This window comes from Rhamphochromis longiceps, linkage group LG19 (assembly GCF_057381845.1).
Source record: "Rhamphochromis longiceps isolate RC_006_pf linkage group LG19, R_longiceps_female_GT1.1, whole genome shotgun sequence".
NCBI classification, from domain to species: Eukaryota; Metazoa; Chordata; class Actinopteri; order Cichliformes; family Cichlidae; genus Rhamphochromis; species Rhamphochromis longiceps.
This window is the reverse complement of record NC_140575.1, coordinates 9,007,343-9,079,239: the sequence shown is the minus strand read 5'-3', so window position 1 is coordinate 9,079,239 and position 71,897 is coordinate 9,007,343. Positions and strand designations below refer to the sequence as shown.

General features: G+C 39.1%; 4 protein-coding genes across 6 annotated transcripts; 2 read left to right on the top strand and 2 right to left on the bottom strand.

The window, feature by feature from the left end:
- The first annotated feature begins 14,980 nt into the window (after positions 1–14,980).
- On the top strand, positions 14,981–20,958 carry ky (kyphoscoliosis peptidase). 2 transcript variants are annotated; one of them, XM_085392253.1, is made up of 7 exons: positions 14,981–15,062; positions 15,896–16,497; positions 16,840–16,954; positions 17,102–17,219; positions 17,377–17,568; positions 17,754–17,944; positions 18,122–20,958. In XM_085392253.1, exons 2-7 carry the CDS (start codon positions 15,916–15,918, stop codon positions 19,447–19,449), a joined length of 2,526 nt encoding a protein of 841 aa, XP_085248379.1. In that variant the 5' UTR covers positions 14,981–15,062; positions 15,896–15,915; the 3' UTR covers positions 19,450–20,958. The 2 variants fall into 2 exon arrangements, with proteins under 2 accessions (XP_085248379.1, XP_085248380.1); XM_085392254.1 differs by having other exon boundaries at positions 14,995–15,062; positions 15,749–16,497.
- A 1,062-nt stretch (positions 20,959–22,020) lies between these two features.
- Positions 22,021–46,788, bottom strand: dnaaf9 (dynein axonemal assembly factor 9). 2 transcript variants are annotated; one of them, XM_085391071.1, is made up of 37 exons: positions 46,602–46,788; positions 45,692–45,771; positions 45,425–45,550; positions 45,213–45,337; positions 44,843–44,939; positions 44,565–44,671; positions 44,385–44,432; positions 42,790–42,891; positions 42,351–42,406; positions 42,100–42,235; positions 41,549–41,630; positions 41,350–41,386; positions 41,172–41,256; positions 41,008–41,084; positions 40,858–40,902; positions 40,155–40,200; positions 39,940–40,051; positions 39,623–39,693; positions 39,446–39,493; positions 39,262–39,352; positions 39,064–39,164; positions 38,706–38,849; positions 38,385–38,464; positions 38,168–38,269; positions 35,402–35,519; positions 35,078–35,166; positions 34,866–34,991; positions 34,541–34,666; positions 31,675–31,712; positions 30,433–30,568; positions 29,999–30,085; positions 29,230–29,336; positions 28,898–28,972; positions 27,900–28,087; positions 27,723–27,788; positions 27,018–27,111; positions 22,021–26,810 (listed from the first exon to the last, which is right to left on the bottom strand). In XM_085391071.1, the coding sequence occupies exons 1-37, from the start codon at positions 46,655–46,657 to the stop codon at positions 26,704–26,706; spliced, it is 3,411 nt and encodes a 1,136-aa protein (XP_085247197.1). In that variant the 5' UTR covers positions 46,658–46,788; the 3' UTR covers positions 22,021–26,703. The 2 variants fall into 2 exon arrangements, with proteins under 2 accessions (XP_085247197.1, XP_085247196.1); XM_085391070.1 differs by having other exon boundaries at positions 44,385–44,462; positions 46,602–46,787.
- A 1,095-nt stretch (positions 46,789–47,883) lies between these two features.
- LOC146646157 (uncharacterized) lies at positions 47,884–49,988 on the top strand. The gene is made up of 3 exons (XM_085390572.1): positions 47,884–47,893; positions 48,025–48,864; positions 49,276–49,988. The coding sequence occupies exons 1-3, from the start codon at positions 47,884–47,886 to the stop codon at positions 49,986–49,988; spliced, it is 1,563 nt and encodes a 520-aa protein (XP_085246698.1).
- A 1,693-nt stretch (positions 49,989–51,681) lies between these two features.
- cfd (complement factor D (adipsin)) lies at positions 51,682–53,732 on the bottom strand. Its single transcript, XM_085392231.1, has 5 exons — positions 53,622–53,732; positions 53,354–53,510; positions 52,701–52,842; positions 52,297–52,587; positions 51,682–52,160 (listed from the first exon to the last, which is right to left on the bottom strand). The coding sequence occupies exons 1-5, from the start codon at positions 53,677–53,679 to the stop codon at positions 51,981–51,983; spliced, it is 828 nt and encodes a 275-aa protein (XP_085248357.1). The 5' UTR covers positions 53,680–53,732; the 3' UTR covers positions 51,682–51,980.
- Positions 53,733–71,897: the final 18,165 nt, after the last annotated feature.

The window sequence follows — 71,897 nt, the reverse complement described above, 5'->3', positions numbered from 1 at the left end:
ATTGATTTTCACTACATAGACCTTCGCAGTGGCTGAAGTGATTAAACCAGCAAGCCTGTAACCCCTTCACTCATAATATTTATATTAATATTCATACCACTGACCAAAAGAAAATATCATCAACAAAGAAAGAAAAGAAAGCTGATACATCACAACCTTATAATAAAAAAAAAAAAAAAAAAAAAAAAAAAAAAAAAGGTACAAGATACATTTTTCCTTAAATGCTTGAGTATGATTTGGATATTGCAGGCAGCATACAGAGTCTTTTTCATGTGTGAATAAATGCACAGTGACAATTATATGACTATTATTTTCTTATTTTTATATTAAAAACGATTTCCTAGTGATACAGGAGCACATACACACTGCCCTCTGCTGGAAACTGTAGAGGCTGAAAAAACAATAATGATAATGGATAATAATGGAAAAAACATCTACTATTGTCAGTTTTCTAAATATATTTCTATTCTGCAGTGTTTTCTCAGACGCTGTTTGTATTTTAAAATGTTTAAAATCAATTAGAAGGCATACATGTATTTATGTGCAGTATTTGTCTGTAACAAATGAAGTATTGTCTGATCCAGAAGCACAAATGTGCAGAGAGGAGAAGCAACACTGAACAGAAGATTGTAGAGGTGCCCTTTAACTCCAAATTTCCCCTACATATTTCCCTCTTCACTGTGATACTCTGTACCCACGCACGCACGCACGCACACACACACACACACAGGAAATGTTTTTGTCTTTATATTTCCAAAAGCCCTTATGGGGAAGCAATGCTGACACACACACTTTTTAACTTTGAAGTAAGTGAGGTAAATGGTCAAATCAGCAGCATGGATTGTCCTGCCTCACTTTAAACCGCTCTCTTTAAAAGAAAATCCAACAAATTTATTTGCATATTATAAAAGGGAATAAAATACTAATGCAGTCATGTGAGTCATAATATTCCCTGAACATTACTAGTGGTTGGGTGAGTCATATTTCGCCCTATCCTAAAGCCAAAATGACAAAAGAGTATATGTGCTGAATGTGATATGTGCTTAAAGAATGTGTCAAAGCTATTTTGGGGGGTAGGAATATATAATGGCATCATACTCATGATTCAAGATCCAGTTTGCAAAATTGCTTCATTTTATCAGCTGAACTACAGTCTCCTACTTTGTGCTATTAATATTTTGCAAGACTGCATGTCACAATATCAAAATAGATTAAACCGTCTCATTTTGAAATGAAGCCCTTCCCTTTGCTTGTCCTGAAAGACTTCAGCGAGAGAGAAAAAAAGTCACTCTGCAGCAAGCTTTAAAATTCTGTGCACCTACAGAGCACATTAAAACGCTACAATAAACCGCAAAGGGCACCTTGCTGCATTGTGCTCCAAGCAGGAAGACAGCAAAGACGCAGTTAGTGGACAAACACTGGGTGGGATTTCCTTTCCTCTTGGCTGCTGCCTTACATTGTCTGTTTCCATATGCTGGCCAAGGGCCGCAGACATGGACAATAACAAATTGTGTCTGTTTTGAAACTACAGACAGACACACAAAGATATTCAAACAAAATAAATGCTCTCCATCATGTGCGTGCATTCTGACTAGGATTGCAGCCAAGGTAAATCAATTTCTAACACTTATCTTCAACATCGACGGTTCAAATGTTAACCGGGCTGGTGCGCGCCTTAATGTTAACTCTTTAACTATTAGCAATTACCCTGTAGCCACGCGAGTTGTATATTGAAATTACCATTATGAAAAAAGAAAAAAAAAGACACGCCTCTTAATTTTGTCAAGAGACATGTAGTATTGAAAATGGCATTGGGTATCAAGCATTTTTATAGGTATCAATATTGAGCATGAAATTCTAACATGGTGACAACCTTGCTCCAAACTTAAACAATCATACTGTACAATACAATAATCATAGTTTTACAACTGTTTATTAATACTCACAATTGTATATTTAAAATCTGTATAGTTTTCAGTGATAATATAATTAGAATATAATTATTTTTTGTGAGCTTATACAAGAACTATGTTTCTGCAATAGCCACATAAAGTTTGTTATACCAATATGTCTGGTAAGACTGTGCTGAATTTGGCAGAAGAGCTAAAAATTTCAGCGGTATAACTGTAAGTCATTTGGTACCAAATTTTTAATTTTTTATTAACCGATCTGTCAACAGATTTCTTTTACTTTTAAAATGTATGAAATGTCCAAAAAAAATAGTAAATAATATCTATACTGTTTCGCCGGAATTCAAACAAATGATTAATTATCAAAATTACTGATATTTTCTGCAATTATACTCATGTTCATCACTATACATGTGATGACCGAATTATATTTCCAAAATCATTAAGTAGCAGCTGTAGTTGAGTGTTTAAGTGGTCCAGACTGTTGAAATCCTGTGGAAAGCAGTTTCATCCATGTCCTGTTGTATGTTTGCTTACATTTTAGAAAAATAGATAACTACAGTATATTTACAATCATACTTTTTTTTTTTTTTAAATGGACTGTTAATCAGCAGTCCATTTCCAGACATTTCACTTATTACATAATTGTCTAATATATAAAGTAAATATATTACCTTGTTCAACATATGCTCAGCCAATTCCTTGTTGGTAATCTATTGGTGGATATGTATACTGGATGTATATGATTGGTTTCTATGTTTTTCTCTACTAGAAACATTTTTTCCACACAAACGTCTACACTGCAATATGTTTTTCGATGAGCCTAATGAAGGCTACAGCCTGAAATACATTGGTCATGTAATAAAGTGGTTATTCAGAAGCATTGCTAAAGTTTCAACCTCTTAACATACAGAGTAGGGCTGTGCGATATGACCAAAATCTCATATCCCGATATAAGACATCTGTTGTCCCGATAACGATATAAATCACATTTATATCGTTATATCGAACAGCCCTAATACAGAGATACAAAAGACAGAAATTTTTCTTTTACAGACAAGTTTGGTAGAATAGTGACTGTCAGGTTATACTACAATGTGTCCTTATCACATGATATTTAAGGCTGTATAAGGAGGTTTCAGCTGGCACAGCTGGCCCATGCAATGCCATCAGAAGGTCCCACAGAGAGTGTGGCTCTAATCATGCATGTATTAACAAACCTACAGTGAATGCAACCCACTGAACAAACGCGGTTACCTGCTAAAGCTAAACAATTATGGCTATTCCTTTGACATTACATGTATGTAGTATAAACCATTAAAAAAAAAAAAAAAAAAAAACTAATGAAAACAACAAAGATGAACTGCTAGTTGCTGATCACTATAATTTCTCAGTTACAGGTTTCATAGCCTCCTGATGTCCTTCATGCAGTTACGTATTTGTAGCCTAAACATTTTAAACAAGTCTATATCAATTTAACCCCCACACAATAATGTGCCTAATTAACCTGACAAATAAAGGGCTTCCAAAGGCAGCTGAGGGAGCTGGAAGTTAACCGACTGTCCACACTTGCTGAGGTGATTGATTAATAGCTTCACCAGGAGCTACTTGATTCCAGTGCAGTTCTGCCAGACAGCAGCTAATGAATATCACTTAACAAACAATTAACACTGTTGACCAAATTCCCGTGCGTCCATGAATACACCACTGACCTAATTTGAAGTCAGAATGAAGATTGAGAAAGAGTTTTAGGCCCTCAGATAATAGATAATAGTTCAAATAATGTTTGTTACTTTATATTTTTAGAGAGAAATTATTAAATTTTGCATCCATCCAAGGGCATTAATAGTTACTGACCAATATTCAGTTGTTAATTTTGAAAATATGTTTTTAATGTAGTCCAGAATATTTACAAAAAGCAAACAGTATTTTACATCTTTCCTAAATCAGACATCTATGTGACAGTGAAGGGAACTAAAATGTAAGACTAATAAAATTTTGTCATGGTATGCACAGTCTTTAAAGAATTTTGTTAAGAAAAAGGATAAAGGCTTCCTCTTGGCTAATTCAATGAATTAAATACAAAAATAAAGAAAATTTATTACATAGATAAAAACTGCCATAAAGCTGTCCTGCTCCTAGAAGCCTAGAATAACCACAGCTGTTTAAGATTATCAGAAGAGACAAGCAGCCATGAAAGTAAAAGAACTGACAAGGGGGCATGTATAAAGCTGATAATCTTGTTTCAATACAATATTGCGCTGGAAAACCTTGAGTGCTGGGATGAATATCGATGTTACTTTGACACGTACCACCCACGCAAACATTGTGGCAAAACAAGCACACTCCAGCAGCCCCATGAAAATACAACGCCTCTTCCCTGCAGGACAAAGATTCCTGCTCCAAACTCTCCACATCGCAGTCTAATCAAGCAACCACCAAATGCAATGCAACAAGCCTGATGAACAGGGGACCCACCTCACAGCCCAAAGAACCCCCATCAAGGCCCAGTAAAACCAGACACCTTCATACAAGCCCCCAACGATTAAAATTCTTTTAGCAGCACAACAAATATTAGGCAAGGGGTATAGGTAGTATATTCAACCACAAAACACCAATATTCAGTGAACACTACACTTTTTTTCCTCTTAATGTGACCTGTACTGTACTAACAGGGTTATGGGTGTATTCTCGGGAGCAGGTCAACATGTAGAGCATGGTGTTAACAGCATCAGAGAGAGAGGCTCAGATCCCACTGGAAACAAAACAGCATGTATGCACACTCAAGTCTGGGAGGAGCTCAGAGTGAAAGTGCCAGCCGGATAGCGCACACACACACACACACACACACACACACACACACACATACATACATACACATACATACATACATACATACATACATACAAAAAAAGTGGTAATCCTGATAAAAACAGACCGTTACACAATACAGACAGGATGATGTGGGGGAAAAAAATGATTGTTTGGGAAAATTCAAGGTCAAACCAATGTCTTTTTTTTTTTTTTTTTTTTTTAAATAAGGCTTTGAACTTAGAGGTTTCTCAACTATAAAGCTTCTGTTTTTCAATAGCCAATTAATATTACAAGATAAGGCAAAGGAGGGTTCAAAAGGCTAATTGTGTGTCTTTCTGTGAATTGTTCCATTTACAAGCACCTTGATTTTATGATGTAAGAACTGCTGTACTAAGAGAAGACCTAAAATTCAACATTCTGCAAGCCTACACATAGAAAAACAGTTTTATCTTTCCCCATTTATGTTACTATTATTATTATTATTATTATTATTATTATTATCATCATCATCATCATCATCATCATCATCATCATGGTTAATTTTCACATGGTGATTATTTAACATGATTATTCATTAAAAGTTGCCTTTAGCTGTTATTTTTGTGCTGTCATTAGCTGGCCTAATTGTTGTAGTTTTTAATCTAAAAATGTATTAATAAAAAAAAATAAATAAATAAAAAAAAAAAAAGCAGGGTGACTGGCTTGCAGAGGAAACCCAGCATAACAAACCTGGAGCAAAATGTCATGAACTCAAGCTAGGCGATCAAAACTGTATTCTCTGTCAGTATGTGATGCACTTTGGCTAACTGTTTTGACAGATTGCATGCGTTTCCTCCTTTACACGTAAAAGGCTTGGTACACTTGAAATGAGCACACTCAGCATTTGCTGCAGTTAAGCGTAATCACTCTTAAACAGCCCTCATGCAAACTCTCAAAGAGAGAGATCTCTCTAGCAAACAGGAAACAGATTATGCATCACTGACAAATTTGCAAATCAGAAACAAAAAATGTGCAAAGATGTGCAAGATTACATTCATGACAGTAATAAATATGAATTGTATACTGTAATTTCTCCAGTGTCAGGTCTACAACCAGAAATCTTTTTAATACTCCATGATGAGAGGGTCAAAGACAAAGCCACTGGATGCAGAGATCTACCAATCAAACTTTATTATAGCTCTGACTGACCGATTCACACCACTTTTAAATTAATAGGATTTATTTCTCTGTCTGAGAAAGGATTCCTACTTAAACAACCCTTATTTCTACCAGCATCTTTCCGGTTGCAGAAATAAATTGCTTTCTTTTTCTCGGCCCAAAAAGTTGATTCTGTCTATCTGGTCTAGTGTTTTCAGTGGAAGAAATGTCTCCAGTCTCAGCTGACTGCAGGTTCCCCAACTTTATAAACAGTATATTTGCATAATGAATGAAACTAGCAACACTGACAAACAATGGGCTGCGAGGTCCGTTTCTGGATTATTTATATGCAAATTATCATTACTATGAGTACCAGTTACACAGAGTTGGGGAACGGCTGCAATCACAGCATTGTAAGATGTATCCTTAGGCCCCTTACTCGATTTAGGGATGGCCTCTTTGACTCCCCGCTCGAACCAGCGGGGCTGAGAATGGTCCTTTTTTTGAGTTTGGGGTCATCCTGCAACCTCTTACGAACGACCTCAACTGATTCAGTGGCTGGAACACAAGTGAAGAGAGATGAAACAATGGTTTTGTACGATGTTACATCTGCCTCCATAATGACATCTCTCACCTTCTCAACAAAATCCAAAGTGTTCTGGATGTGGTGTTTAGAGCTGCCTACCAACGGGTTGAGGATCGTAGCCAGAAACCTTGAGATGTTATAGGTGACCAAGTTGATCATGCAGATTTAGGTATACAGATTTGTCTTAAAGGTACACCCTGTTTATGTATTTTCGATCATCATCAGTGGTAGTTGATCAATGGTCAAGAAAACTTCTATATTAGTGATCAAGAAACTGACCTCACAGTATATTGTTCATCAGTGGTGCTAGTTTCAGTCATTATGTAAGTCTATAGTTCATTAGGTTGGGGAAACATTGAGTTACCAAATTAATCTGTCCCATAGATTAGCCCATTTCCACTGATACCCAATCCAACTTTCTGAGTCAGGATCAAACCGATATACAAACCAGTCAGATAGATGTATCCCTACATAGATAACAAAGGAACTACTCGAGAGACCACAATGTACCTAGGTAATGCTTGGACTGAGTACAAGAAACCTACAACTTAACACTGCATAGATAGAGTGCTTGCTACTATTCAAGGGTAACAGGATGCTGATAGCCATCACCAGGAACACAATGCGGCTGTGAAGGCAAAGTCCACGGCCACTGCAGAAGCCACATCAAGGGAGGCATTATCTGTACTAACAGAGTGCATTGTCCACAATGCTGTTCATGGTTCACAGTCATCATTGTTCAATCTCAAAAGGTAAGTGACCATCAACCACCTCATATACAAGATGGAATAATTTATGAAACTCTACTGATAAAAATGAAAAACAACACTGATTTAAACTAATTTCCTTGAAACCCTTTTCTGATCACATGCATGTTTATCTGCAATGCTTAAGTTTCTCCACTATATCAAAATGGCAACAATTTAACTCAAATTTAATTGTGAAAAAGAGGACAAGGTCACAAAGTAGCATAGCAACAAAGAGAGGAAGCATGGTACAGTCATACTGTCAGTTTCCCCTGACAGTATGACTGAGGTTCACGCAGACAACCCTGTGGATCTCTTCAGCCACAACAAGGATGCTCTGGGTTATATCCAAGTCTGAAGCATCACATGTGGACTTGAACAGGGCAGACTCTTCCACTGAAAGCTGCTACCCATGCACAAGTTTAAGAGGTATTACAACAGAGCAATATCAGCTGGGAGTGGTGCACAAGTACATGAGAAAATGACAAATGTGAAAATCAGCCAAATTTGAAGCAGGTTAGGTCGATTTTTAATTCATGATGTCTCACCTAGTACAATTATGATGTCAGGCTGTATGCCAGGAGTGAACAAGACATCCACTCATTGATCCATTTCACCAGGATCAATGGCTAGAAGATTGGAATGTCATTCAAACTGGATATATCCAGTGGATGGTGGCAAAGAGAGGGAAGATGTTAAGAGCTCCAAACAGACAAGCTGCCACTGGCCAACCACACATACTGATGGTTGGAAAAGAGCAGAAGACTAGATGGAGAGTCTTCTTGTCATGCACAGAGGAGCATGACAAGGTTGCAATAACAGTGGACACATCACAATTTAAGATCAAAGTTGTTATAAAAGCTAGCCAACTCCAACTACATCTGAGAACCCTGTCTGAAAAAACACAGCCTTAGGAACATCTAAAGTGTGTAAAATCCTCAAACTCCCTTAAGATCAGATGCTCTGCTGGAGGATCAGAGCTTGAGAAAAAACATAATACCTCTCACATGGTGTTATAATTTTAAAAAGGTCACAAAATCAGTGAATGACTCTAAAATGTACTTAAATCATCTTATCAGTGTGCCTCACCATTGAACTTGCTTAAAATCTTAATGATGTAGAAGGTAAGGCCGATTCTGCTGTTCTATATTCTTGAAGACTGAATGAAATAAATATCAGTGTTTATGGTTGCAGATATTAGACGCCATATTTCGCTTTTGTTAGACTTAAAGCTGCTTCTTTGCATGTGTTTTGGCGCCAATGACAGTACTTGCCTTGCTTGTGTGTTCAGCATGTACTCCATCCATTTATAATGAGTTCTGCTGAGAACTGAGGAAGCCAATTGTATTTACACATATAATAATTCCCTCCCAGCCTAAACCATGTCTTACAATGACAGTACAGGTAGTTGTTATGACTCATTTAATTAAAACAATTATTATTGTTAATCATACACACCTGTCAGGACTGAAGCCAAAACATATTACTGAGTGTGTTTAAGATGAAGACTTGTACCACACTCTTTAAGTTCGCCATCCGCGTGCCTTGTTTTTAACTCCGGTGCATAACAAGTGACTAAAATAAGAAATACAGTCCTTATATAAGGTGAACTGTCACCTGTGAGGGAAAACATTAGCAAAAAAGTTTTATATTTCCACATCTTACCTTTAGTAAAACGATTCACTGACGCCGCCCTCACCTTTCCATCGTCCTTAACAGTTTTCATAATGTTCCCGGTCTCCAGAAAATGTCGAGAATATATTCTTTTCTTCTTCCTCCTCTTTTTAAAATAAAGAAACCGAGCAATAACGAAAGGTTTGACTTTGTTTTCTCCGGTCGCTACATTTAAAGAACTAGAGAAAGTGTCATCAATTAATTAACGGTGGTCGTCAGGTGCTGAAGACCGCACGCGCCCGCCGAGTGCCTGAACACCAGCCCCGCCCACCGCTCGCGCTGCGCTGCGGACTGTCACATAACAGTATCCAGAGCGGGAAAAAGCTGACTGGCTACAGTGTTCCAATTTACTGAAACCAGTCATTGAATGCGACACCTGCTGCCCCCTGATACAGCGCGGATTTTAGATTTTATACTGTGTTTCGATTACACAGCAGAAAAATGACAACTGCATAATGTAAAACCTCTTATCATTTTTACTGATTGACAGTTTTGTTTGTTTTTTACTAAATTATAAATAGAAAATAAGGAGCGGGAGGGGGGCTTACTGAATATTATTAGCATTTTTGTATCACAGTCTAATTATGTATTATTTTATATTTAAAAATAGCAAGCCAGAGAGCAGAAATACAGAAAACTTCCTCGAAAATCATCTACCTTGTAAAAGAGTAGGTAATGATTACTTACTTACTGACTCTTATTACTCTTACTAAATAGTTAAATTTTATTTATATAGCACCAAAGCACAACAACAGTCTCCCCCTGGTGGTTTATACTGTAAAGTAGAGACCTTACAGAGAGAAAGCCCCCAAAAAACAACAATCCACATACCATCTAGGTCAGGGGTGCCCAATCCCGGTCCTCGAGAGCTACCGTCCTGCAGCTTTTAGATGCATCCCTACTCCAACACAGCTGAATCAAATGGTTTGATTACCTCTTCAGCATGCCATCGTGTTTGGCAAAGGCCTGATAACAAGCCATTCATTTGATTCAGCTGTGTTGGAGTAGGGATGCATCTAAAAGCTGCAGGATAGTAGCTCTCGAGGACTGGGATTGGGCACCCCTGATCTAGGTCATGCTTCTGGTAGCATTTGCATGCATGGGTTTCTGTCTGTGTGGTCTGTGTTATTAACATATAGAAACTACGTTTAAAATATGTCACATTTGACCTATGACTTTCAAAGTAATCAAAGTAATGTTGATTTCAAGGTCAAAGTAATATTAAGGTTATATAGAGTTCCTTACGTGACCTTGGTAATCTGACCTCTACTTGAAGGTCAAATAATCCATGTCCAGGTATTTACAAATCAGTACCTCTGATCCATTATCTGCTTCAACATAATGTTTGTGTAATCAAAGTAAACATCTGCCACGCTGCCCTAATCGGATTTTTACTGCCCTAGAAAATTATTAAAGTAGGCTTAAAAAGAACAAAGAAACAAAATGATTATATAGAAAATACAGTATTATTCCCTTGAAAGTAAATAACGCCCAGAGAGTGAGCTGCCTTGGCAGAGGTTTATGCTCTGTGAGTGCTTCTTGTTCGGTGCTGTTATACGCTGGACTTTGGTTAATTGTATAACCCACAGAACTGATTTGCCCCCAGTATTTGTATCAGCAGTTTACCATAGCTTCTATGGTATTATCACAGAAGGGCTTATTGCCCATTGATGTTTTTTGGATTTTTTTCAAACTAGACATTGTTACAACAAAATTGGAATACATAACTGACTCATTATTAATATTATTTTTTAGAAGCCAGCTGTCCAGATTATGTGGTTTTTACACCACATTTACCAGCTGTTAAAATGCAGAATTGCTATCAGCTGAGTACTCTGAGTTCTTAGCTGCAGCTGGTAAGTTATATTGCTCTGCAAAGTTTTTTAATTATTTCCTGTCAATACCCCTCAGGTAGATGTGCTATATAAAGCAGTTATTAGAACACATTCACAAAGGTGAACATAACAGAGACCTTTTGTGATCAAGCGTTTGTTTGAACATCATAATAAACCATTTCTTGGGTTTGCAATAGAAACTAAAGCCCTAAGTTAGAAATAGTTTTTGTCATATTGGACTTAGGTTGTCACTCTGGCTGTCGCATCACCACAGCCTTGCCACAAATATGACTAAATCTGTCTTTTAGAGTCTAAAAATAGCATAAAAGAGAGGTCTCTTGTCCACGTGGGATTTATAGCAACTGATTTTTGTCTTCACCTCCTGCGGGGTGCAACACTCTCACTCATTCTTGATCTTCTGAAACAGAACACGTGTCGAAAGCTACATGTGGAATAACTAGAAAGACAACTGAGCACCGAGTTAGTTATAGAATTGATTATTGAGGGCTTCCGCAGTTTCTTAGATCACGTAACAGCAAAGGCTAACATTTGTTTGATATGTTTGAAGAATACAAACCCAGTCAGTCCCTTAGATCTCATCGTAACAGCTTTTTTTTGCCTGCGGTCATAACCGAGCTGCACACACACCCACGACCCCCCAGTGCGGTACCACAACTTTCAAGTCAAATTTGTGTTCTTTTTAATTCCCCTGCTTTTGTGTTATTTGATCCACTACATTTCTTATGGCGTTTATTTCTCCATGTATGTGTGTGGGGTTTTTTTTGGTTATAATTTCAAATTTCAGTATTATCACAGAGACCATTTGGGGCTTTCAAAGTTCTGTGTAGTGGAAACTATCATTGATCTCGAGACAGTACCTATGGGGAGGGCTGTATCAGCCGGAATAAAGTTTTAGATGTTAATTAATGCCCATTTGGACTGAAAGCACACAGTTTATTACACTGCAGAAGAATCACACACAAACCTCCTGCACCCAAAAGCGAGTGGGATACATCTCTTCTTTTTCAGCCTGTGGTTATTTCCTTCATTTCTCTGCTGCATCAAACATCTCTCCCACCAGTGCGTCTCACCTCTCTGTGAGGTGGAGAGAAACCCCCACAGCACCCAATCCCGCTCCTCCACTCTCCCTAATAAGCCAGGAAGAGATTCCTTGGCAGACAGCTGTTCCAGATGGCATTATTACTCTGCACTTTCCCAGTCATCTGGCCCGGGATCCAGCACTGGCAGAGGCGGCGGTCCCTTTGCTCTGCCTGCGCATCAATATCAACACCAACATATGGCAGTGTTATATAACACTGTATCTGCTGGGTGATATGTTTCTGTGATAATCCAACAAGTTCTCTTTCTTTCTTTCTTTTTATTTCTGTGGCGGGTTCAATCGTCGTTCAAGGACCACTTCCCTTTTCTGCAGTGTTTATGTACACAGACGAAACGCACTGAAGATGACAGAGTGTTGTGTTGAAAGTAAAAGGTGAGAAAACCTCGATGCTCTCAGCTCCCTTGGCATGAAAACAGCCTGAAGCCTATACTTGAAAAGCACAAAATTGGTTTAGCTTAAAAGTTCAAAGCGTCCATGATGTATATACCAGATGATACGCGGACTGCGCTTTTATTAAAACGCATGGCAGTCTGACTCTTGCTGCTGCATCCTTTTCTTTAGTTCAATTTACCCCTTCACTCAGCTTTATCTCCACCATGTTTTTGATAGCGTTGGGGTGTCTGCGTGCCACTGAACATGATAGCTCAAAAAGTTTTGAATGTGTTCTCATAAAACTTTGTAGGGGTGTAGAGTAGGGTCATGTTAACAACCCATTAACATTTGGCTTACATCTACCAAGGTCAACTTAGTGATTAATAGGTCAAAAATATACAAAAACCTTTAGAACATTGAAACTATAATTCTTACAAGTGTGGTGAGTATTGTCAACATATAGAGAGCATCATATAAAGAGGCAAAATATGTCACATTTGACCTTTGTGTAAGAGTCAATAGGTTGATCTGAAGGTCAAAGTGACAATCCTATATAGAGCTATTTAAAAATAAATTTTTATATTTCTTACTGCCATTGTTTGTTTTTAAAACATAATGGGAAATAGGGATATTGTTCCAAACTGGGATGCTAAAGAGCACAGTACTTTGGACCTCTGGTCTCAAGGTCAATTAGACTCAAATTGTCATAGAAAGTCTTTTATCTATGAAATTAGATAAAAGCAACATTAGGAAATTATTTATGAGGATTTTAAAAAAATCACATTATAGTTTGCATCCAAATATTAGGTCACATTTGATTTCTGGCCTTTCACTTTTACATTTCACATCTGCCAAGAGGGTCAATATATTAAAATAGGTTCACAAATACCAAAAAACAAACATCTAAATGGGCATTTAAAATGAAATAAATATATCCGAAATACAAATACTATTCCTTTAAAAGTAAATATTGCACATAAAGTGAGCTGTCTTGGCTGACTTTTGCACTCGCAGTGTTTCTTGGCGTTTTGTTACACTAATGACTTTCTGGTGTTCCCACATCAATTGCACACATATTTTTTTTAATGTAGTAATTTTTTTTCTTTCAATTTTTCTTTTAATTTTTGTTCAAATTGCTGGTTGAAATAGTTTCCTTTGGTCCTGAAAGTGAAAAAAACAAAACAAGGAAGTTACTTCATGAGTCAACAAATGAGTCTAATATCTCACATTAAATCACACCTTATCATTTTCACATACAAAGAAGATAATAACTTGGAGAGTAGCAAGATTTAGAAGTGGAAGAAAAACTGTTACCTTCAAAACCGATCAGACAGATAAAGGCTGATGCAGATCTTATCCAACTGTTGTCTAAAAGGTGAATAAGAAATATTTCCAAAATATTTTCCCCACCTGTCTGAGGAGCTGTTGCCTTTTCCTTGTCTCCTTAACTGTGAAAAAACAGCTATTTGTGCTTATGTGCACCAGAAGCAGTCTTTAACGTTGATATCAACGTTATTTTATGCCAACTCTCTGAATCCTGCCCCTTTGTCACAATCAGCACATGCTCAAACATTAACCCTTCCACCTGCCTGTTCAAATTCAAATTCAAATTCAAATTCAAATTTTATTTGTCACGTACACAGTCATACACAGTACGATATGTAGTGAAATGCTTGGACAACTGCTCGTGACCTAAAGAGAACAAAAAAGGAAAAGGCTATGAATAAGATAGGAAATAAATATGAAAAATTAAAAAGGGTAAATTTAACTAGGAAGGAATAAAATATAAATTAAGGTTAAAAATGAAATAACTGTACAACACAAATTAGAATGAAGGGTAAATTTAACTGGGAAGAATAAGATAAAATATATAAATTAAAGTTGAAAATAAAATAACTGTACAACAAAATACACAATACACAATATAGAACTATATAAGAATGTATGAAGAAATCTAAATATAAATAAATATATACACAATAACAGCAGCTGTACAAGTATTAACCGGAAATGAAGAATATAGTGACCAGTGTTGTGCAAAACCAAAGTCCAGAAAGTCCAGTGTGTGTGTAAGAACCATATGTGTGGGTCAGTACTGTGTGGTGGTGTGATTGAGAGACCGTATCGCCTGCGGGAAGAAGCTCCTCCTCAGTCTCTCTGTGTTGGTCTTCAGGGAGCGGAATCGCTTTCCTGACCTCAACAGAGAGAACAGTCTGTTGTTGGGATGGCTGAGGTCCTTCACGATCTTCCTGGCCTTGGTCCAGCACCGCCTGCTGTAGATTGAGTGCAGGTCAGGGAGCTCGGAGCGGATGGTGCGCTCAGCTGACCGCACAACCCTCTGTAGAGCTCGTCTGTCCTGCATGGTGCTGTTCCCGAACCAGGTTAAGATGTTTCCCGCCAGGATGCTCTCTATGGTGCACGAGTAAAGGAATGGATCCAAACATTAACACTGTACAAACCTGCACATTCAAAATTTACACGGATACACATGCACAGACTGACACAGATGTCCAATAATTTACACTCACTTGTGTGTCCAGATATGCCGGCGGTGGTGGCGGTGTTATTAGCAAAAGCACGTACCAAACACACACAAGCACATCCAAACATACATTTGTAAGCTTTACAAGCGCTTACAAATACACACACAGACGTCACACACTTCTCAGTTGGGGCTCTCTCTATTGGCTGGTCTTAACTGCTTTGTAGTATTTTTAGGCCTGTTATTCTGGGGTCTGTCCTGGCAGGCCAATAGGAGAATATATAAGCCTCCCACCCTGCAACTGGGGACCACAAAGAACACACAGTGGAAACATCTCTGGTTGATACTCCGGCAAACATCCGGCAGGCTTTTGAAATCCTCTCAGGGTGAGTATAAGCCTCACTAACATATAGGGATGTAGGAGCAGTTAAGCCTACACAGAATGGGTTTCCCCTCCTGCCCTTTTAAGTGTAAATCAGGCATAAATCAGTATTTTGAGAGCTACTTTCATCCATGTTTTTATTTATTAAAAAAAAAAAAAAGTACTATTCTTAAAAACTCGAGCACACCTAATTATTTTAGGACAATGGATTAACTTTGACATGATAGGGGCTAGCTTTACTGTCATCTGAAAGTTTTGCTTGAATTGCTCCTCAGGAAGGGGTCAGGGTTAACTGCTACGCAGTGCACACAGCTGATAGGACCTGGTGAGGGACACTTGAGCAGGGCAGATACATGCCACGTGGCTTCAAACAGGTCATCTGGCTGAAGGACAGCCGCTGTGCCAGCCTGCTGCCCTGTCAAGAATAAGCAGTTTTTCCCATACGTTGCTTATTTTAAAGAGATGAATACGGCCATCAGTGTGAAGGTTCATCACGTACAGGAAGTTACGGGGTCATGTAATATGACGAAAGATTTATTTCTGCTTTTAGCTGAGACAGTGATTAATGATTTTAGCTTTTGCATTCATTTGGTTATGAATAGACATGATATAATTGCCAATTCATCTCTGTCTTACACACAGCGCACTGCACTGTATAGAATAAGCTCTCTGCTTCTGTCTTCCGAACAGCTTGCGCACGAGGGATCCCTCAGCAGTTGTGTGTCTCACTCTAAGCAGAACAAGATACTGAGTCACTATCTGCTCATGAGATTAAGCTAAAAATATCTTACAGATAATAACTGAATTTTACATTTTATCCACCTTGTCTCTGGACAGGATACCATGCATCCAGCATAATGTCCGCTGAAGTTGCAATTCAAAAGTTTTCTTTCCCGTTTGCCCGTGCTGCACACCTTTCTCAGGAAAACGATGTGACCCGGAAGGGATGCATACAGGTGAAAACCCTGGAGCTTCGTGAGCTTCAGGACAATCCTGTTTTAAGCAATCCAAGCTCAGTTAGGGTTATAGGAGCTCAGGCACACAATGAGAAGCAGGCACAGGAGAGTCTACCAGAGCTTCCTCCTGGACAAGACGTGGCAGCAGCACAGGTCCTGGTCTGTGGTGAAGCCTCCAAGAGTACTGTGCTCTCCAGGCAGTGTGTGTTTGAGAAACTGATAGTGGAGAGCGAGGACCAGCGTCCCGCTGCAAAGAGACAACTGTCGTCTGAGAGCGCGGCTAGAACCATCACGGTGGTGAAAAAGAGTGCTGTGAGGAAGGAGGCAGATGAACCAAGACACTTGCAGCAAAAAGCACAGCTGGGACAGAGGCCGAGAGCGTGTGCTTCAGTAACAGTGACGAGAAAGCACAGAAAGGACCTCTTCACCAGCTCAGACGTGTTCCACAGGGTTGACTCACATGCTGTGAGGGCTGGAGCAGAGGTCAGAAGTACTTTTGTGTGTGTGTGTGTGTGTGTGGGGGGGGGGGGTTTAAGTGTCTGCAAATCTATCTGCCATTTAGTGCTTAATCTTAGTGCTTTAGCTTCAGCAGTGAGTCACACTAGAACACTTTCCATATGCCAAGATGAACAGAACTGCAGTTCAGTCAGTTTCAGTATTTGGTTAGTTCAACACTAGAGAGACACAGGGACACAACGCTGTAAAACTATAAGGAATTAAGTCATTCCAACTCCATGAAAGTTTGTGACTCCATCTTTGCCTATGTTAGTTACCTTTAAAAAGCTGTGAGTTCTAACAGTGCATATCGTTGTGTTTGTTTTGGAGCTGAAAGAAAAGTGCGTGTACAATGTGAAAACAATTGTACAAAGCATCACAAAGGAAGCCAGAACTGAGCTGGAGAAACTTCGTGCCATCTGGGTCTGGCTGTGCCACAACATCGGTAACTACAGCCCACACAAGCCCACTAGGTTTAGCTAATGAGACATATTTTTGAGTTTAAGGTGGCGAATCCATCTATGTTCAGCAGCATTCACTCATACAGGTGTCATTCATCCTACTGTGAATAAAAGGAAGGTTGCTTTCACAGAGTATGATGTGAGCGGGTACCTTGGCCACTCGGAGAAGCTGAGTTCACCAGAGGAGGTGATTGCGGCTGGCCGCGGTGTTTGCTGCAGCTACTCCAACCTTTGTACGGAGATGTGCAGGTAAACACAACACCTCCGAAAACAGCTGTTGTTGATTTGTGATCGCCAGTTTATTAACTGCTGCATTAAAGGCCTTCTGAGTTTATGAACTCGAGTTTGAGGACATGCGATATAAAAACAAAAAGCCATGAGCATGTTGTTTGATTTGTGTTTACAGAGAGGTGGGCATCGAGTGCCAAGAAGTGCCGGGCCACAGTAAGGGCATAGGATACCGCCAGGGCCAAAGCCTGAAGCATGTGAAATCTGATCACCTGTGGAACGCTGTGCTTCTGGGAGGACAGTGGTTCCTATTGGATGCCTGCTGGGGAGCGGGACGAGTAGATATGGAACATGAAAGCTTTGTGAAAAGGTGTGAAAAGGAAATGATTTCAACACATTCACTATTTAGCGGTTAGGTTGCTGCAAACAATACCACAATGACACGGTGGTACGACAATAATGACTGAAGTTTAACAGCTGCTTATTCGAATAATCCCATGACAGGCAGCAGGTTGAGTCTAAAACCAGCACACTGTCTCTATCTGTTCCTTCAAGGTTTGATGATTTCTATTTCCTAACGGACCCGGAGGAGTTCATCGATTCGCACTTCCCTGATGAGGAGAAATGGCAGCTCCTAGGCATACCCATCTCCCAGGAAGAGTTTGAGAGAAGGGTCTTCAAGACCTCAGCCTTCTTCAGTATGGGGCTTAGGCTGATTCGGCCACATCACTGTCACATTGTCACAGGTTACCTGACAACTTTTTTGTTTTGTTCTTCTGGTCAGCTTTCTTTTTTTTGGTTTAGTCTTATTGTTGAATGTCATTATGTTTTAATCAAGAATGCACTCATATTTATTTTTAACATCTATCTTCAAGTACGTTAAAAAAAACAAAAACAAACGCTCTCTTGTATTTTCTGCTCAGATAATGGTGAGGCAAGTGTGTCCCTTGGCTTCTCAAAGCCAACAACCTTTACCTATGAGATCACCCAGCACCAAGACCTCCTCCACTGTGGTGCTTCAGAGCAGAAAGAGTCTATCAACTCTTCATTCGGTATCCTAACTGTCTCCCATCGGAGCATGAAGTTGCAACTCCTGCCACCCGCAAGTGGAATGTACGATGTGAAGGTGTTTGCTAGACCCGAGGCAGCTGCCACGCCTCTGGTTTGGGTTTGCTCCTTCACAGTCGAGTGTCCTACCCCCAGAGCGATGGAAGAGATCCCAGAGAACCCCTTCTTGTCTTGGGGGCTGCAGCCAGTTGCAGGATCTCTTGGAGTCACAAGCAGCAGCCAGAGCAGCGAGGTTGCTGAGGTGGACGAAGGTGTCTTTGATTTGGTGCTGAAGACCTCCAGGCCTCTGATGATGCTGTGTGAACTGGTTCACCCAGAGATGGATGCTGCCATAGCCAAACGCTGCCTGGCTACTCAGATTAAACCAGACACCCTGACGTGCCACGTCCTCTGCCCTTTACATGGCTTCTACCGGCTGTCGGTGTTTGTGCGGGATTATGAGAAAACGGAAGTCAAGTTCCAGAACACTGCAAACTTCCTGTTGCACTGCAGGGGGAAGGTGGTTAGTCCTCATGAGCTCTTCCCTCCTAACCTGGGCTCAGCATGTGGCCCAGGGACCCGGACGTCAGAGGCGGGACTTTCCAAATTCAGTCATACAACAGCAGTGGTGGTTACCCAGCAAGGCAAATGCAACATCACCTTCCACAACCATCGCGACCTTGAGCTTCACACTGTGCTCAGCAAAGAAGAGAACAAATCAGCAGCTTTTCCACTTTCCCGCTACTTGTTCTGCACATACACAGACACAAAAGTGACAGTGAGCATCAGCCTGCCTGATACTGGGGTATATCGGCTGGGCCTCTACGCTAGGATAACCCCTGGTGGAGATTTTAACCCCATGTGTGACTTTATCCTAAGGAACATCTGCGATCAGCCGGGGATCCCTTTCCCTTGTGTCTATTCTGCCTGGAGCAAAGGCTACGTTCTCTTTGAGCCTCGTGTGGGCCTACTGGAGCCCGCCTCATGGGTTCGCTTCAGGGTACGGGTTCCAGGGATCCAGAGGGTAAGCGTGGTGGGAGAGACACGGACTGACCTGAAACTTAATAAAAGCAGAATCTGGGAGGGTGACGTTTTCAGTGGAAATGCTCTTCAGGTACTAAAACTGGCTGTCTCCTTGGGGGACTCCAGTGACATGGCTGTTTTGATGACCTTTGACATCAAGCAGCAGGACAAAGAAGTGTGAAATCAAAATGCGGGGGTGTGGGGGCTACCGAAGCAAATCGCACTCAGAATACTTGCAAATAATTCAAACTGTGAGCTCAGATCTTCTATGTTTATCTGTATTAACAAAGTGCAGATGGCGGTATGTTAAAGCTTGTCAAAATGAAGCATACAGTAACAGGTACAACACTGGAGATTTTCTACATTTCTGAAGATATTTAAGTGCATGCACAAGTCTTGAAAGTAGACAAAAAAGAACAAAATTAAATAAATAGCATGGAACAAAAATTAGACTTGGTCATTTGGTTATTGGGAGAAATGGTCAAATAGTGCATAACTGTGAGCGGCAGAAGTATGTAACCCTCTAGGATTAGCAGTAAATGTAATGGTAAAATCAAGAGTAACTGGAGACACTGATCTGTTAATAACTGACTTTCACTAAACATATTTAGGGAAGTGACTCAAACCACAAATTATAATTCAGAGTATGCCAAAGGCAGATTCAACAACAATGTTCAACAACCCTTTAGAGGAGAGGTTTACCTGCACTCCAAGAATGAAAGCTGTGATAGCTTGTGAGGCCCCAGTGGGACCCTGGGTAGCTCCTTAGCGACAGAAAGACTCTCTCACAATGGCTAATGGTCATGTAGCTCATCTCAATCATTTCACCAAGAACACATTGAAAAAATGGTGTGCAAGATGAGCAAGTAGAAAGCTACTGTTCTCCAAAAAGCACAATGGTGCTGTACAGGCCTTGGTGCCCTTTGCACTAAGTTGGATAAGCAGTTTAGTCATTTAAATATTTTAAATGAGAAGCATTGTGTTTGGACAGAACCTTTTCCACCTGTGAAACATGGTGGTGGTAGTGTCATGGGACTCCTTGCTGCATCTGGATCAGGACAGTTCTTGATTAAAGCTACAATGAACTCTTGATTGTTGATTTTTAAAAAACAACAACAACCCAACAACACAGAGATAATTAGCAATAATTAGCAAGACAATATCAAAAGTATCTAACAGTAGAAGAAGAACAAAAACATATTTTCAATCAAATTTTTTTAACTTTAACAGAAATAATTTAAAAAAAAAAAAGAGCGACCCAAGCAGGGAAACTTACCAAATATTGCAGTCGAATGAGCTAAAAGTGGGTTTTCGCCATCTAGTTTTCAGATTTCTAAGTCTAAACATGTTTTTGGCTATATTTATGCAGGAAAAAAAAACAGTTCAAAAGGTTTGCAAGCTTTTCTCTTTCCTGTAACTCTATAAGAATTGATCTTAAATTATGTTCTTGCAACTGTATAAGCATTGCAGCAGCGTAGTATTATAAATACAATCGCAAACCAACATGACATTTTTATTTGAAAGCTATTATTTGATGCAGGTAGTATTCATCACCAGCAAACCTTCAAGCTTGACAATGGTGCTCAGCTGTGGTGCTCAGCCGTGATATTAAACTGATCAAGAGAGCTGTGTGTATTATTATTGTTGTTATGAGAAACAAAACTGCATTATGAAATGACGGTTGTCAAAAACTGTGCAATAAATATATACAGTGATGATGGTATGTCTTTTGTTTTCTGCAGTCACAGTCACGCAACGTTGCAATTTAAGTCTCCAAATTATGTTAATTATGCAACAAAGGCCTGTCAATGGTCGTTTTACAATTGTCTTACTTACACTGATTTATCTGGTAGCTTCTGGAATACCTGTCACAAGTTCTCAAGATTTATTGTGAAGATTTGCTTCACAGGAGTTCTAAATTAAGACAGCTATTACTTTACTGGCCTTAAAGTACAAACAAAAATAAATTCCATAGAATTTCACTTTGTAAAATTGAAAACATCTAGCACAGTGGTCCATTGTTGTAGAGACCTGGACCCACTCAGCAGGCTTTGGCAGACACCAGCAAGAGCGATGAGTGTTTACATGTGGCCCTCATAATAGGCCACAAATAGCCTCAGTTCAGCTCCTCGGTAAAAATACAACAATAGAATGGGTGGGGAGGAAAAAAAGAGCAACTAATGGTGGAAGAGATATGGCTAGAGCGTGTTTTGAGTGTGCTAAGTGTATCTGGGCGGGTAGTCTTGCCTTGAGTCGCTGGGGAGAAACTGGCGGCACAGTGGTGGCAGAAGAGAGGCAAGGAAACACTGATGTCAGAGGTTAGCCATGTGAACGAATGTATCTGCCTGGCAACAATACAAGGACACACAGACTATCTTCACACAGCATGAGGAAATAAAGGGATCTGTGGGGCAGGATTCCTCTTGTTCTCTCTGTGCTATTCCAGCCGTCATTTCTCAAGTCCATCACACATAAGTGTGCGACGTAACTCAGACCTTCAACCTCCTAAGACCTGAACTCTTTCATGGCATGCATTTTTATTTTTTGCTATTTGGGACCTGATGAATGTAAAAACAAAGAACTATCTTTTTACCTGATGTAGTTTCGGAGAAGAGGATATCAGGCCCTTGTAGAGAAAAATTTAGTATTGTGGTCTAAACAACCCAAAATGTGATGTCCACATAGGTGGACGCCAGGTCCTAGAAGGTTAAATTCCTACATGTTGAATGAAATGATAAAGACAACAAACTCATTAAACTTATAAATATTTAATGTATTACGTGGTGCAATAAATACAACAATTAGTTAATAAAAGCATCAGTCACAGGAAGAAAAACAGAAGTTACAGTAGTTTTGTGCAAATGCAATTTGTTTTTGCTCACTTTCCGTGAACACTCTTAAAACAAGACGTGGAAGTCAGTTTGGCACTTTTAAAGTTGTTTTTTGCTTCCCATCACAATACAAAGTTATTTTTTCCCCCTTTCGCTTTGGACGGCCTGTATAGGGAAGAAAAAGATTGAGCCCTTTGCTGAGATCTAATTCTGCCATCATGAAATCAAATGTTTGCCAACTTGAATCGCAACTGTTCCTTAACATAAATTACAACATCCTCGTTTTGTATGCGGCCGTGCAGCCTGTTGCTATGTAGCTACAGACCCAAGACATTAACCACAACTTCACCTCCATCTTTTTCTTTAAAACTTGAGTTTGTAAGGGCAAATATGTAACCTCGGGCACAGAAATAATAATAACTACACCTGAAAGAACTCCTCGCCGTCTGTAAGGACTGAGGAGTGAAGAGCATGTGCTCAAATTTAACCTTCTCGGAACAGAACGCCTCAAACAATTAGTATCAACGGTCCCCGAGGCCTGAGAAATATTTGGTCAGTCAAAAATCCATTTGCGAGCTGCATTTTTTCTAATAAGCGCAAAAACACCATAAAAAGATCCACTTCCACTTTTAGAGGGTGGCCCCTTTTTTGAACACTGGAGCCAAACTAGAAAAGAACAGAAAAACCTTTAACACTGCATTATCACACTGCAGTATGAGAACGTCACATTTCCGTCCTTCCCAAATAACCAATTAACACCAAACTTTGTTTTTTTGTCCTATAACTTCAGCTACAAAATAGCTAGTCTCCACATACAGGATGAAGACACCAGAGTGCTCAGTCTGCCAGAGAGCTACGTAGCAGTCACACTGAGAGGCTTGTGGAGGGCTCTCTGGGGGTCCCATGTGCAAGAAAGAAGGGACCACCCAACTTTAGTCACAAACTAAATCCTCCTTTTTGCTTATTTCATAGGGGTGGGGCATACTCTGATGCAAAGCTTTACATTTTTGTATCCCAGCTTGTGCTAGGCACGTATCCTAAAAACATATGAATGAAATTTTCTAGATCTTAAAAGAACTGAGACAAAAATGTACGTTTCATTTAAAAGACCAAATGAACTTGAACGAAAGACACAAAACAAATGTAAGAGTGAACATAAATCAGAGTTGCTGTGGTGCCCTGCCCCTTTTACACCATATTTTTGGTTTGTTAGTGAGAATACCTGAATTATCCTGAGCCAGCCAGCGGCCTCCCTGTGTGTGACCTTGACTACTTTACCCTCTGGCTTAGTAAAAACACATTGCTTTAAAGAACGACTCCATGGATTCCTTTCACCAACACTGCTGAAGGACAGATCCTCGCCTGACAACACCTCCTCCCCTGGTGAAAGGGAGAGGGATGGAGTTCTGAATGCAGCTTTAATCTCTGCTTTTCTTAGCTGTAGCCAAGGCACTGCTGGATCTGAGAAACCTGATGTGTCACAACTTATCAGATTCCCAAGTTAGTTTGTTTTTTCTACAAAAAATTTGCATCTGCTTTTGCTTTTTGAAGCTTGTGCGAAAGGAAATGTTTTGTTTTGCACCTTGAATGCTCAATTCACGGTCTTACAAAAATACTATTTGTTGCTTAGAGGTCATTCAAATTCTCAGCAGATATGTAAAATAAATGTGATTATTTTCTCTTTGCTGTACCAGTTTGGTGAAAGGCAATTGTGTCAGAATATATGTCGTGGTATATTCACGTGACATCTCAAACATGCAAAATAGTGTAGACACATTTGTAGCAGTAATTATAGCGTACACTGTTAGTAGTGCTTTCATTTAAAAGTCACAAACATCTTACATAACCCTCACTTCTTTAAGGACCACTTTATGATCTCTTAGCCAATTAAGGTTACAACATCTCTGCTCTTGGACATAAAGCAGCTTTCAAAATGGTCTCCCATACATATTCCCAACAACTATTTCACTGTCAGTCAAGGCAACTCTCTGCAGTATTACATAACTACAGAATGACGGCAACTGTTGTTGCAAACAGACGGCTTAGAGTGCATCTCTGAAACGCTAAAAAGAACATCCAGCTTAAACGATAGTTATCATTTTGTCACCAGAGGATTTAAGTTATATATTATCCCACTCCATTAAAAGAAGCACTGTAATCTGTGTGCATTTTGTTGTCCGTCATTTGTAAGCAGAGGTAATACCCCCCTGCCTCCCCTCCAAGCGGCATTTAATGTTGCACCAAACCCTTGACTTGTTTTGTGAGCACTTGAAAGTGAGTGAAAATCAGAGACTGAGAATTTAGCAGCTCATTTGTTTCCTCAGTTATGTCCTTAAAGAGCTTTTTGAGGGTACTGTAAGTAGAATATATAAAAAGACAAAGAACAATTGCACTTCTTCATAGAATAAAAGAGAAGAACATCAGGAGAGGAGCTAATGGAATGACTAACTTGGGGTGAGCTCCTCCCTTCCTTGTGAGCCCCCCTTTTTTCTGGCTATCTGGAACATGTCAGAGCAACACATGTTAGAAGATGTACTTCACCGCTAGGTTATGTGCTATTTTAAAACTACGCATGATCGCTCCACACCTAGCACACCTAAGACTATATGGCTTGTTCAGGTCAAAGTGGATGGATGGGGCTAGCAGTGCTGGATCACTTAAATCTGCACAGACAGAGAGGTCACCTGGGGAAAAAAACCCAAAACTTGCTAATGATGTAATCACACTGTTTTTGTCTGAAAAGGAAAAAAGCACCGTCAGACAGTTATCCAAAATATGAATTATGAAGGGTACCCATAACACACTGAGGTCTCCACTGATCTAAAAATATGTTTTTAAAGGAGATTATAACAGCAAATGTTCACCTCACTAGCAAGCGTGCCCTCCATTTGAGGAAAATTTTGATTGTAGACTTGAAACGTAGACTGAACAGAAACATTTTTCCTCACTTATCCGTAAATCTCAAAGTTCTCACTGATTACAGACATTTTTTTGGTACAGCAGCCACTGCAATATATCATGCAATTATAGCTGCAGCAGTATTTCTTAAAAGCATATTAGTGTATTGGATTGCACTAATATACTACACTGCTAACCCCATAATGAATGAAAGCCACTGAATCTCCAGATACTGAAGCAGGGTTCCTACACATTCTGCACCTCAAAATTTCATATCTTTTTGACGCAGTTATACTGAAATACTTGTTCAGTATAAATATTATAGATTAGTGGCTCTTTAAATATGCAGCTGTCGCAGCTTTTCCCAGAGAAATGACTGCCTATTAAACACATTTTCTTACAGGTCACAGAATTTCCAAACCTGTGTAGGAACCCTGATAAAAGGAAGACGTGCATAAAACATTAGTGTGACACACAATCGCAGAGCAAACAGTGGAATAACTCATTTAAACAAGACTGTTCTCTGCAACATCACACCACTGATACAAAGCCTTATACCTTTTACTAATCACTTTACTCATGTTAACCCTAATCTAGCCAATATTTAATAAAGCAGTATTTTCCCCCACTTTATTTCATTTTCCCTGTCCTCCCCAAATGCTGCCACTCAAAAGAAGCAGGGGGATGTGTGAATTTTCAGCAAATAGTGGCATAATGAATGATCCACTTCTGGCTGTCTAAACTTTTTGTTTATCATGTGCTGGTGTAAACTAACTAACATTACAACAAACAGAACACAGGGCTATGATGAAGTTTGTGGAGGACCTCGGTAACCCCAGTAATTCAATATGTTTCATGACAGCCTCAGCTGTTTTACAACACTTTGCTGCTGGAATTGAAATCTGGTTAATTGCACTTTCATAAGATTCCCTTGACATGTCTTAAAATAAAGCACTGGGACGGTCTATAGCTATGCGATTAATGGCATCATTCATCAGTTGTCTGTTGCCAACAGGCTGTCCAATGTTTACAGCTCAATGATCAAGTCTTCCTCTGCTGCTGTGTGGCTTACAGACAAGCTAACAGGTGGACCATGGATTGGGTGACAACAGAGGAGGAGCGATTCTTGAGAAACCCCACCAGGGAGCCCACCAGAATCACACGGCTATCCACGCCTGCCCAGAAATAGAGGCATTAATTTGCCAACTGCGATAAACAGAAACGCACAAGGAGTGTGTGGCCCTTCCCTTCAATTGTGAAAGTCGCATAGCTTGCAGACTCAGTGGTATAATCATACTGGTTTAAAGGTGGAGATTTGTGTGGTGCTTGTTCTGATTTGTCTACAGCTGTGAGCAAATTGCATCTCTTGACAAACATGTGTTAATCTAAATTAGCTACCATAACAATGAAACCCAACTCACCAAAGTGCTAATGCTAGCGTAGTCTACAGCATGGCAAACAGCCATACAATTACATAACCACCTTTTCATTGATGATTGAAGGCTCCAAATAAGAAATAAAATGATAAAGTAAATAAGAAAGGACTTCCAGCAGAAGCAGCTTGTGAAGATACATGATGTGTGACCACACACTGACTGCTCTAGTGGAGTGTTCAGCACATATCCCCTTTGCCCTCCCTCACCCCCCACAGTGGTTCCCTTACAAGGTAAATACGACAGATGGAGTGAACATACACGAAGATTCTATCACGGCTCAAAGAGGTCGGGCTGTCCCTGCGACTCCAGCTGACAGTTGAATTGCTCTATCTCCTTGTTGGCCTCAGCGATATACTCTTTAATGAATTCCTCCGTGTCTAGGGTAGCAGCAATGTAAGGAAAACTGCAACACATGCACTCCACACAGCAGTATATAAAGATGCATCTCAGTATTTTTCACTGTTCTTCTGTGTCAAAATCTCAGTCAGTCAAATCAAACTGACTCATGACTATTTCAGACTTTTGTTCTCAAGCCTTAATGACAGGGACATACAGTTTTACAGTAACCCTTGTGAAAAGGATACTGGGATGGAAGTTTGTTTTATCTCCAAAGATGTCAACATATTGGTAACCATTGTAGAAGTAGCCTGGTGGAAGAGGTTCCAAATGTCTGGTCATCTAAACAGAAACATACGATCTCAGGTTCAGTCAAGATTATTGATAAAAGCCACAAGTCCCTCATCTAGCCCAATATTTAAGAATTAGCAAAACCTGATAAATAAAGAACAGACCACAAAAAAGAACAATGGCACCCATATTTAACATCAGTTAGAAAACTGTCTCTATCAGCAAATGTTAATGGTAACCTTGGGAGATTTTTGTGCATTCATTGTTTATCAGATGTGTGTATAATCCTTTGATTTCATAGATGTGGTTAGTGCATCCTAATTTGTAAAATGTTTTGATTTTATTTAGAAACTTCAAACAAATCAAACTCCAAAGATGAGCAATGATTTTGTTCTGGAAACAAAAAACTGGTAAACATGAAATTCTGTAAAAAATATCTAAACGTGAACACACTGGCATGTATGTAGATCAAAAAAAAAAAAGAGGGCGTGCTTTCATCTTTAGTTTCTACAGTCTGCAGCATATGTGTCAAAGTACTCCTGCCTTTGAGTATTTCTGCTTGTTTAGAGCCTTTTATGAAATATTATGTATTGCATGACAATTATCATCAATTATACCTATAGTCCCTATAGTTCTGAGCATGTTAGAAAGTGGAGACTCACGTGGATGCTCTTGATTTCTTGTGGTGAAAGGGTACTTTTGGTCTTCTTAGTTTTCTTTGCCTGCTTCTGTAAACGTAAAAAAAAAACAAAGAAAGAAACAACACGTTATTTTTTTAAAACCTGACTGATGTTGTGTGGTAACATGGCTATACATGAGTGTCAGTGTTCAGTGTCTACCTGCTTGGCGCACAGTCTTAACCAGTCCTTCAGTCCATCCTCAGTGAGACCAACACCATCAAAGAATAGGAAACAGGAGGTGTTGGTCTCTTTGGGACCCTGACTCAGAGGGTCACTGTTGTCTTCAGGGACAATTCTCAGGTTCCCACTCAGTGCATTGTAGCTCACTTCCATCAGCTGGTCTGAGTCTGGAGGTTTCACAGATGAAGAAGCTCAGATTTGAGTCTCAGTAAAGTTCACACCTTGTCTAACACCTGCTACAGCAGCTTCATATGTTACCAGCATGCTGTTGGTGGAGTGTTAATGTTTTAACATCCATACAGGGCTTCTGTTCCCAAAACGGCTCACAGAACCCGTGTGTACAAAACCAGATAAAAGCAAGATAAATACGTCCCACTTCAACAATATGTGTTGGATGTATATCAGCTAAATCGAAAAACTCAAACAAAATAACTACATGGATGTAAATGATACACTACCCAATAGGCAGCTACTAAAATATACATTAAGGGAAAGTCGGAGTCTCAGACACCACACTGGTTTCATACTCTATCTTCCCAACTATACAAATATATTCACACTCGCTGAACATCTCCTCACAGGCACCTGCACTTTCTCCTCATGCAACAACTCTACACACGTCTTAAAATAAAAAATAACAAAAAGAGTGAGAAAATTATGTGAAGCAAACCAAACTAGTGGAATATGGGCTGAGTTCTAAGCACCAGACACCAGAGCAACAACCAAGCAAAATTCCTACCGTCAGGAGCTTCTTTCCTGCCTTGAGAGAAACCTTTTGTCTAATGATTCCCCAAACTGGGAAATGCAAATGTAGATTAAAATATTTCCCAAGGAAAGAAGTCACATTTGGTTTTTGTCATGTTTTTCATAAGCAAGTTCTTCAAAGTAGGATCTGAAATTTTTAAAAGTTAGCAGAAGTATATTGCAAATATATTTTATAAAGAGTAAAATCAAAGGGAAAAATATGTGAATCCTACCAGAAAATCTGACTTTTCCCCAAACATTGTACATATTTCCTTGGAAGGGGCTTGGCCGTAGCGATGACTTGATTGCTGCAGAAAAACAATGCGAGTTTGATCATTTAGTATTGTCGAGCAAATTATGTAAAGTGAAAATTTCCTAGAAAGCAAGTTTGTGACAAGACTCTAAAGCCATCCTTTGGGAGTACAGATGACTTCAAAGCAACGGCTGATAATTACTTCAACACCTCCATATTCGGAGGGAAGGCAGCTCATGTAATCACAACCAAATCCTTCCATCTCATATCTAGAGAGTCTGTCACGAGGCAGGGGGCTTCTTTCCATCTCACCTTTACAGTGGGTGACAAATAGAGGCCTCTCTAGGGGCCGGTTAAAAGCCACGCGCTGCTGGGTGAGGACCAGAGTCCCAGAACCAGAGCAGAAGCGCCCTTTGCACCTGGAACAAAGAACACGTGAAAGTTAAATCTAGACCAAGCCAAATGTTTGTGCTACATTTTGTCTTTGGCTGGAAAGCTGTTTACTCAACCAGCTGCTCACAGTGAAGAGGCCAGTGTATGTGATTTGCTGCTAAAATGCAAGACAAATTTCTAAATGCAGATTCTTTTAACAGCAGGTATAAACAAAACAAACATTTCTCGCTCCTTGATATGAGGGCATCTAAGAAGAATCCCAAACACACCCCAATATACACAAACTGTACAAATTAAAGGCTGAAGATGAGCAAATTAAAACGGGCCACACTCTGGCCAGATACTGTGTATGATCTGAGAGGAGGATTTAGCAGCAGTTCATATTAGGCTGAGCATTGAGGCATGAAGACTGGCTGGACATAGTCCAAAGGAAAAGAGACCCCTCTGTGTATATGGCAACTGCATGGCCAACAGCTTGTTACTGTGCTGCCAGGAGGCAACTGGTGATAGAACACGAGATGCCCTGAGGGGCTTCATGCCAATCAGCTGCCGATACACACACCACTGTAGCTGAGCAGCAATTAAACTGCAGGGAGGCAGGACTGAGGAAAGCCGAAGCAGGAATCAATCTGTCATTCAGCAGCCAAGAGGTTGTGTGTTGACACAGGAGGACATATGGGTGCCTTACCATCCAGGGTAGAGGACGTAACGGGCTCTCAGCATCTGTGGCTCATTGAAGCTGCTCTCAGACAATATCAGATTCATATCTTCATCCCTAATTAGGGAGAAAAATAATAATAAAAAATAGATATTTAACATCTAATATTCTACTGTACCAGTAATCGGTCTGTAAGTGTTTGCATTTTGAACACCAAATGTGACAAAGGAGTACTTTGATCTGTAGCAGACTGTCAATCACAACGATAAAATATTAAGTATAGAATGCATTGGGGAGTGTTCATTACACATTCAGGAGTTAAGTGAGCCGTGCTCTGACCCAGAAGATTTAAACATAGACTCAGAGAGTGGAATAAAATGTAGCCTAGAGTGAATATTTTAGGCAAAGATAAAAGCAGTGAAATGACTGTTTGCAGCATTGATCATGATTCTGTGGGCGCCTACCTGGTGACAGCTCCTCTCTCTGCCAGTATGAAGGCAGCAGTGGGGTTGGCAGAGCGTACCAACTGCTGAACATGCTGCATGAGAGGGTGCTTCTTCTCTGCTGTCAGCCCAGTGAACACCACTGTACTCACAATACCTGACATACAACAAGGCACAAAAAAAGAATGAAAATTCCACAAGAAAATGGATCACTTTCCCAAAAAATACAGAATCTCCTCAGTTTTGTCCCTGCTGAAATACCGTATTTCACACTACATTTAATTTATTGTCCATACCACTGCTTTTTTTCTGCCTGAAAGCAGAATATGCATTTTGATCACCTCACATGAGCTGACTGATATAAAAGGGAACGACATATTTTTTCCCTTCACAGTTCCATGTTTTTCCTCCGCACTGCCCCAAATTAGGATCCAGTAACAAAGATGGGAAATATGATGACAGTAAACCCAAAAATGTGAAAATTCTCACTTGAGAATGTGAAATGGAAAGTAAACCATCTCAAACATACAGTAATGTTTGCACCAATGAGGTGTGAAACGTTTTTATAGCTCCTACTGTATGTAACAACATCTCTAAAAAACATTATTTAAAACTTACTATGTCACAAAATAATCTGTATTAGTATTGTTACTATTTTTACCTCCATCACTAAGTTGTACTTACAAAACACTTTAATTAAATGAAATTGTTTTATTTATATAGTGCCAAATCACAACAGCATTCATCTGAAGGCGCTTTAGGTTGTAAAGAAAAGATACTACAAAAAACAGAGAAAACCCCAACAATCAAAAGACCCCCTATGAGCAAGCACTTGGTGACACTGGGAAGGAAAAACTACCTGTCACCTAGGCAACAAGAGCCTTTTATGTCCATTAAGTGGTGATGTGTCAGCTAGAAAGTGATGCACAACGAGCATATCGTTTTATATAAATGGTGCTTAAGAACTAAAAGTTTTTACCTCCATATTTATTATAAAGCATCTTACATGTCAGCAACTCTAAGGTAAAGAGCATCATATTTCATAAGTCAACACTTTCTAGTACAAACAATACAAAACTTTGGTTAATTGATAAATGGTCTGTAACAATTTATAATGCAGCTACAGGCCGATAAAGAAGAGTCTAGCTTTGCTGCAAACAAAAGAAAATTCTAACTATCTATCGACATGGTCCTTCCTCAGCATTAAACATACTGTGCTGCTGGACAGGTGAATGAAAGTGCAGTGAAACAGACTAGACTAACCTTGGCTGAGCTGCTCCAACAGCTTAGGAAAAGCAAACCTAAAAAACAAAATGACAAGAAGAAATGAGAGAGGAGAACTATAGTTAAATATTAAACATATTCTAGAAACTACCTAATGCAAATTTTCTTTTTGACTGAGACGCTTACTGCTTGCACTATAGGTTCCATACTCAACAACACACAAGAGGTGTATTTAAATGTATTCACTTTTCTGCCCTCTTTATTTTGCCCATGTCCTGTGTCACCACATCATCCTTAATAAGAGCTCTATTTCTGACTAATGAATGCATACCAGCGTTGAGCAGCAATAAACAGACTAATTCCACATTGTGGGCCTTGGCCATAATGTATGACATCAGGACTTTGACTGGCAATGGACCAATGGAACATCTTTCTGTAATTTAATTAATTAAAATTCATTGTAACAATGTATCCGGAGTTTTCATATCGATCTGTGTTATACACCACTTTCTGAAGTCTCCTTACAACCACTACCCTTCTTTGGGAGCCTGCAGGCTTGGGGATCAGCAGTTTGAAAGGCATTTATCTTTCCTGTCCTGACGTAATGAACTGTCTGCATCCATCACAAAGAATAGATCATGACTGACTGATGAGCTTCGCTGAGGGGGGTTGCTGGCCACACATGTGGATCTGGGGGATTAAAGGGCTATGCTGAAGCGGGTGACAGGCAGGTCAGACCTAAGCTGGGCTAACCGTATCCAATTAGCGCCATAGTAGGGGTCCACAGACCTCCATACAATCTGTGGCAACAGACAGGGACAGGAGGCTTGATGAAGATGCCTCAATTGGAAAAGTCACTGCTAACTGCATTGTTAGCTAAATTCTTATTACACATTTTCCACTCCTGAACTAAGTAGGTACTGTGTTTAACTGAAAAGGTAATCACTGCATGATTAATGCATGCAATTCAAGACATATTTCATAAGCCTAGCTTGTGACACAAGCATGGACCATTTTTAGAATTTTGCTCATGCACATCTCCACAGTGGACACAAACAACATCTAACTGAAGTACAGACTTTAAGATTTACTTTAAGGGGTTTACCAAAGTTTTATATATAGTCCCAGATTTTCATAGACTCAGATTTAGGTGCACAACTGACTGACAGGCACTTTCATGGTCATGAGAGGCCTAATCGCTCATTAATTCATGACAAATGAAACAAATAAAATATCTGGAACTGATTCAGTTTTGAACTTGTAGCTGGTAACTGTTCACTGCAACTCTCAGCACGAGGTCCAAAGAGATATTTGCAAGAGGACAGACTCATAAGGTTTAAAATAAAAAATAAAGCTATAAGAGACATAACAAACACTTTAAAAATGGCAAAATTACAATCTGGTGTATTCTTATAAAGAACGAAAGCATTGACCAGCTCAGCAACAACAAAAGACATGAAAGAAAACAGAAGACAACTAAAGTCCATGATTACATAATTCATCACATGGTTCAGACCCCTCACAACACCTCACAACTCAATAACACTCACGAGGAGGCAGACATGCTACTGATAAAGTCTATGATCCAGAGATGCCTTCCTGAATGTAATTACAGTGGATTCATAAAAAGGTGCAAACCACTGGTTACACTCAAGAAGCCCTTAACAGAAAAATTCTTTGGACAGGTGAAACCAGCATTAACCTGTATCAGAATGATGGGAAGACAAAACTGTGGAGCAGGAGAGAAACAGCTCATGACCGGAAACATACCACATCATGTGTCAAACATGGTGGAGACAATATTATAACATGGGCCTTTGGAATTAAGTCTCTAGTGAATGGATAATGACCCAAAGCATGCTATAAAACAAATCAAGACTTTCCTGAATATAATGATGAAAAACAATTACGGTATTTAAAACAGTAAAATTTGTGCAATTACTTTTCAGCCTCTGAAAATGGGGTTTTTTTTTTGCATAAAAATGACTTTAATTCCTAACCAGTACATGGAATTTATATGTGTAGTTAATATTTGTCAAGCTTAATACCCAGAATCTAGTTACTATAGCTTAACTAACAAAGGATGTGTTATATAACGTCTATTGATTTTTTTAAATGAAAGTTCTGATGAAGACAGATGATGGCACAAGTTTTCAAAGCATGCAAAGACTACACCCTTTAGACTGGCCTTGTGTGTATGAAAGCATCAGGGGCTTGGTCAAGCTTGGCCTGCTTTGGAAAAACAGCCTATCAACCGGAGTAGTATGCCATATTGTGTTGAGCTGCTCAGTAAATCTATGACAGTGAGAAGCTCTGTAAACTCCATCTAAAGCCTGTAACAAAAGGAGAGTGAGATTAAATGTAGAGCTGATCCTCTCTGTAAAAAGGGACCCAGCCTTGAGTTTTAATAGCTAAAAGTGTCATGTAACCTTTTCATGGAAACCTCCAGCACTTTAACAATTTATGAGCATCTCCTGTCTGTAATTATCTGGCCTGTCCATATGTTGCTTGAAAATATACCTAAGTGAAACCCTTAATACTGGTGCGTTTGACCTCACTGAAACTCTTAAACTTTGCACAACAAACTGAAATGTGTGTCATTTCAGAAATAATCTTCGTTGGTAGCAAATTACTTTATTGCACATCTGCTCATGTGCTAGAAAAATCTATGGTGGACACACGTGTTTCAGGAAACTAAGCACACAGAGAGGTGAATGGCAAACTATACAACAAAAGTAATATACAATTTTTCATCGTTAACCTGGATCAATGAATTGACTTTAACTGCTGTGAAACTGAGCTGACTGCACTTTCAGAGTCATGGTGATTTACTTACCACTAGTTACTATAATCCAAAATTGTTTTATATCTTAAAAATAGCAGAGAGAAATATCTCAAATCGTACCTGTGCTCGATAAAGGAGGTGAGAGGGTTCACACAGGCAGTAACTGCACCAATTGTGAAGCATGCCTGAACAACTGGGTCAGGATGGAAGAGCACAGCCTGGACCACATCTAGAACATCTGTATATCTGTAAGTAGGAACATTCACAAATGTAAACAATATTGATCTATTCTATACTCAACATCCTGCATGTTTTAATAGTTTCATATTCTAAGCTCTTTTATATTAGATGAATACATCTTTAATATTAAAAAGGTACAAGTCTTATGACTGGTCTGCTTTAGGTCTAAAGCACAAATTAGTCTTAACTGCTAATTTTTTCTTACCCCGGTGTGAGCACCAACAGACGGGGTTTGCCTCTTGTACCTCTTTGGCTCTCCAAGAAGCTGGACAAATACTTTTGGAGATGAGAAGCTGAGAAACTTTCCGGAGCAGGCTCATAAACCACCCACCTGTGAGTGTAATGATTGAAAAACTTGTGTATATTTGGTTGTGTTATAAGTCTGGTATTTACTATGTTATTTGAGAAATGTTGTACCTTTCACATTTGTGGTTTAGCTGGACTGAGAAGTTGCAAAGTATCTTCTTATGGCTTCCTGGCAGTCCAGTGATGATGGTGATGACAACCTTTTCACACATTAAAAAAGCCCACATCAGATATTCATTAAATCAGCTTTATTATAATTAAACTAGGTGCTAGATAAGAAAGCAATCAGAAAATGATTTACTATGTCTACAATCTTTAAAGAGAGAGAGAGAGAGAGAGAGAGAGAGAGAGAGAGAGAGAGAGAGAGAGAGAGAGAGAGAGAGAGAGAGAGAGAGAGAGAGAAGGATTCACTGCATCCTAAGACAACATACTCACCTTGTCTCCCTGACAAGGGGGTATATTCCTAAGCTCTGCAGAGGGAAAGAGCATCCCCAGGTGGTCATACATAATGGGCTCTTGACCAATGCTACTAAGAGCAAAATGCTGAAGAAACCTGGTACAGGCCAGAATACAGGAATCAGTGAACAGAAATGTGGTTGACACAGACCGACATGCCTAGACAAACCTATGATTGCATTTACTGTATTGTGTTTACATGCCATTACTGTCTAAAGAAAACAGCAATTGAAATTACACTGATAATACAAAATAACACTATGGACAGTGAGTATTATGGAACAACGCACAGGACGCTTATTTTGGGTGCAAATGCTTAACACTAGAACTGCGAATGGGGTCATTTTGAACCCTTGGCATTTTAAAAATCATGTAACTCTGTTACATTTCTATTCAACAACTAAAACATTTTGGGATTTGTGGGCTCAAAATGTAAAAAACTATATGATCACTAGAACTGCAGAGGACATTACTTTGACCCCATAGAAATTAATCCAAAACCACTACTGCAGCACACTGAGTTGGCTAGCAACACGACTGTTTACACACATTTTAATATGAAAGCTGCTATAACACGAGCAAAAGCTTGCTCGATGTGATCGGTAAATTAATATATAGTAGAATGTAGTTAGGTAAAAGTTGAGTGCCCGGGTGGGTTTGCTGGCTGTTCTGAAGAGCAAGGGAACTGTAACTGAGCTGAGCAGAGTCCAAGTAAAGAGTGAAATCCAGCAGTTTCAGTTCCTTAGTTTATTTTTATGTTTATTAGTTTACTCTAATTTGAATTTTAACTTTACAACCTGTAATGAAACAATCTAAATAGATTATAAAACAAATAAAAACCTTCTTTAATACTTAAAGTTTGAGAAATTAGATGATAATTAACAACTTAACTTCTTCAAGAAGTTAATTATTTGCCATCAATGCTGTTGTGGCAGGACGAGGTCAAAATGACGCCTCCTGGTGGTTTTGAGGACTTTGGGATTCTGGCAGTTCTAGTTTTGAAGCAGCTGGAGTTTTAATTATACGGGCTAACAAACAAAACAATGCAAAATAAGTGCTTTATGCATGTTTTGGCTCTAGCTATGCAGACTGGGGGAAAAGAATGCATTTCTTATTTTGGCTCTTTGATCATATATACTCTGTGTCAGCATAATAGACCTAAGAAGTGTAGATGGTCAACACTAGGGCTGGGCCATATTATACCGTTCACGGTAATACCGGTATAATGTTAGGCAACGATAGGAAAATGAAATATCGCGATAGAATATGAGTAAAACGCGCATGCGCAGTGCCTTTGTTTTCATACGCACATGGCCGATTGTTGAGTGAAACAGATGAACCAGAATTGGTTTGTAAAAATGGTGCAACTTCCGTGATGTGGAACTGGTTTGGTGTTTGTCCGTCAGATACACAACAAAGCACATTTTTTTGCAGAACATGCAAGCGGCCGTTCTAAGATGCTCTTAAATCTGGGAGTAATCTGGGTCCTAAACTCCGTATCTTCAGGTCAAACAACACTGCAGCATCACTTAGAGTTAAAAACTGTCTAAATTCTTTCATCTTTAATAAAACGATCAGCATTGCTGCTTTACCAGGTGTAACTATAAAGTTTAACTTCCAGGCATCCATGAAAACAAAATGTATTACATTTAACGGAGTTAGAAGTTAGCAGGAAGCTAGCGGAAGTTAGCTCGCTAGTTTCGCTAGTTACCTAAGCATGATATTGCATGTTCTGACTAAGAGATTTCTGAAAAAATTCAAACGTACAGCTCTGCTATCACTTCCAACATAAATGAAGACAGGAAACTAAACAGCAGTGACGTTTGTAGGGTTACTGAAGTTTGGCTAGCTGGTATATAATGATGTGCTACGTGATCGCTAGCGACACAGCTATGTTAGCATAACATAAACAGTGAAGCTGGAGGACGAACACTAACACTTTTCCACTTATAAAAGTTAACGTGAAGGTTCTTCATGGTTAGAGACAAATGCAATCGCATGGCAGGATGCTGTAAACGGACCAAACTTCAGTCAGGAGAACAACTGAGATAATCCATCCACAATACGAGGTTAGTCATTAATATACTGCAACAACATGGGAATAGAGCAGCTATCAGAGAATTCAACATTAATGAATCAATGGTACAGAAGTGGAGGAAGCAAGAAGAATGAGTTTAATAAAGTTTGATTTATCTGACTGCTTTGTTTCGCTTAATGTGCCTTATAATCCCGTGCACCTTATGGTCCGAAAAATGCGTACTGCACACTGCAGTTTAATGTTGCAAAGCACCTCTTTTTAACTTCAGTGGATATTATACATGGTTATGCTCAGGATGTGTCAGCCCATTTCTACTGGAAATGCCTTTTGGTTAAACTTTCAGCAAGGAATTTGCATTTGCACTGTTACATTTTTATAAAGCTTTAATGTACATAAAAACCAGCTTCTTGTTTAAGTGAAAATAAATGGAAGGTTGTCTTTTTGCGCTAGTAATGTTGTGGAGTTGTATTTTGTCTCACATCAATTATATCGTCGGTTATATCGTTATCGCAAATTTTCAAATATATATCGTGATAAATATTTTTGGCCATATCGCCCTGCTCTAGTCAACACTGATTGAAACAGTGCAACACAGGCTTAAAAGCTATTTTGGGAGTGCATACTCATGATTAAGCAACACCTAGCATCAGGTTTTACTACTTGTTTGATCCAGTTCTGGAGCACTCTGTTGCTACGTGTGTACTAACATTTCCTGTCCTGGCAGCTGACAGTATGAAGTCTTCAGGCTGCCTCTGCGTTTGGCCATTGGTGGCTCCTGACTGTCGTGCAGCTTCTGCAGCTTGGTGTGCCTGAAAGAGGAAAACAGAATGTCTACCCTGAAACAAATCTACTTATCTGTCTACCTACTCAAATGATCATACTTCACAATAGCTGAAACTGGCAAAGCAAGCACTGTTTGCTTACATATTTTTCTGGTTCCACGTCAGGTTGTCTTGGTCCAAGAATTGCAGAGCGAGTCCAGAGCTTTTCCACACAGACAAAACCTACAAAAATAAGATAACAGGTTTATACAAGTACAACTGTGGCTTTAATGGGAATAATATAAAGAGAAAGGGGGCTAAAACACATTTTAGTATATAGTAGACAAATAAATAATGACATTCTTGTGCCAACAAGAGAAGTGTTAATTGGATATTCTTAATAATTAATTAAAATGATAAATTCACCAGAAAAAACAAACAAACTTAATGGACAAACTTGCTAATGAGATTTTACCCCTCTCACCTTAGAGTAGAAGGCCCTCTGGCTCTTAGACCTTGGAAGTAGAGCAAAGACCAGACACCTATCAGAGCTGTGGAGAGGGAATGGAAGGTGGGGGAGCAAGCTGTCCTCATACTCTACAAACAGAGAAGCCACAGTGCTGTAGTCCTGGTGATAAAACGACACACAAAACACAAGAAGTAGGAATGAGAAATCCAATATAATATGTTTTATCATACTTTTACATGGAAGGTACTGAAACTCTGAATTTTAACTGTTAAACAGATGTTGCACAGAAATATATAGGTGTGTAAAGATGAACTACCATATGAGAGCTAAAAATGTAGCTCTCATATGATAAAACGAGTAGTTTTATGCATACCGGATTGTAAAACTTGACTTTGTTGATGTGATCCTTGGAAATAGTGATGCTTCCATATTGAGAATGGATAAACAGTCCCTCAGAAAAGAAAATGATCTTTCCTGAAATCAAAATTTGAATAAAACACATTTTGAATGATTGCAGGAAAATCAAAATAGAAAATGCTAAATTCCTCCCAGGTTTTTCAACAATGCTCACCTTCTTCAGGAGCTGAGAGGTGGCTGCTGGACAACACATATGCAGCATCTGCTGCAGTCAGAACTTTTCCCAAACAAGTACCATCGTCATCCTGTTTAAAACAAATAATGTAGATCATCAGGTTGTACATGAAGGACTTAGACAAGCAACCTGTAGTGCTATGAGCAGAGGCTTTGGAACCTACCTTAGTGAGCTGCTGAGCTTGTTCAGACTGCTTGACATCAGATTCCATCTGAAAACAAAATGACAATAAAAAATCAAAAGTCAAAGAAAATGCTATGTTTATATCACAGATTCAGCATAGGTCTGTCAGATTACTTCAAATATTGGTCCTGATTTCTACATTCAGTACCACACATACCAGCCAGCAGGCGTAGCGAGGCACTGTTGCAGTCAAGATGGTGTAGCAGCTGTCTGAGGACACAGTGCCATCTACAGGAGAAGAACCAGACATGTTTAACGTGGGGAAACAAAAAACAAGCCAAAGAATGACAAACACAAGATGTACAACAAACACAACCCATGGCACGGAAAATAAGATATCTTTGTACTACTGTGATGACTGTAGATGACTTTCAGCTTTTTATGTTTGCAGTGGATTTGTAATGTTAATTATGTATATCAAACTTCCTTTGCAGATTGAATCAGCAATCCATTCAAATCTAATCTGCACTGTACCTCTCTGTTGAATGTTGATACTGGACTCCAAGAAGGATTCAGAGAAGACTACAGATCCCAGTTCCCCCCTGTCCCACTGCAGGTCTGGGATGTCATGGACAATCAGGGAAGCCTTAAGGAACATAGAATTATTGCAAATGTAGAACATTGTGTACACAAATAATTTTATCAAAAACCTTTGATCAAACAAGTTATAATGTGCTTCTCTAACTTACTGTTTTTATTACGTAGCGGCTGTCTTCATTAGTGAGAGGAATTATCCTGAAAACAAATAAGAAAAAAAGTTTTAAGAAAGCATCAATTTGGGATATAGTTTTCAGATAACACAATGAAAACACTGTTCACTGACTTCCCCATATTTGAATGCTTAAACAGAGGTTCGGGGCAATACTTCAAAATGTTCACTATCATCGTGATCTATATTGCAAAAAAAGGGCTGTAACGATAATCCATAACACTGACCTACTTCCTGATAATATTCTAAAACTGTTATTTAAAGGAGATGGAGAACACAATTTGAGGGGGAGTTAAATTCAAATAATTTTTGTGGTTTTTTTTGCATCTCTGTATTTGGAGTAAAGCTGTGGAACAGACTGAGTGATGAACTGAAGCAAAGTCCAAAAGCAAGGTACAATGAGGAAGAAGGGCTTTTATTGGGTGTTCCCACCCACAACTTAACCTATATGTGTGTACATGTGCATGTATACGTATGTGCATAATTTGGCAAAAGAAGGATTTATGTTAGGACAGAACATAAAAAGGAAGTAAAGAGCTGACTATTAGTTACTAAATATGTTAAATTATTTACTGATTATTATTTTCCTCATGTTTTTGTCCTTTTGTTTGTATTTCTGTATATCTACAAATCTTTGTATATTAAGCCACAAGCAAATTTGAGAACGTGCAGATAACACCCACATTCCTTGCTTATTCACTGCTTGAATGGTGAATTCACATTTGGACCTGTAGAGAGCAAACACAAGAGCAAAGGGATATAACATATACTTTAAACCTTTGATCAAGGTCTGACACAGTTGATGATTGAAAAAAAAAGTAATCAATTGCTACCTGAGAAAACTGCGATACTGGCTTAAATTCATCGAGTCCAATGACATCAGAAAGGTGTTCTCAGCCACATCCTTAGCCTACAAAGGATTACACAGTGAACAACTGTATATGCTAGAGTACATGCTGTAAAGCCAATGCTAAAATCTGTGTACTTTTTCTCTAACCTTGGTAGCGCTGGTGGTACAGGAGTAGCATTTGATTCCCGACAGAACTGCTTGAATGGCAGCTGAATAAATCTGTGACAAAACTCTGAAGAAAAAGAAAAGTTTTCGTTAGATATTCTCAAACGTTTGACACCCAACAGCTTAAAGGGAAATGAAAGATTAAAAATTAAACACTTACAAGACGTCTGTCTTCTTTTGCTCTGTGTTCTGATTTCCTGTGAAAAATACAAGGGGAAAATGTTATTACTGCTTTAACTATGGGTTAATATATCATATATTGCAGTCTCTGAAGTACTAAGGACAACAAAGTAAATATAAGATGTTCTAAATATGCAACAGATGAATAGACACAAGTAAAGTCACACAATAAACTTCACCAAGATATGGGTTGTGGGTAGTCCCAAAGAAATAGGTCCGAGCGCAGGCTAGAGGTCCTTTGGGAGCCACACACTGGAGAATCTAATGGGGTAAAAGGTGTTTTGTATGAATGACATGAACAGCAGAACGTTCCCACTTTACAAACAACACAAGTAACAATATTGAGACCCAGAATTTGCAAACTGACCTACATCTCTTATTTACAGGAGGACATATTAACAGACTTAAGTGCTCCAGATGACTTATCAAAATGCTGCCCAGTAGATGGTGCTGCAGCTAATTTTTTCTCTTTTAATTGAGTAATTTGTTTTATAGCACATTCATTAGAAGTGGAAAAAAATCCACTCCATTTGAAATAGTGGAGTCTTAACAGAGGTCTTTGAACCTAATAATCACTTTGGCATTTGTCCAGTCATTACCAAATGTTTTATAGTAATGGGTGTAGATGTAGGGTTATATTATTTATTGATGATTTAAATGTCTGCTTCGTACTTGCTCTCTGCTCTACCCCAGAGAAGTTATTATCCTTCACTATGCTGCTGTTCCTCACCATGTGTCTGGCTGCAGAACCTTGAGGCCCTGTGTTGCGGACCTGATGACTCTCTGAGGGAAAGTTGAATAAATAGTTCTCCAGATCTTCTAAGGCAGAGTGTTTCCCAAACAACACATAGGGCTGCTGGCATTTACTGAAATAAAGAAATGTTTCACTGAGAAAAGGTGTGTGTTTATTTCATTCCATGCCAACAAGACCACAGATAAACATCATTTCAATATTTACACACGAGTGAATACAAAGAATACCTTTTATCTGTGATTTTTCTTGAGATCAGTCCATGAAGGTAATAGGAACGGAATGCCTGCAGATTGTTGAGAATACACTTTATGCTCATACAGGTACACTCTACTTCTGTTAGACTGATAAAACCCCCTGCTGTCTGCAAATACTCTTTGCATTTGTTATAAACTGCATAACATTTGTGCAGACAATCTTTTTTCAGCTGCTACTCTTTGCAACAGAACTGGCAACAAAGTCTGATTAGTCATTCAATATTATGACTAATTATTATGACAATATTAAATAATATTTAATATTATTTATCTTTTCACTGTGTAAAAAAAGCAGTTGATGTCTCTTTTTTGGAAAAAGTATATCCAGAAAAAAATCAGAACAATTTAAATTACTCCAAATATCACACAGCAGTTATTCTAGTTTTGTGAGGATATGAAGGCATAAATGTACCTCCCCTGCTTGTGCTTCAGAGAGCTCCAAGATAGAAAGATGACTTTCCAGGTCCATGCCCGAGAAGAAGCCATTCCACTGTTTCTCAAAGTTGACCAGGTCCTAAAACAAAACCAACAGCACTCAGGTAATACGACATATCTCTTTACATACAGTACCGTGGAGTCCCTCATTCCTCTGTTTTTCTTGGAAAATGGGAAATAGGTGCAGGGATTTAATAAAACATAGTTTCTAGAATTCTAATGAGCTTGAAAGTCAATATTTGGTATGACCAGCTTTATTATTCAAAACAGCATAAACTCTCTTAAACAAGCTTTCCTATAATATGCTAAAGTAATCTTCAGCAATAGTCCTCAGGATTCTTGAAGGAAAGACTTTTGTCCTGTTTCTCTGTCAAAATGATCCCACTGCTTCAATAATGTTGAGGTCCAGAATTTGGGGAGGCCAATACATGAGTGATAATTTTCCAGTGTGTGGTTTTCTACCCAGTTATGCTTTCTTAGGATTATTCACGTCCTGAATAATAAAACTGTCACCAAGCTGTCATCTAGACACTTTCTAAATGTTAATGCATGGCGGATCAAAATCTACCTGTGCTTTTCTGCATTCATAACATGATCAGTTTTGGTAAGATCCCAACACCACTGGCTGACATTCAGTGCTAAACCATGACAGGGGTTCCAGATGTTTTTACAGATAGTTGTAGAAACTCACTGTTGTCAATCTCGCTCTACATACAGTATAGACAACAATTTTAACCAACAATTTCATTTGTACTCATCACATATAAGAACTGTTGACACCGTTTTTCAGTCTAGGTCTTGCACATTTTATGAGTTTTTGACAGCCACTCTTCAATCAAGATAATTTCTGATGAGGTTTCAGTGAACACTAGATGGATCAACTAAAGGACTGGATTCATCTGTCAGGTCCTGTGTCAGGTATTTGCTGATATGACTTTCAAATACTGTTCATTTGCCATAGATAGTTTTTTAGACCTACCATTTCTTCTTTTGTCCTCTACTTGTCCAGTATCCGCATTTTGTAAGTGACAATGTCCCCAGTTAATACGTCTTTGGCTAATAGCGCTGTAGGAATCACTTTGTTGGATCAAAAAATTTTTTTTTGCTTGTCAATCTGTTATTTTTTTATATTTTTTGTAGATTCAGTTATGGAAATCAGCTCAAATTATGTGTTCCCATGATAGGCTGTTAGTGAAAAAGTGGCTAAAGATACAATTGGAAATTGAATTGGTGGTTATTAATTGAACTGAAAAAGTGAAAAAGCAGCCAATGTCAAGAAAAAACCTTTGAATGATTGCTGAAGACCACGTCAGCAATTACAAGAAAGTCTAGCAAAATACAGATTTAAACCATTTCACAGTACTGTGCTTACTATGACTTGTAGTTACCAAATAATGATTTATATATTAATGGCTAGTCCAAAAAAAATGATTCCTAATAGCGGCACTGGATTTTTGGCAATTTAAAAAAACTTCAGATGTCAGATGATGAAGTACTGTAGGCCTCGCCACTAAAAGTAACAAGAAACTTTCAAATTTGGTAAAGCTGACAGAAAATTAAACTCATTGTTACCTCTGTGAGGAGATTATCCAGCGACACTGGGTCGAGTCTGTTGTAAACCTGCCACAGATTCTCACTCATGTCCATTAGCTGCATAAGTAGAGATACATAAAACAAACAAACAAACAAACAGAAGCATAGGATCCTAAGAACTTTCTACATATTGTAGTTTCTTTTGCTGTTAGGCTTTACCTTGTATTTCATGGTAAAAAAGCTTCCTCCACCAATGCCTTCCAGAGCAAAAGCTTGAAGCAGAGGCCATTTTTCCACCATAAACATATCGAACTTCTGGATTTGTCCTAAAATTAACAGAAACTAAGTTTAACTAGGTTTTGTTAATTGGGAGGTCTCATTTCAGAAGTAGATAAAACTAACACAACAACATGAATTACAGTTTAAGAAGACATTTTAATTTCTTTGAAAGACACAAGTAGTAAATGATGGGGAAATTAAAATGTAAAAACATGTACCTTGCGAGCTGTAAGGTACTCCAATGTGATAACAGTCCTGCACCATTGCAACAAAACTGGAGATTTTAAATTCTTCTGCTGCTTCTTCATCTTCATACTGCAAGTGGAAGGAAAAAACGACAGTAAATGTAAGCTTTAGAATAGAATAACAGAATTACAAACACTGCTACAAAGAAACACATTTTAAAGGAAAATCCTCTTTATGTCATTGATGACAATAAATGCGCTATCATTGTGCAGTCAATGAGTTAAACATGCAACCTGTTAAACCTAAGTACTTCTTAATTAATCGACTAAACAGGAACTGTAATAAAGTGAGAGGTATAGTTTTTTTTCTCCTTCTTCTTCTTATTTATCTATTTATTTTTACCTCTGTTTCTGTCATGCAGTACAGGTGTAGGTTTCTCCAGTGGGACACATAGGGCAACAGGTAACTGTAGTTCAGTGGGTTGCAGTACAGGTGAACACAGTCCACCTTAATCAGCAGGATTACATCTGACACAAGGACAAGTGATGTGTCAACGCTGATAAAAACTAAAGCATGCACAAAAATATGACATGCATATGGAGACCCACACTCACCATCCAGCATTTCTTCAGGAAATTCCTCAAGGCCATGCTCCAGATTCACCTGGTTTTGTTCATATAGTCCATAGAACAAGTATTTTGCCAGCTCAGTGCACCCCTCATTATATCTGCTATCAATTCCTAAAATAGAGAAAAATACAATAAATAAAGTTTATGGCTTTGGAGTGTCCAGAGAAAATATTCAATTCACTTTCTATTCTGCTTAACAAACTTTGTTTTAGCCTTAACAACTGACACATCAAAGTTTCTGACTTAACATACCGAGAGAGCACAGGATGCCATCAGGAATGGCAGTGCCACTTCCACAGAGCAGAGCCTGAACTTGACGCAGACGACAGCAACTGAAAAGCATGATAAAAAACAACAACCCATAAATAAGTACAAAGTCATGGCTTTCATGGTTATTGATGATGCATTTTAGATAGAAAAGTAATTCTTCTTTTTGGAAAGATAGAGCTTTTGTTATGCCAAATTTACGGAAGCTAATGAAGTTGCATGTAATTGGCAATTTGAGCCCATTTAATTGCAGACTGATATCAGACTGACTGTTGTGTGGCTTTCCTGACAGTATGCTTGATAATCTCATTTTGTGGCAAAAATAAAAAATAAAATAAGATAAAAACAAAGTGATAAATTACAATATACGTTATTGCAATATTCAGTATATCGCAAAACGTTAAAAATCGCCACAATATGCTACCGTGAGTAGTATTGTCGTGTTGTGGGGTGTCTGGTGAGTCCTACCTCTAGAAATAATATAGCTGTAACACAGGTTCACCTAATAAAACACTCAATAGTATCAAGCATTAACTTATTTAATAGGATTCGCTTAGATAATTTTAGAATTCTTCGTTTACTACGCTGTTAAAATTGTAACAACATAAACTGCCTCCACTGGGATGCATTGAATGAGAAATCCCCGGCAGGGGATAGCAAAACTATTATGCAGCTTGACCAGATGTTTTTATTAATAAAAAATATAAACTTCAGCTGGTTTGAAACGTTGATAATGTGGGCATTACTATACGCTATTCAGTCAAAATTAATAACGATAAATGGCGTTGATACGTCGACTAGTAACGGAGAGTGGTTCTGTCTAACGTTAGCTACGTTAGCATGGCAGCTACGGTGAAGCATTTTCTAACAAAACACAACTCGATTCAAACATCACCTCACGGCTGGGTTGATTCCAGAGAATTTCCCGTTAACTTTCCTTATACTTGACATTGTAATTGTTGTCACCGTTCACACAAAACCGACAAAGCGTTGCGTATTTTTCCGTATCGGGCCGTGTAACTACATTTTCTTCTCCATCACCCTGGAGAGTGTCTACAGAAGATAGCATAGCAACGGAGCGAACGATTTCAATAATTGGGGGGGTTACTAAACCAGCATATAAGTACTTCCGGGCAAACTTTACAATATAAGATTATGATTTGATTTACTCCCGACACAGTTTTATAGTATTTCGCGTCGTGTCGGACACACCAATCCATTATAAGAAATAAAATTTTCGGGTTTTAACAGACGATGCCCCCGTTGTCACGTCTTAGTACGGTCTTGTTTTGGGCCGTTTTGACAGCAGCTGGCAGTTTCACGCAGCTTCTAGTGATGCTGCAATCCTTCTGCGATCACGTACGGGGGAAAACAGCTGCATACTGTAGTGTGTCTTTATTCTAACGTGGCGTGTTATAATATAGCTATGTGTTATTACTGCTCATTTAATGGTTTCTTGGGGATTTTCTTCCTTGGAATTTTTATTAGTAGTAATTCATCGGAGATGAAGTGTTCACAGGCTGTTGAACCACAGTATATTTGGCATGCCATGACTCCAAAGTAAACTTATGTTTCTTGACGGTCTGCAGTGTGGCTGATTCAGCTGTTATCCAGATTAAAAAAAACAAAAACAATTACCGGATGTCTTGCAGACTGGCTCCATGGTGCAGAGGGCAGTAAATGATTAAAGTAGGAAAGGGCAACCGGATCAGGCAAGCTGATTATGTGTTTGCAAATTCCCACAATGGTTCCATTTAAAATGTTCACCTTGTGCAGACACTGACATTATGAGCGCTTCCATCTTAGGCGGAAGCACGTTATCTTAGGCCTGTTGTGTTAAGATCAAGTCTTTACTGAATTTTAAAGTTTAGCATGGAAAACTGCTTTGTGCACCAAAATTATTTGAAGTAATGCTTTTTTTCTTTTGTATTCTCAAACCTAAAGTGAAGCACAAGGAAAATACATGTTCATCCAGGCGTGAACGGTGGAATGCACTTCCTTGACAGTTGAACTTGTAGTGCCACATGTTGTAATCCAGAAGCATCCTGTTTTACCTTTTACCTGTTTTACCTTTTTCCTTTATAATGCTTGTTTCAGAGCCTGAGTGTCTAGTTTCAGGTGTTATCTTGAGCTGACAAGAATCTTAGTGCAGACTTGCTGGAGCACCTGCAAAAGACATGGCTAGGAGTGAGTAATCGTATTTTTCTTTTACTATGAGGTCAAATCATTGACTAAATAGTTGCAAATTATTTTAAACGTTAGATCCTAAGGATGTGTTGGTTTGTGTACTGAAAAGTTGTTATTGTTTTGTTTGACAGAAAATGTAACAGATATAAGAGAGATGATGGTGGTCATATCAATGATGGAAGAATGGTCTGCTCTGAAATCTCTGGCTCAGGATAGCTCTGAGGATGAAAGTCACAAGTTAAGTTTTAGATCTGTGGGATCAAACCAAGTCTGTGATTTGACTGTGGAGGATCGTTCGATCAGCTTGCACTATGCAGAGTTAAAGGAAAACATGACAGAGGAGAGCATCTGTGAGACAATCGATAGCTGTTTCAAGTCTTGCACAGAGGAAATCAGAACATTTCTGTTGCTGATCCAAGGTGGCTGTTACACAATGAGAGAACAAAGACTGACAGGGATCCTTCAGGCCCACTTTGGAGCTGAGGCTTTAAAATACTTAATTGTCCTCTCTGTGGAAGATGGAAAGGTTGTTGACACATTAGATGACGCCCTGCTAGATTTGATAAATGTATGTGATGGCAGGTACTGCCGAGTTAGGTCCTCTGCTCCGGGTGGCGGGCTGCACACCCTGCTCGAGATGGTTGACTACCTGATGACTGAAAATGGCGTCACAGGTTACACTGAAAGCATGCTAAGTGAATCCATGAAACGTAGGACAGAAGACTCGGCCATGAACATGCTGAAAATGAAAGTACGCGAGGCAGAAGAGAAGGAGCAAGCTTTCATGCAGCTACTTCAACAACAGGAGCAGAGAAGAGCCAAGGAGCTGGAGGAGCTGAATGCAAAGCACGATGAGGAAAGAAAGAAGGAGGGAGCTGAACAAAAGCAGTATGAGGCAAAAAGAGAGAACCTTGAGGAGGCTGTAAGAAGCCACAGAGCCATGTTGCAACTTCAGATCAGTACCCCTGATGGTAAGAGCTATTTCCATTTGTTCTGGTGTTTTAAAACTAAAGTTGTCAAGATGAATAAAAATACAGACCTATAACTTCCCTGTACACCAAAGAGTGGTGAATACATCGTCCAGCATCTACTGGAAGAGGTAAAAGTGATGTTAATTGCCCCTAGGGGGTGATAGAGTTACATTTTTATATGGATATTGTTATAATATTTAGTGTTACAATTCAGTTTGACACATGTAAAACCAGAAGAACATGATATAGACCCCAACAGGGGAAATGGCCCTCCACAAGTTATAGATATTATAATATTGGGGCTGTAGCTAGTGTGTAATCATATTTTCAACATTTTCATAAGAGTTGTATGGTCTAATTTTCTGTAGGTGTTTTCTAACAGTCATTTTCCATTTCATTTTTGGCTTTCAGATGATGAAAAGAATAAGATCTCTGTGATCTTTCTTGGTCTCAGTGGCAGCGGTAAGTCTTCTGCTCTGAATGTAATCCTAGAGAGAGCAGGTAGCCAGTACTCAATTAACGGATCCACTCATGAACCGGCCCTACTGACTGTATTTTGCGAGAGAAAGGAGGTATACGCAGCAGGGAGGAAGCTCATCCTCGTCGACACCCCTGAGCTGTGGGACGAAGACGGGGTGGAGAATGTAGAGCTTGTGAAGGACTGCCTGGCTCTGGCCGTACCTGGGCCCCATGTTTTCCTGCTGGTGCTCCAGGTGGGACGCTTCACCCAGGGAGAGTGCGAGATGTTCGGACACCTCCAGAAGATCTTTGGACGAGAATTCGCAAAGCATGCCATCGTGTTGTTCGTTCAATTCGACAACAACAAGTGCAGGCCTCAGAAAATCAACAACTATGTTGCTGGTGCTCATTCAGCTCTGCAGGATCTTGTCCGGAAGTGCGGGAGCCGTTATTATGAGCTAAACATTATAAAATCCCAGAATGCTTTGAGCTATCCTCAGGTGAAAGATTTGCTGTCTGGGATCAGTAAACTGGTTGCCTCACATGGAGGACACCCCCACATAGTGAAGAGATTTTCTTTGCAGGAGCTGCAGGAACGAAACAAAGTGATTGAAGAGAGGAAGGAAGGAGCACTGGAAGTGAACTACTTATTAAGAGAAAATTAACTTCTCTTTCTTATAAAAAGGGGAACACTGCAGATGGAAAAGCAGTACGATGATGTACCCTAGAGCCTTGAACCTTTCTTAAACTTCCTGTTTGGTAAAAAAAAAAAAGTGTTAGTGTAGATGTTTTAAATTGGATTGAATTACATTAAACATTTGTTTCCTTTATTTGATACTCATGTGGTAGTATGGTTTGCTTTTGAAGGTTGAATCACTTGCAGAAAATGTCCTTGTAATCTTTTTTATTGTCTTTATAACCTTTGTATTTTAAGTTAACTAGCTATGAATACCTTTAAATGACTGTTAAGATGTACTGTCTTTTAGAAATGTGAGCCTCTTGGTAGAACACAATGGCGGGGGTGATGGTGTGGTTTTGATCAAGCTAAACAAATCAGTGGAGCATGTTGGGAACTACTCACATACCTGCTTGTCTGCACAGACCAGTGAAAGGAGGAAAAGAAAAAGTACATGTGCTCTTTTTATTTACTTTTGGACTTCCTCACCACTGGTATGAAGACTGGAAAGTTTATGAGATCTGTTGTTGTTGTTGTTGTCTTGATTGCCTGAGACTTGAAGACAATTTTACAAATGTTTCCACTTGCCAATAAGCTGACACACATGTATTAAAATTACAACAGTGATGCATAAATTGTTTAGATGACATCTTGGTGTTGTGTTCCAACATTGTAAACTTTGGCTTTTAACCATATTTTCAGTTAGTCTGATCTATTATTGTTTGTCTTTCTACTCACAAAGTACATTTGGAACTTTATTGCCAATAGCACAACTTACAGGTAGTATTAAACAAAACTAAACAAGAGGAAAAGGCACCGACTGACTTTCAGGGTTGGCTTCATTTGAAATATAGTTTAGCTACAAACAGATATATAAACTATTGATAGAACAAAGCTGATAAGTGACAGCAATGATAAGTGTCCATCTTCTTATAAGTTAAAGTAATTAAAGCTGTATAATATATCTGGCATTTTCTGATATCTCTGTCACTCACTTTTTAAAATACATATATGTTTTATTGTTGGAATACGTAGATGAAATCATAATTCGATATTGGTTGGATCCTTTTTCAGAACGCCACAGTCAGTGTGTTTAGTGATGTGATGTCTAATTTTTAGATGTCTATACATAAGTCACCTAGGAGTAAGCCAATTATTTTTTCCTGGAGTAGATAATGTGAACACGTTTCCATCAAATAATTGGTTTATTCTTAACTTTTGGCCTATCTTCTATTAAAAATAACAAGTACAGAGGGGGGACACTTGATATTTCCTAGTGAACAGTAAGCATGGTCCATGACCTGCTACTTTCCCCTTTAATTGCATGCACTGCATTCCATACCTGCAGTGTTTGTTTAACCCGTGTATTACGTTAATTTTCCTCTGAGACTGTTGACTAAGACATTGCACTGTAGATATTAATATTCCTGGCATTCCTGGAGTTCTGTTTAACAGAACCAATCTCTTCATCTCTACTACTGTTCTGAGCTGGGATGCCCAGTAATACAATCTTATTTTAGGTAGAATCAATCAATCAATCAATCAATCAATCAATCAATCTATCTATCTATCTATCTATCTATCTATCTATCTATCTATCTATCTATCTATCTATCTATCTATCTATCTATCTATCTATCTATCTATCTATCTATCTCTGCAAGGTACAGGTATAACACGAGACATGTACTACGTTTTTATTAATTCCATAATACAGCAAAGTGCTACATTATGTGATTGTTATTATGATGCTAGAGAGGGTAAAATGGAGGCAGACAATTCCCTATGGCGACGCCCATAGAGGGAGCAATCAGGAGCAGTAGAAAAAAATAAAGACGTTTACATATGTTTTTGTCATTTGCCACACATTGATGAACTGCTCCTACAGACATGCATTAATCATATATGTATATATAAAAAACACTGTGACAGATGCATAGTCAGCTGTAGCTAAAAACTTGAATGTAACATCTGCTTTCATTTATGCGCTCTGCTCTTCTGCTGCGGCTGGCTGTGGATTCATGATGTTGTCAATCCATTGAGTGTAGTGAGAGATGATAGTATAAATTCCAGGCTTTTTTGTTTGGCCGCACTTTTTTCCGCCATTTGAGGTGATGCCCACCACAACGCCATTATAGAGCAGAGGACCCCCAGAGTCCCCCTGAATGACCACAACAAAGAAGCAGGAAAAAAAAGCACAAGTTTAGGATCAGTAATGCAATCTAAGCCAGCTGTCTAACAACTGTTTTCACGTTTCATCATTTATGTTTAGTAGAATAAAAGGAAGTAAAACTTACATCACAACTGTCCTCATTCTTATGTGGTTGGTCACAGGGGTTTGCGCATACTTTATGTGCACATATCATGTTAGTGGTGAACTTTCTACCAAAGTAGTCGCTGCGTCTGCACCGATCTGGGCTAATCACCTCGACAGTCACCTCTTTGAGTTTATCTGGTCTGGCCCCCAGGTTGTCAACCGATCCCCAGCCAGCTGTTTCGACCTCGTTACCGGTGTCGGGGTTTGTGCCTCCAGCACGCAGAAATTCCACCGCTTTAACCGCTTCGGAAATGTTAAATGGACGATCCAGCTGCAAAAGCCCCCACAGATAATGATTCCAACTATATCACTGTTTTGGTTTACTATTATAGACTCTTGTTTCTGAGTATTCAGATAGTATAAGGGCATAGCATATGCACTTACCTTAATTAAAGCAATATCATTGTCATAATTACTTGGGTCAAAATCTTGGTGATTGTGAAGTTCCAAAATGTCAAAGATTTGCTTTGTCTCTTCAGGTTCACTCAGAGAATGGACACCGAGCATCACCTTCCTTCCATCTGGTCTTAAAAAAGAGCACAATAGTGTTATATTATTGAATAATCATCAAGAAAAAGAGTTATCTACTACATAAAAGCAAACTCTAAATGCTTTTGTAGAGCCATTGAGCAAATTTAAACATGAAACTTGAACAAGCACAGGAGAGATTATTGCCCAAGCAAATACAAACAAACACAATCCAAACAGCACCAGCTTTAAATGGAAAATAATAATAATAATAATGGATACTTTATTGATCCCCATGGGGAAATTACTTGTTTTTCTCTGCATTTGACCCATTCACTCAGTGAAGCAGTGGGCAGCCCACTAAGCAGGCGCCCGGGGAGCAGTGTGTAGGGACGGTACCTTGCTCAGGGGTACCTCAGGGTAGCCGTTAAGTGGATTCGAACCGCCGACCTTCCGATCATGGGGCGACCACTTTACCTACTGAGCTATCCCTGCCCCTCATGCTAATATGATTCTGATCTTGCAAATGTTTCCATACATTTGTTACACTGTAAAAAATGTTGCCTTACCCGTTAGGTAGACAGTGCACTGCAGTCATCACCCACTGATCTGCTACCACAAAGCCTCCGCATTCATGTTTCAGATTCTCCCCTTCTGGCACCTGGATGGAGGCCATGTAGGGCCGAGAATGCGGCGCTGCCTCCCTGCCTCCGATTATGCCCGCACCTGAGATGAAGAAGCATATTTTTCTTTTACAGACGCGCAAAATATTAATAGCAGAAAAATAACATCTGAAATGTTGCACCAAAAAACACAGATAAAGCAGCACAAACGTACTCTCTGAAATGAGGGCGACAACAAAAACAGCAGCACCCACGAGCACCTTTGACACCATGATGTCGCTTTAACTGATACAGAACGAGCATGTGTGCTGTTTTTAAAGGCTTTCATTTGGAACAAAGGAAGCCAATATTACGCAAAGCACAAGGGGGAGTCGGACCATCCTCCCATTCTCTGTTTCCTGGAATGAAAAACAGGAAAACATAAAACATGTTCTTGAGGTCGTTACTTTTTTGCATGGCTTTTATTTTTTTGCCATTGTCTTTGCTTGGAATTCCTATGTGTGACTTTTCCTGATACAGTCATATTATTGAGTTGATCTTTAAATGAAGATGAGCAAAGTATGTAGTATATAGTAGCAGTAGTTTTTGAAACTCATGCTTTAATTGGCTTCTTATAACTTCAGGTTCATAAACACAACACTCAGAAGAAAACATCGTGTTCCTCTTTGATTTCTGTAAGAGATGCAGGAAAATATGGCGAGAAAATGCATTGCAAAGCAGTTTTTGAGGCAGGAATTCCAGCATGTGTTGAAAATATGCGCAAAGCTTCGGCATCTTGGCTCAGACTTTAAACATACCCACTGCAAAAAGACACAATTCGTAATTTACGCCCTTACCAAGGAAATCCTATATGCAGAGGCACAGTATTGCAAAAATATAAATCAGAAACAGAATGGATGAAATATCTTTGTAGGTTTGAAGATGCTTCGATGATTTAACACTTTGTTTCTCAACTTTGAAATTTACGACATGGCGAGCTGAGCAGTGCTGCTTTCAATGAAAAAACATTTTTTTCAAAAAAACTTGGCTGTACTGTGTTTAGAATGACAGTCTAGGCCATTTCCTGTACATTTTGACTCAACTCACAGTTAAGATAAGTCTGTACCATCAGCACCTAAGGAGACATTAACCCTCTCCAAGCTTTAACAGAAAGGTAACAGTAGATTGATAGTGATAGTGAAACTCAGGAACGTGATACTGCTATTTACAGTAAAAGCCACTTGCAATGGTATGTAATTGTGTCTTTGTGTGATGTATGATGCCGCCTAAAATCAGCAGAAGCACAATCACTTCGATGTTGTCAACACATGGTTCACATCAGGATGTCATCTGACACAGAGGTTTGTGTACTGTGCACACAGAGAACTAATTGTAGTTTTCTTAACAAATCCCCTCATATATCAGATATAATTAGGTGTTTTGCTGTGATTATTGTCAGACATGGGCCCACTGAGGCAAATTCCTAACGATGACATGGCAAAAAAGTATTGAATCCTTGATCTTAATATTACACTTATGTTTCTAGTTGTATTTAATTGTTTTTTTTTCTTTGCATACTTGTCCAGGCTCTCGGTTGCTTAAATTTAAACTCCTACTGGGTGGAGTTTGGACAGAATTATCCTGCTCCGAATGTCTGGGAACGTTTCTAGTTGGCTGATTTGGGGGGAGACAGTCAGGCATTATAGACAGGGAAATATACTGAGGTTTTTCGTTTCAGCAAAGGTCTTTAGGACCTGGTAATTAGGTTGTAGTCTGTGTCCCCTCAAGCTTATTATGTATCATTACTCCTTAGTCAGCAGCCTGTGTCTATGATCTTCACTGGACTCTATGCCTTATGCTCGTAAAGAACATATTGATTTTTACAATTAATGTGAATAAATGTCTTCATATTTGCACTGTAAGTTTCTTTGGCTAAGCATACCCTCTCTGCCACATTCATCTACTGTAAAGGGAATTGTTTTGTGATTGTAAGTGTATTAGTAGTAGAGCTTTGTGAGTCTGGGCCTTGGACAACATCTGCTATTCAAAAGGTCACATATTTATCATCACGCTCTGTGATCCCATTAGACATTTCCTTTGGAGGAAGTATTTACAAAGTGTGCAGCTGGATGAGACTAAAATATATATTCATATATGAAAATCTATATAAAATTTCACATATATGTAAAACTGCACACTTGATTTAAATGTAACTGTAACAGTTTGTACTCCAGACCAGGGTATTCGAGTGGCCCGTCACTAATTTGAAAATTTATAAATACATTAAAAACTTTTGCCAATCTACAACTCCAACTCCAAAAACAACGGGATGGTGTGTAAAATGAAAAAAATAAAATAAAATAAAAATAAAACAGAATGCAATGACTTGCAAATTTCATAACCCCATTTTTAATTTACCATAAAACACAGAAAGCACATGAAATACTTAAACTGAGGTTTAACGTTAAAAATAATACTAACAATAGGATAATTTTGAATTTGATGGCACCAACAAGTCTGAAAACAGTTGAACAGCGATGTTTACCATTACATCCCTTCTACTTTTAACAACAGTCCATAAACATCTGGGAACTGAGGAGAGACCAGTGTCTGGTCCCATTTTTGTCTAGTATAAGATTCTCACTGCTCAAGCCTGAGACTTCTTAAAACTTGAAGCATAAATAGTGTTGTAATAGATGTAGTAACAGGTTTGCAAGGTGTTTCCTGACATCATCACCTGGAACTGGGGCATGTTGTGTTAAACCTTGTATATACCTTTCACTCTTACCTGACTGTGTATATTTCTTCTATCTTTACTATTTTGATTTTTTAAATTTTACTTCTGCACAGTTTTCATGGAGTACCCATAATTTTATTGTACATGAACAATGACAATTAAGGGCTGTTCTATTCTACCTTAAAAATAATTTATATATTCTGATAAAATAATAATGTAGAAAATAATGTGCTGGTGACACCTTTTTGCTACCTGGAGCAAAGACAATTCGGTTTATTGCGTTAAATTTTGAGAATCCGTGTTGAAGTGTCACGATTTACCACTATTGACACGCAGAGGGAGACAACGTAACAGTTTGTTACTTTTTTACAATTGTAGGCCTGCACTGCCCTCTGCAGGTACAAGCAAAAACTACACGACCATGTTTTAGAAAAACAGAGACGCTCATCAGTGAGGATAAAAAAGTTTCAGATTTGGCTGGAAGCGTGAATGTGTTACCAAATGTTCATTTTAGGTTCTGAAGCACTTACAGTAAATGTAAAAATGTAATGAATGTTAAACAGTAAATTACATGAACAAATGTCTTGCCATATCTAAAATGTTAGTGTCTATTGACTGAACAGGATGACAATTTTATATCATTAAGGCCATTTTCTCTGAAATAGACCTATTATGGTAATTAAAGTGCTTACAAATGCTTACTAAGAGTTTCTTTTCCTTATGTCTTCGGGATCTGACTGAAGAGTGATCACGTGGGTTCATTACTGTAAAGTGGGGAAATAGCATGCATGGAGGATTTTCTCTCTCTCCTTATAACATTTTCCTGCTCCTCACCAATTAAGTCATGAGTCATATTCTCCCAATTACAAGTTAGGAAGGATATAATAGTTAGAAATTACAGGTTAAAACTGACTACCCACCTTGGATGATGATGAGTTAATTTAGCTACAGAAATGTTTGGTATATCTGCAGAATCTGTGAGTAATTCACCCAACAACATTCTGAATATTAAAAAAAATTATATCACCACCTGATTTGGTTATTGGACGTGCAATGCATTTAATGTAATTCAATAGTTGCATATTTACCAATTTATGGTTACTACAGAATAAAAAGATTATTAGACTTTAATTAGCTTTGAAGAATTGTTCCAGTATTTTGATTGTCAGCCATGAGTCGTTGTTGTTGCGATGGAGACGAATTACAACTACAACTGTAGCCTCGAGCAATCGAGCCCACCCATCCAGGTATGCAGTGTGTGTATATGTGTGTGTGTGTATGTGCAGACATCTATATCTGATCGTCCGTGTGTGTGGTCTGGCACTGAACCAGTTATCAGAGGTAAATTAACACAGTCATTTTCAACTTTATGTTTTCTAATGTTTCATTTCTCTCCCTCTCTTTCTCGCTCTCTGCTTCCCTTGCTTGCTCATTCCACCTCTGCCTCTCATTCTCAGACACTGACTCAGCGTGGCTGTCAGTCTCAGTCTGTCTGGCAGGCTTTTCTTTCAATCAATCAGTCAGTCAGTCAGTTTGACTGTCTGTTTATGTCTTTGATCTCTCCTTGCTATCGGCCTCATGGGTAGCATGTTATTTTCTTTTGGCTTTTGAGCTTTTTTTTTTATTTTATTATGAAACATACAGACAACATTACACAATTCCACATTAGAAATGCAAATAAAACCAGAATAAAATCAACTACTGTCAGTAAATCTGCCTCATAGTACTAACTCTGCTTGTAATATTCATAAATATCGTTTATGAAGTACAGAAAAAAAACTGCTATCCCTTTTAAGGTAATACTACAGAATGGATCTTTAAAGCAGCAAATTGTCCCACAACATGTAATCACTGGTGTCACACACATTAATGTCACTTGACACCCTGAGTTAATGTGTTATGCTTTGTTTTAAACTAGTGCTTGATTTACAGGTCGATCACGAGCACAGAATCCAAGACACAAAAGAAACAGAACAAACATAATCATCCGACATATATGATTCTTACAAAAGTGAACTTGTATTGTTTTCACACATAACATGAAACACTATGGCAACTGCATTTCTATAGTAAAAATAAACTGTCAACATCAATAAGAAAAATTTGACTAGACATTAAATGAAAAACACTTCTGTTTGAATGGAGTCTTACATATACCTGCAGTATAAGTAATTGTTACTGTGAAGGCTTGTTTTCTGGCTTGAATATTGAACTGCTGCCTGTTGCTGAGGGGAGCCGTCCTACTGCTGTCTGACTCAAGTTTGAATCTACACAAAGTTAGGATTCCTCTATCAGCTGGCGTGAGTGTGGCTATGGCAAAAGGCTGCGGAGAATAAATAAATCTGTTTCAGCTCTGTTGACACAGATACCACCTCATGCCCGCATTTAATTTAGATCTAAGCTCCTGGGGTGCTGGTGTCGCAAACTGGTTGTGCAGGCTAAATGTAGTGGTCTAGGTTTGATTCTGATGCAAGGCCCTTGTTGTGTGTCTTACGCCAGCGGTCCCCAACACCCGGGCCACGGACTGGTACCGGTCTGTGAGTCGTTTGGTACCGGGCCGCGAGAGTTGAAGCTCGATTATTTTTTAAATCGTTTTTATCGTTAACTCAGTTTCCCTGTGTCTTTTCCTGTGTGTTATTAATAAATCTTCTTTTTTTGGTACAGGTACTAGTTTTATTTTGTTGTATTTATCTGCGACACCTTAAAGGCCCGTCTGTGAAAATATTGTCGGACATAAATCGCTCCATGGCGCAAAAAAGGTTGGGGACCGCTGCCTTACACCACCCCCAGTGTCTCTCTTTCTCTGTTTTCCTGTCTCTTTTTCACGGCACTACTGACTTAAGGTGAAAAGTCCCCCAAAGTCTGGTTTTGCCAGTAGTTTCTTCCTGTTAAAAGGGAGTTCTTCCTTCCCACTGTTGCCACGTGTTTGCTCACTGGGGGTTGTGAGATCGTTGGCCTTTCTTTGTCTTGTTTGCTTAACTGTATAAAGTTCCTTGAAGTGACTGCTGTTGTGATTGGGCTCTATATAAATAAAACTGAATTGAATTGAACAGAATCATCACCTTACAAAGACACCAGCCAGTGACATAAGATGACTATAGGCCTTAATTTTGTACTGACTAGTGTGGGGGGCGTTTTTTTTAGGTGATTTTGCAGAAGAACTTCACTTTGTAGGTGCAGTTGTTGGTTAGAAATGCCAACTGAACATCAGTGACAGGAAAGATTAACAGTAACTTTGACCAAAGTCATTTTTCCTTTGTTAAAAGTAATTGTGCCTGCATCTATCCATGAATGAATCAAACATATAACATCCTGTACCCTAGTAGTATAACCCCCACCAAAAAATACAAAATTAATTAGTAAGACACGGAGCCTAGTGGCTCAAAAAGATAACAAACATGACAAGTGTCAGGAATGAAATCGACATCTTCTCTTCACGTTTCTCTTTTAAAAGCTTTAAAACAAAATGCACGTGCTTTGGTACGTGACTTATTCTCCGAGTCAGCTGCAGCATTCTTTCGTGAAAGTTGTAAATCTTTTTAAAAGTGTGGACTCTCCACCCGGGACTGTCTCTCTCTCCTTGTTTTTCTTTGTTTCTCCAGTCGAACGGAGGTCTTCTGCTCTGCACTGGCATCGCTCCAGAAGAGGGGGATTACTGTTAAACATGTATAATCTCTCCTGTTTCCTCCATCAGACCAGGCCCATCTGATGGGAGCTGGTGTTTAGAAGGGGCTCCACAGGACGAGATACTCTTTAACTGTAATCTCTCTAATCTCGCTTCTTACTGCAGGCCGGGGTCCCACAGGACTGTCATCTTTACATTTTGTAACTCACTGTCATATTTCTTCTAAAGCCATTTGACAGAGCCTGTATTTTTAGTTGAGAAAATATAATCATTTTTTTTCAAATGCAAACTCATAAAAAGTAATTATGGTATTTTTTTTCAATGCAGTGTATACTTAATGACAATAAATCTTCAGTTAATAGGTTTGGGGAGTTTTGCAAAAAAGGTCACACAAGCTGTTTAGGCACTTTTTAGAGGCTTTGTGTCTTTTCTAATGAAGCGTCTGTTGTATTTAGCTATAAAAATGCATTATCTATAAAACAGACTGTTTACAATTCAAATGAATGCTTCTGATTCTGATGCATTATTTGAAAAAAATGTAAATTTATTTCATAAATCGCTCTGTTACAGTAAAATGAAATATGCACATTAAGTAATTAATGGTGCTTAAGATGTCAGGATACAAATGGTGTTTACAAATGCTAACTAGATGTATATATATTTATCTAAAGGTAAATTAATTTAAGGTTTTTTTTCCATCTAATTCGTTTTTGCACATTTACATTTTCTATTCTAGAGAGGATGAAACTGAGGGTCAGATGTTTATCTATATATGTCTGTGAATGTGTTTCCCAGCATTTTCCCATCAAAAGCTGAATCCTGTAATCTGACAGTTTATCAGTCTGTATGACCGTGCATTACTTTGCATTTGTATAATCATACCTGCCAGTTAGACCTTGAAAGAAAGGCGACTACAAGTTTGAGGGTGTCTTTGACTGTGTGAGGACAATCTTCTCAGGAACGGTCAAATATCTACAATTATTTACCTTCTTTTCCCAGTAAACGTGTGTGAATGTGCGTCAGTACCTCCATGTTTCCCAGGAGAACACTGAATCCTGTAAATCTGACATTTCTCTTCCTGGTGTTGGTCCCAGGAGGATCAGCGGGAGATTCCACCTTTCCCACATTGCTCCTTGATCCACCTGACTCCTCCTCGCCTCAGCCGTAAGCCTGGCTTTTGTACCCATCTGTGTGCAGCGCTCAGTTTGTTTGTACATCCAGACATCAGGGTGAGAATGTGCGACAGTCCCACAAAATTGAGAACCAGGAGCTCACATTCCCACAAGGGAATAAATGTGTCTTGAAACACATTCATAAAGAAGCTCGAGCAGGATATATGTGTAATTACAGTGAGGGGTTCAATATTAATCCCTAAATAAGCAACTCAACTTAGAAAAAAAAATCTCAGGAAAAAAATGATATTATCTTAAGGTCAAGGAATGTACGAACTATGAAAAGAAAGAAAAAGAAAAAAGCTGAAAAAACAAAAAAGCCCCCTAAAAAACTTAATGTTTGAGATCGCTTCCTGAAATAGGTCCCAGAAAAAGAAACAATTAAACCTGTTTGATGTTCTCTGTGAGTCCAAAAAAAATGAAAGAACAGAAAATGGAAAAGGAAAGAAATGTTTTGGATGAAAAAAATCTTTCTTTCATGATGGAAATAACACTTTATGACAGAAATATCACCCATTCTTGCGAAATTCTGCAACAGAACACACACCAAGACAAATAATTGATGAACTGATCAACTGAAACTATTTTGACATTTAATCTGTTGATATTTTTTTATTTGCAAAGTCCTAAATTTTCCGTTATTTTAGCTTTTCACTTCACTGAATTGTGTCTTTTTTGATGGTCATTCTTTGGTACAAAAAGGTCCTTTAAGGGTCATATTAATCACTTATGAATTTAACTGAAATTTAACTGAGTGAAAAGCTCAGATTGTCCGGCTCAGGCAGAAACTTGTCTGATCTTTCAGTTCTGCGACAGATCAGCATTTTTGTAAATGTGTGTTGGGTTTTTTTGACAATAGAAATACAATTCTGTTAAAAACAAGCAAGATTACCACCATGAGGACTTAACAAAATAACAACAAAACAGATAACAAAGGCAAAAAAACAGTAAGTGAAAAAAGGAGGGAACCAAAGAAAATATGAGCACGCAGACACACACAGCGAGGATGATCTATGACCGCAATCCTCGTCTGAACATGCAGGAAAAGTGAGGTTTTCAGATGCTGTAATTTACGCAGATTCAGATTCTGATCCTGATCCAGATCCAGATCATTTTGGCAGAATATGGGACCACCTGCACTTCAGCTCATGTGAGCAACTTCCAAACTCCTGAGAGGAAAGACATGAATCTGGTATTTTACAAAAGCGTGAGATCTGAGCCCAGCACCAGCTCTCAGTGCTCCTCTGACACTCTGATATCTCCAGTGTGTTTGTAGACGTGTCTGTTACTGGGTAGAGGTATTCAGAGGATTTGAAATAACTGTCAGTGCAATGGAATCAATCAATGCATATTGGAGGCTGTCAGCGGGATTGAAAGAATGCATGTGCAAAGCAGGTGTCGGAGTAAAGATGCAATGAGTGGAAGTAGTGATGATGGAGGAGCTTAAATACCTGGGGGCAACCATCGAAAGCGACGGACAGCACACAAGAAAAAGGAACGCAGTGAGGGTGGAGTGGGTGGAGTGTCGGGGTGATTTGTGGCAGAAGGATAGCAGTAAGATTTACAAGATAGTAGCGAGACTGTGATGTATGGTTTGGAGAGAGCAGCATCCACAAAACACAGGAGGCCGAGCTGGAGGTGGCAGATTTGAAGATGCTTAAATCTGGGAGAGACCAGGATTAGAAATGAGTAGATCAAAGGGACAGTTCAGGTCGGGTGGTTTGGAGACAAGGTTAGAGAAGAGATGGTTTGGACATGTCTGCAAATGTCCAAACCATCTCAACTCTGTGGATATATGCCAGGTAAGAAGAAGACCACAGAAAAGGTTTGTGGATCTAGTGAAGGAGGACATGCAGAGGGCTGTTGTGACAGAAGAGGCGATAGGCGATAGAGATAGAGGCAGATGATCTGCTGTGACGACCCCTAAAGAGAGCAGCTCTGGCTTATTGATGTATGAATCTCAGCCCTCTATAATGTTGGTAGTATAGAGAATAAAGCACCTTGTCTGGCACAAATAGGAGAAAGATTTTATTATGATGACTTAAAGGTACAAAATAATAATAGTCTATTAATATAAACTATTATTATTCATGTTAGAGCAGATAAAATATGATATAATGGACTGAATAAAATCCAGACGCGTGCAAGGGGGGTTGGAGGAGCTGGGTGAAGCTAAATTGCTATGAAATTATAAGTCTAAAATATTAAATGGCAAATGTGGGACTATTCGGCCTGTTGAGAGTAACGTCTGAAGAATTTATGTCACATCTCTACTGCTCTGTCTTTTTTTCCGGTTACTTCAGTACAGTTTATGGAAGCTAACATCTAGCACTCAGTTAAACAATAGCAGAAAAACCCCCAACACACTTGCTGGTTGGTGAAAATCACATTAAAATATACATAAAAGTCTACAAAAGTAGACTTGTGTATATGAAATTTTACAATAGTATTTGCAATATGAACACTCTCGTCTCTCTTGACTTTATAAATTGCATGCACATTTTGCAGCTATACCAATTTCACTTTTTTCCCCCCTTTGCTTAATCGTTGTGGGTTTGAAGACCATTAATCTAACAGCTGGAGATGTTTTATTTTATTTATTTATTAAAATGCCAAAGAAAATCACTTAGAGCTTGTGGGGGCCTTGCTGATTTAAAAAACAAAAAACAAAACGCTGGGCAAATCTCGACTGACAGGTCATCCATTTAAAGTTGCCACATCAGTAGCGACTTACGCAGACACATCTGTGCACAGTTTGATTGGCACAGATGTTGACCGTGCGTCTTTGAAGTGCAGGGTGTGACGGGCTGCGTCCTTTGAAGCTGCTGCGAGTGAGTGTTGGAAGCAGACGCTGGACAATCACAGGAGAGAGGGAATAGCTGCATGGGTGACCGGCGGGCACTGACCCTTCCAACCATTTCCACACAAGGCTGAGAGTCACTCAACGGGGGGAGACACTGACTAAATCTGCTGATCTTTGATCCTGGTTTCAGACGCTCTCGCACGCTCAAACACACCCAACGGACAAAATAAGTAAGATTGTGACTATCTGATGATGAGTGCCAGAAAACAGTCAAATTGTGTACTTCTTAATCCTACAGGATACAACTGATGCCAAAAAACTGTTTGAAAATACAGTGCGACCCTCTGGCAATTGCACACACTCACTTACACAAACTCACACACACAAACATCAGATCTGATGATTCAGATTCAACTTGGAGTGGGTGTCATCTGCTGTGCCCATTCACAGCCACAGCAATGAAAACAAAATGCTAAATCTGAAGGATCCGTGCTGTCAGTCTGATTAAAAAAATGGTCTCTTTTCATTTCAAGGTGTGTAAACAACCAGGGAATCTTGGACTAATTTGTTGAACATAGTTACAGTTGTCAAGGTAAAACCTGCCCCATTTGAAGCTCCTCTTTCTGAAGTGTTTATGTTGGAAGTGGTTGATTCCTCTCCCTCTGGCGTATTATGGCTAGACAGGGTCGATTATCAATAACTGTCACCCACAGAGGAGAGGAAGAAACGGGGCTCATTTGCCTTTGCCTGCCGTGTAATTAGCCCTAAAACAAAATGCTTTGTGCTGAAATGCAGAAACTGGCACCCCTGCCAAGCAAACATAACATCACCTGGCCAAAGAAAACATCGATGTGTGGCATGATGGAACATAATCACCTTTTTCCTACTCACGAGGCATGCAAATAGTGCAGATCTCCAATGCAAAAGCGCTATTACGAGCTAATTAAAAAAGACCTGAATTATGAAATCCATTCTGCAATGTTGTCTCCTGGTGTGTACTGGTTTGTCCAGACACAGCGAGGGAAAAAAAATCCACCTGTTCCCCCCAGGGCTCAATGCTAAACAAGCCCTCCTGAAAGGAGGAGAGGCCTGCAATCCAAACTGGTAACAGATATATGTGAATATTAAAAGCACTTCATTTTACCCCCTCCCGTATACAAACCCCCCCAAAAAACAATTGCGCCATTGTGCTTGGTGCCAAGTTGTGTTTTCCTCGGTGGTTATTACTCATGGGAGTGATAAATGCAGCCCTCTAAGTGGCTTCCCTCTGGATTTCCCGCAAACAGGACATCTCTGCCAGATTCTTCCATGCTTACTCGATCAGCGAAACACACCTACAACAATTTACACATGCAGCGTTAATGCTTTGATAGTAGTTGTTATATGCTGTGCTCCGGTTGTTGAACTTCAAATAGATGATGTGTTAATTCTGACTTGCAAGGTTTTTATTCTGTTATAAAAAAAAATAATAACAACATAGACGGTGCAGACGTTGCGGTCCTTGAAATGTTTAACTCTTTAATTCTGACTTCATTACACAGCAATCAAACACCATAACAGCTAATCAACGCAAACCAGAGAGATCACAATGATTCCACCTGCCTTACTTCACAGGATCATAATTAAGCATCCAGTCAGTCATAACTCCAGAAAACAGTGGCAGGATTGTTCAGCAACATCACCACAAGGAATTTAACCCCATTTACACAGACAAATCACTGAAATCCCCACCAAATAAAACAAATCCAAGAGTGGCTTTTCATTATTGTGATGCCACAAGACTGTTTTTAAATAATTATTTCAACCACCAGGCTGTCGGACGTAAATTATGAGCAGCCGAGCAATTTGCATCTCCAGCGAGTGGAATAATACTGAGGTTAGTGAGCTGTTGTTGGACAAATGAGTTAAGGGATGCCTAACCTAAGTTTTGAGCTGATGTGTTTATGTGACGGCTATATTCGTTTTTTCACAAATATTCAGTATTTCATTTCAATCCAGACCAAAAAATTCACTTTGAATTTAATTAAGACTTCACTTTGTTATTCCCGAATTTAACTGGATATCTTTTGAATTTGAAGCAGCCTGATTCATAAATAAATACCTGTGCAACAATTTGCATTCTTTTTCATAATTTAAATATTACGGTAATTCTCGATAACAACATCATATCTGACTGGATATCACTATAATGGCACATAATATGCATGGGCACATGAGCATCGGTATCATTATAATAATACTAATAATAATAATAATAACACATGTCTGCATTGGCAAAAAATAATAGTATAATAATGTAATTTAAAATTTTAATTCCTTCTCATTTTAAAGTTACAGTCTCTAAAATTTCACCATTAGACGCTCTTGTTGTTTCGCCAGTTTGTTGCTAGCTGTGCAGAAACGGGAGGTCTGCACGTGTAATCTGCTCACAATAAGTAACTGTGACAATATCAGGAATACACAAGCATGTTTATTGTTACTAATTAATGGATAGTTACTGTAGGCTACATCTCAAAAGCCAGTGTTGAAGTTCTGATTTAACACTGAATACAACCAACTGAGCAGCAAATAAGGTGTGTGTATCTGTGACAGAGTGATAATCAGTGATGACACATTTTCAATCTAAACTAACCTAAATCAAACTTGTCTGTCTTCTACTGGTCTACTGATGGCTATCTTAGCTTGGATCTTATAGGACCTGTTTGCTCAAGCCTTCTTCGAGCTTGTCAGCAAGCACAGGAAACTCCTCCCGTCTTCTCTTACCCCACTTTTGTCTCCTACTCACTCTCCCCATCCATCACCATCACCGCTGCCTTCCCCGCCTCACTCACCTCCCCTAACGCCAGTTTGATTTATGGGCTAGCTGTGCTACCTGGCCCAAGACGACAGGCTATTTCCATTACTGCTGGGATTCTCTGTAATAATGGGATCTGAAGTAATGGCATAGCACGAAGGCCAGCTGTCTTGTCCCAGCTGAGCAACAACAACAGACCTCCAGAGAGCGAAAATATTCATACACTTTGCTCGAACACTTGATGTTGTTGCATTTATCGGTGGAAACACGTGTTTTCAACTATGTTCTACCTCGAGCGATGCACTGTTTTGTAATCTCGATCTATAATTTATGTTTGAGTCATAAAATTCAAATCCACCACACACAGTTGCTTACGCAGGCAAGCAGCTAGCAACTTGTTCACATCTGCCCAGAACAATTCGCTTCTGCATACAAACATATAAACAACATGGCAGTTCTTGGAATATATTTAAAATGTGTGTAAGAGGGTGTGAGTGATCCCAGAGGAGTGACTCCGACCTGAGAGACTTTCATGGCTCCACCTCCACTGAAACGTCGCGTCTGTCAGCAGAACAGACAAAGTGTCCGGCCTCTTTGATTCTGGGCTCAGAGTTGTTTTTGAATCTCCTGGGTCAGCATTGCATCACTTCCCCTCCCCCTCTGAGGTAGTCTCAGACGAAAAGTGTCACTTGCTTGTTGTTATCTAAGTCGCTCTGACAAAGGCAAGTTCACACATTACTTGAAAGCTTGGTGCCTCTAACAGTTTGATGAAGGGTTGCCTAAAATGACTTTAGCTTTAAAGTTCAAGAGACAGCGCTGCTTTTTTTCCACACGGATGTTGTTGTGGAAACCAGAATAATTATTTATTAAGGCAAATACTTTTTCATGTCACAGTAACTTTAATTGGAAATGAAAGAAAAAGGCTTTAAAAATACATGATTTTCAGGAGAGGTTTTTAAAGAAGCTTTAGCCACCTGGATGCTGGCAATGTGTTGATAAGCACTTATATAGTGCAGAAGCCAGTTGATGACGAATAAGACTGCACAGCTGACTATGCTTATCAGTCATACAAGCACAATGACAAACTTCTCTCTTAGCTTCAAAATCAATTTAAAGGACTGGTAAGTCATCCTTTGAGTTTACTTAATAGAACGATATACACATAAATATACATTGATTATGTATTCCAACAAATTGATGCATTCCTATAAGCTTAGAATTGTTCCATCAAAAAATATGTAGGTGTGGGCACCACTTTGCGGAAAACACCTTGTTGACCCACAATCTTGAATACAGTGACCAAGATAGACACTTCGCCTAATAGCTTTAGAAGCAATTGCAAGTAGCACAGAAGCAGTATGCCAAAGGCGGAGGAGATTAGAAAATGTAGTTGGGAAGGACAGGGACAACACAACCAGCATCTGGATACAATCTCATACTCTTCCTCACCTAAAGCCTCATGTCCTCCCATCAGGGTTCCAACGCCAACAAAAACATGCAATGTTTATTTATTCTCAAGACGGTCACATTTACTTACTGTCAGCAGATTAATAAAACACAGTGCTTCTGTCTCCAGACAACTGCCAAGAACTGGCTAAACAACAACAGCTGGTTATAAGCTAACATTATGCTAGCTAATGTTAGCCTAAAGGGCCCAAAAACACGCTTTTATTTGCTAAGTATCCAAGTCCAGCAATATCAGAGCTACTTAAATAAAGGTTTCCCTATCACCTGCTAATAGCAGCTAACAGTGGTAAAAACAGCAGTGCTTACTGACAGAAAGTTCAGGAAAGCCTCAACCAATCACCTCGTCATCGCCGTCATCAGTTAGATGAGTCGATGAGCTTCAGCGACTCATCGAGTCATATCAGACTCCTTTCACAAAGTTTTACAGCTTTCTCCAGAGTAAATAGGTCAGCAGACTGGCAGCCCACATTCACTACAAATGTACGGTAGCCAGAGTTGTTTGTCCTACAGCAGCCACTGTAGCTAGGTTTTAAATAAGGACAGATCATTGGAAGAAACTGAACAGAGTTTTTGATATACAAAATTTTAGTATTTGGTGATTACACTCAAATGACCCATCACGGCAGAGTAAAAAATCTAGACGCTGATGGTGGTGAAGATAAGATGGAGGGTTGGATGGAGTGACTTGCATGAGGGGGGGGAAGCAGGCTGCATTTAGCAGTCTGCAAGGGTAACATGAGAGTTTTATTTAAAGTACGCAGAGTGGAGGCTGATTGGCTTGAAGAAGGGCGGGTAGAAAGATGATTGGACTATGATTGATGACGATGATTAAGTCTTACAGACTGATGGAAACAGCCAAATTACCAGGGAAAGCAGACAGATGAGTAAATAAAGATCTTTCTTATTAAACTTATGTATTAGCTTCATTATGCACTTCAATTGGGAGGTGTAAAAGACAGAATTCAGTTGAGCGCAATCTGCAGTCTACTGACATCTAGTGGTTAGTTTTTCCACACTATAACTTTAAGAAATGAGTACTTTGGGTAATAGCAAAAAGAGTATAACTTTGAGTGCTTTTGACAGTATCCCAGTTTTTTTGTTTTTAAAAAAAAAAAAAAAGCAAAAACCAAAAAAAGAAAAAAGACTTCATTAGGAAGTGTAAGATGAATTGACAGATGTTTGGCCTGTGCTGCTGGAAACAATGCCACACACCAACGTTTTAACTCAGCTCATACATAAAAAACTTGGCAGCAATCAACTGTAGACCGCAACCCCCAATGAATCACAGCAGTTAATGCCGAATTAATAATGGGAAGTTGTTTATGACCTTGAAAAGGTAGATGACTTATTATTGTCATCAGGCTGCTGACAGACGATCTGTCTGCTCTGTCTGGCTCTCCATTCATACAACATTCATTAGCAACTGAAGCATTTGTAAACACACTAAGTGTAAAGGTAACCTGAGCTCACAGCAGGTTTCATTAAACAGGTAGACTGTTGTACGTGTACAAATTGCAGTTGTAGTACCTACTATGGCTATGCTATAAGAAGGGAAAAACACCTAACACCATGGCACACTCCCTGAGGTCTATGTTTCACGCTCTGATGAGGCAGACTATGAGGAGATCTACATAATGTTAGGGAGTTGGTTTTAATCTTTTGCTGATCTGTGGACTTTCCCTCCTTCTTTAATTTCTGTATCAAAGACTGAGTTGACATGATAATATCAGTTTGCTAGTGTATTGCATAACCCATTCGGGTCAAAGAGTTCTAAGTGATAATGTGAATTAAAGGTCCTTGATTAATTACATGTCAAAAATTATGCAACATGGATCTAAGTTACAAAGAAAAACAGTAACAGCATTTTCATAATGAGTCTGGTTTCAATCATAATTATCAATAAAAAGTCCTGTGCAGAATACTGACAGGTGTACTGCTTTAAAATAGACCAAACATAAACAGTATTAAAGTGCATTAGGGCATCATAAACTGGGCATTTAATCCATGCTACTCCATTATTTGTATAACACTTCCACCGCAACATCAAAACCACACCTTGTGCCACTAAAACAGTCCTAACCTGCTGTCAAAGCAAGGACCTCACAAGACCTCTGAAGGTGTACCGCTGCATGTGCTGTGTACTATGGCACCAGTATGTCAGCAGCAGATACTTTAAGCCTTGTGAGCTGCAAGATCTCACTTGATTCCCACCAACTTTTATCATTGTACTCAAAGCATTCCTGAACAACGTCTGTAACAGAACTTACCCTGCTGAAAGGGGACACTGCTATTAGGCGTAGGTTATTGGTACATATCAAAGTGATACACACAGAGACTGACGGGTTTCTAGGAGCACATTGCTCAAGGATTCAAACTGCCTCTGCCAGCTTGCAAAAGAAAACGTGATTCATAAACCAGGCTGTCCTCTCTCTATGGTCCAGTTCTGCTGCTCATGTGGCTATTATAGGTGCATAACAAGCCAGCATTAACATCCAGTATATTCTACAGTAGCTCTCTTGGTTTGGACCACATGGGCCATCCTGTGGTTCACATATACTGAACAGCTACCTACCACCAGTTGCCTTTTTTAGACTGCTTTTTGTAGACGCCACAGCATACTGCAGACTGAATAATAACAGAATTTAGCTCATGTTACAATCTGTTATATTGTCATACTTAGCTTTTTCCTACACACCAGTGTTGGATTAATTTGCCGTCTAATATATATATATTCCTCATCCCTTGATAGGTGCCATCATAATAACATAATCAGTGTTATTCACTTCAGCTGACAGTGGTTTTAATGTTGTGGGTGAACTGTGTTTACTTACCACAGAGTCCAGGAAGCAGCTATTCTGCAGCTTTCAGTCACATCACATGATTTACCTCATGTTTAGATTTCAGTCTTCAAAACCTACAAAAATCTGTTTTCAGCTGCAAGCTGTAGACACAATCAGGAACATATTGTTACGTAGCATTTCTGGTTCAGTCGTATCTTTTGTTGTCTCTGATGCATATTCTGTGAACGGGTGTATAAAGTGTAGTGTTTCCTCTAGCTAAGGTCATCTTTACCTTCCTCAGCCTTCTTTAAAGCCGGGCTCGGTGAGGCCCACCTGGCAGCGGAAGGCAGGCTGGAGGTGGAGGGGGTTGGTGGTGGGGCGGGGAAGCGTTGTGGGTGTTCTGCAGCGTCTGGGCTGGACCAGGCTCGCGCTGTCGGGTGTGTGTTGTGTAACCCAAAGCCGCGGATGGATCGCCCCACCCCCACATGAGCTGTCAACTGACTTACTGACTGAATTAATTAAATTAATTCCCACTGTGACAGTTTCCTTTATGAGGCAAAAATAAATACTATATCGTCAAACTGGAATCACAGAGAAACAAGAGACTGCTGTGCGTGAGTTAAAAGACTTTCTTTTGCCTCAGTAGTTTATAAAAGCAGCACTTCGGAAATACAGAAACAAACACACGAGCAACAAAACCCCACACCTGATGTTGTTGTCATTTCTTTTCCCCCCAGTTAGATCATACTTAGTGTAATCTAACCTATAAAGACTTTATTACTCATAAAAAAGGTGTACCTGTAAATTAGAAGGTGTTCAGCTAGATTTATCCTTCATTACATGCCGAAAATTTGACTTTGATGTTTAAGGGGCAAAGGTGTGTGAGTGAAACCAGAGATGCAAGTGGGTTTAAGAGTGCTTCTTTTTGCCACATAAACTCTGCACGGGAAATTTGATGCATGCAAAAACAGTTGCATAGATGCAGATTTTACTTGCAGCTCTTTTGCATCCCCTCCTTTTTCCCCAGATGAGACTCTCTCACGCGCTCAAACAGGCGATGGTTGTACAGTTGTACTGAAGAGAGGAGGAGGGGATAATTTAAAGGTGAATTAGGGCCTTTTATACTGATACCA

Coding starts and splice junctions, on each gene's coding strand:
- cfd (XM_085392231.1), bottom strand. CDS start 53,679: ATGGTGTCAAAGGTGCTCGTGGGTGCTGCTGTTTTTGTTGTCGCCCTC. Junction 53,511..53,621: donor TGTCGCCCTCATTTCAGAGA/GTACGTTTGTGC, acceptor TCTTCATCTCAG/GTGCGGGCATAATCGGAGGC. Junction 52,843..53,353: donor GTGCACTGTCTACCTAACGG/GTAAGGCAACAT, acceptor CTCTTTTTTAAG/ACCAGATGGAAGGAAGGTGA.
- dnaaf9 (XM_085391070.1), bottom strand. CDS start 46,657: ATGTCAAGTATAAGGAAAGTTAACGGGAAATTCTCTGGAATCAACCCA. Junction 42,236..42,350: donor AGAAAAATCACAGATAAAAG/GTATTCTTTGTA, acceptor TCTTTATTTCAG/TAAATGCCAGCAGCCCTATG. Junction 40,052..40,154: donor GCCGCTACGTAATAAAAACA/GTAAGTTAGAGA, acceptor ATGTTCCTTAAG/GCTTCCCTGATTGTCCATGA.
- ky (XM_085392253.1), top strand. CDS start 15,916: ATGTCCGCTGAAGTTGCAATTCAAAAGTTTTCTTTCCCGTTTGCCCGT. Junction 17,569..17,753: donor CATGAAAGCTTTGTGAAAAG/GTGTGAAAAGGA, acceptor TGTTCCTTCAAG/GTTTGATGATTTCTATTTCC. Junction 17,945..18,121: donor TCACTGTCACATTGTCACAG/GTTACCTGACAA, acceptor TTTTCTGCTCAG/ATAATGGTGAGGCAAGTGTG.
- LOC146646157 (XM_085390572.1), top strand. Junction 48,865..49,275: donor TCAGATCAGTACCCCTGATG/GTAAGAGCTATT, acceptor TTTGGCTTTCAG/ATGATGAAAAGAATAAGATC.